This window comes from Accipiter gentilis, chromosome 33 (assembly GCF_929443795.1).
Source record: "Accipiter gentilis chromosome 33, bAccGen1.1, whole genome shotgun sequence".
Classification (NCBI taxonomy): domain Eukaryota; kingdom Metazoa; phylum Chordata; class Aves; order Accipitriformes; family Accipitridae; genus Astur; species Astur gentilis.
The window spans coordinates 19,915,032-19,985,388 of NC_064912.1; the positions used below are offsets into that span (position 1 = coordinate 19,915,032).

Sequence of the window (70,357 nt, forward strand, 5' to 3'; positions counted from 1 at the left end):
AAGGCGGCAGGCCAAAGCCCCCCGAAGCTCGTGGGGTGCCAGGAGGGATGTCCCCTCCCTTCGCTGGCCCTGCGGCAGCCGAGCACCCCGCGGCCAAGCCCGCCGCGTCTCCCCCAGGCCGGCTGCTGACAGGAGGGGACGCCGGCTGGTGACAGGCCTGGGCGGGTGACGGGACATGGGTCGGTGACGGGCCCGGGGGCTGCTGGGAGAGCCACCGCAGGCCCGGGCGCTGACAGGAGGTGACGCTGGGTGGCGAAAGCCGTGGAGGTGACGGGAGGGACACCACAGGCCCCGGGGGCGACAGGTCAGCGGGCGGTGACAGGCCGGGGAGGGGGGCAGCCGGGGCAGCCGGGGCAGCCGCGGCCCGGGGCGGTGACGGGCCCGGGGCTCCCAGGGCCGCTCCCGCCCGCCCCCGTCCCCTAGGGGGCGCTCGGCGTTAGGGCGAAGAGGGCGGGGCCGCCGCGCCCACGTGACGCGGGCCTTTTGTCATAATGCGCTGGGTCACGTGGGGCGCGCGGGGGGGAGGTGCGGGAGAGGGGTGGTGGGTGCGGTGCGCCGTTGCGCCTGCGCAGCTGAGGCGCTGGCCGCGGCCCGTGCGGTTGGCGGCCGGGAAACCCCTCGGCGTCGAACGCTGAGGCGGGGGCGCCCGAGCCGCCATAGCGAGCTGGCCGGGCCTGGGCGCGCTGCCGTGCGAGAGAGGGAGCGGAGGCCGAGCCGGGGCCCGCGGGGGGCCCCTGTCCCCGTCGTCCGCCCGGATCTGCGAGGAGGAGGAGGAGGAGGCGGGCGGGCGGGCGCCGCCGCGGCCCAGCTCGATCGCCGCGGGCCGGTAGTCGTTGCGGAGGCGGGGAGCGGAGGGGGCCTCGCAGCGCCGCCGCGATGGAGTCCTGAGGCCTCCGCCAGCCGAGTCTGCCTGAGGCCGCGGGGCCTGGCCATGGCGGAGCGCCGCGGCCTCTGAGCGCCGCCGGCCCGCCCGAGCTCAGCCCGCGCCGCCTGCCCCGGCCCCCTCCGGCGGGCCCTGCCCCGCGCCGCCGCGGGCCCCAACCCGGCGCGGAGGCCGCGACGCCGTCTGCCGCGGAGCAGGCAACCGCCGGGCCCCGACAATGTCGTGCGTCCACTACAAGTTCTCCTCCAAGCTCAACTATGATACGGTCACCTTCGACGGCCTCCACATCTCCCTGTGCGACCTCAAGCGCCAGATCATGGGCCGCGAGAAGCTGAAGGCGGCCGACTGCGACCTACAGATCACCAACGCCCAGACCAAAGAAGGTGCGTGGGGGCGGCGGGCGCGGGGCCTCGGGGGCCGCTCGGCTGCTGGCGGCGCGGCCTGCCCTTTGTGGCTCGTCCCCGCGAAGCGTGAGTCAGCCAGGGGCCCGTCCCGCCGGCGTGCGGGGCGAGGGGGGGGGGGGGGGGCCGGGACGCGACCGGGAGGGCGAGCGGCGCCGGGGATGCGGCGAGGTGGGAAGCGATAATGCGGTTCGGCCGCCGTCGGTAGCTGTGACTTGGCGTTGGGGGCCTCACAGGGCTGTTCTTTTGTAGTTGCTGTTCTGACAACTGCCGTCGGATGTGCGTTGTAGACGCGGAGCTAGGCACGGAAGAATACGTGGTTGGTGTGCGACATGCCGTGCTTACAAAAGTTTTGGTTTCCTGGGATTCTTCTGCGTAAAATGATATGGAAATGTGGGAGGAGATCTTGCAATAACAAACTTGCCGGATTTCTGTGAAATCTGGTAGAGGAGGCTGAAAGTGAGGGAAATAGATGGCTAATTTGAAGGAAAAAAGTGGGTTTGGTGACTTAGTTTTGTCTTCAACTTCTTTCACCCCACTGCGTTGGAAAACTAGGTTTTGTGCCAGGTGCAGGAATTGCTCACTAGCAACGTTTGGGATCCAGAGCGTACCTGTGAGTTATACTCTGTGCAGACCATTTAAAGCTGTCTTGCACATGAGTGTTCTTTGCATCTAAATTACACTTCGGAATTTCTTCTTAATGTAACTTCTTTTCTACGCCAAAGACGTTGTCATTCAGATGCTATTGGCTATCATTTCATCATTAATTTCTAACCCACCCCCCCACCCCACCCCCCCCAGTACTACATGTTAACCGTATAAGGATAGTAGTGAAGTTTTATGGCAGAACATTTATGGTGAACATACGTCAGAAACGTTCTTGGAGAAGTCGTAAATTCTTTTAAATCTAATAAATGGTGCTTGATTCTCAGAGATGATAACAGTTTCGTATTACTTGGTACAATATTTCAGTTCGGTAGTCTGCCTCTTGATAAGTTTGAATGTGATTGAAGACTTTGGGATATGGCTTTTCAGAAATAAAAAGAACTGTAAAGTGTTTTCATTCCTTAAACCTTAAGTTGGTTTTTTTTTTGATCTGTGGTTCTGTGACACTCTTGCAACAGTCTTTTCTTTAAAATCTGTGCCAGTGGTTTTTTTTCTTTTCCCGTTTCCTGTATTAAACAGAATGATCTGTACACTGTGGTAACTAACTTCAGCCCTAGCCTTCAAAGTGGTTGGACCTTAAGCTTGCTATTTATTTACAGATATTTAAACTATTTTGACGAGGATGTCTGTGAAGAGACTTAACAGTGCAATGTTAGGGGTCTTAGGGATGCCATTGGATTGAGTGACATACACAGATAGAGATACGTTTCAGAAGTCTTGAATTTTTCCAGTAGTATTGAATAAAATTTTCAAAAGCTTTTGAAAAAAATGTTTAATTCACTTTAAGGGCTTTGCTGCAGAAGGGTCTCTGAATTTTGTCTTCAGTTGCTAATGTACTTTCAGCTTCACAACTGCTAGCAGGCTGAATGTCCAACTGGCTGACATCACTCCTGTAATAGTTGGGTCTGTGTAAAAAAAGAGCCTTAAAACCAGAATGCTGGATGGTAATAAACTGTGATGAAGGCCAGTTATTATCACCAGAAGAAAAAAGGTTTCGAAATAGGCCAAACACATGGAATCTGTTATAGCAGGTGAGGAACAGAAGGCAAAGTTTTAGAAGAAAAATTTATGGTCATAAATATGTTACCCCATAAAGTGTCACTCTAATAGACATAAGACTGGTCTTACCAAGTGTGTTGCTTTGTTTTCATACATAATCAGAATCCTGTGCAGAAAAAGTATGCACTTCACTAGAACCTGTTAAATATGGTGTTGCCTAAATGCGAAGTTAAAGAAGGAATGTCTTTCATACTTCAAAGAGCATTGCTCTCGTTTAACAGGGACAAGATCCTCCTCTGCGTAGGTTGTGTTGCACTTTGACCTTTGTAAAATGAGCATAAAATTTTAAATATATTAGTGACACAGATGGCTTACTGAAGTTTTTGTAAGGGCATTTTCTGTGTGAAAACGCAAAAATCCCCCAGTAGTTTTCAGAGCAAAGCTAGAGAATACATTTCTGTGCAATATATATGTACGGCAAATTTTTGGTTTATATGCATAAGTGTGAATTTCGGGTTTTAGTCATCAGATGTAGATGCTTAAACTCACCTTCAGAAGATAAAGAAAAAAGCTAGACCAGCATATTCCGCCAAATGGAATGTCTGGAATTCTTACATGTGGACATAAAGTATTGGGTTTTTATAACTTTGTGCAGGAGTCCTGACTAAATGTTGAAATGATTTTGGAAAGAACAAAGTGAACCTTGAGTGAAGATGGCCTGCTTGTTCAGATTTTTCAGAGTACTCTAGCCTTTTACAGATCAGTAACTGTTACTTCCATAATGGAACTCTAGTAATAGAAGCAATGCTAATATAAGCTAAAAGTAAAGAGGACTTTAAATATCAGTGAAAAAAAAAAAAAGATGGACTCCTTTTAAGATGCTGGGAAGGCAAAATGGATGGTTGGGAGCAGTTTTAAGAAAGGGGAGGCAGGGTGTCCTCTTGCATGCTTACTGTAGAGGCACGTTCTATAAAGGCAGAATTCCCTTCAAAAAGCCTGTGCTCAAGAATGATGCATTTAAACTTGCCACCTTTTAGTTTGATCTGAATTTCTTGACCTGTCTTTTATAATAGATGTTCTCACAATGTTGTGGAAGAACTGCAAACTCCAGAACTCAAGTTTCTTGAGTGCTCTGTCCTGCCCTGTAACATCCTGACTGAAAACACTTGGAGAATGTGCTATTCTGCTTATCAGACAAAATAAAAAAAAAATCAAAAATGTGACTCTGAAGTGGTCTTTGAATAGTTTTAAGGAAGAGTATTGCTCTTGTAAGACTGTCTCTTGAACTCAGAACTTGCTTGAGTTCAGTGTTGCAGTATGCACTTTACTGTTTAGTAATGCCACAATGTGATGCCTTCAAAACAAACTCATGCTAACTCTGAATGAAATCATTTGGCCTCACAGCTGATTTCTGTCTGTCTACTGGAATGTCTTCAACCCAGTGCAAACATAGCACTTTAGAGAGAACATTTAAGCAACTTTTAAACCTTGCCCCTCACTGTGCCATTTTGCGTTGCAGTGCTAGTATGGGGGATTACTTTGGTTACACCTCTGAGTGCAATTAATTATTGGGCTGCCATGCAGCATTACTGTGTAGAGCTTTCAGAAAGGGTATGGAGTTCCCTGTTTTCCTGGTTGGGTTTAGGGTAAGGCGTGTACCCATTCAAAAAAGATGATATTACAGTGAGCTCATGCACTGCCTTTCTGGGAGCCAGCTGCTTGGGCCCCGTCACCAGCAGGGTTGGGACCTCTCGGGGGTGTGCTGTCAGCTGGGTTAATGTCCCTTGGCCAGGTGCTTAGGGCAGGCTGGGTTTGGTTCATTACCATGTTGTCTCCAGCATTGCTTTTGCTTTCCCAGTCACACGCTGAAATGACAAGCATTGCCAATAAGACATTGAGTGGTCTGTATAATCAGATTTATGATTGAAAGTATGTTAGATTTTATTAACTAATCCTTTCAAAGCAATATAGGTGCTCTTTTGGAGCACAGTACTGTATAGTAATAATGCAAATGAAAGTTCTATGAGCTGTTTGGCCTACTGAACTAGCTAATTCAAGAAATTATGGTATACCAGTTGTAGATGAGATCATTGATACCTGTTTTGGTGGAAGCTGAAAATCCAGCAGTAGTAGTCCAGTCTGTTAATCAGGATGTTTCGAGGCAGTGCTTTCAGTGCCGGCTACATAGATGGTTTGTTTGTTGCAAAGTGTGCAGGTGGTGGTGATTAGAATAGAGTTTTAAAAAATCACATAATGAGAAAGCATATCTTTATGTGGTAGGGAGAAAATGTGTGCTTGGGAGTTACCCTGTTTTCTGGTAGAGGTAATTTGGCAAGTTAGTAGTCGTGTTCATCTCTTACTCTGCAAATCCTTCCCCCAGTAGCATAATAGCTGGTTAGCAAGGCATCTAAGCCTAATAAAGGCTTTTCTTTGTCATTTCACATATAGGCTTGCCTTCTGATGATTTCTGTTTTGATGAGCTTCTGTACTTTATCTGGGTGAAAATAGTTCTCTAGCTAGTGCTCAGAGGGATGCTTTTGCAGTGCTGTCAGACTCAAAATGGTGGATTAAAGCAGGAACTTTTTTTAGTAGCTTGTTTATTGTATACCTATGACACAAATTATTAAAACTAGCAGATTTTCAGAATTATAGATTAATTTTAAAATGGGATTTTAAAATTGTGCATTAAATATAAAGCAGTACAAACTTCAGAGCATAGCCTGAGCTGTTTGTATGTTTTTTGCAGGAAGAAGGTTGTGGACCCTAATGCAATTGTTGATTTCGGATTTCTAAGTCAGTGTGAGGCAGCAGTCAAAGTAGCTGTTGTTTAACTTGTCTGCATCCATTCATTCCTTGAAGTACTGCTTCCCCTTGACTCTTTCAAGTATACTATATTCTTGTAGAATAGATGGCAAGTTGTAGACTGTTATGTCTTCTCTGCTCTTGACTTTAACATCTGAATCCTTCTTTGCTTTTGCAAGCTTTCTGAGTTAATGGAATCCTTATTTTTAATCACAGGTCAGATTGACAAAAGCCCAGTTAGCTGCTTACTGGCCATGACTGGCAGTAAAACAAGTTTTGTGCTGCAAGGAAATAGGAATCAACAACATTGTTACCTCCAGCTTTGAACATTTCTATTGGAGCTTTGCTCCGACAAGTGTGAAAAGTAGCCTTGTCGAGCATGACATCATTGCTCACTTTGCAGATGTGGAATCATGTGGTGAGGCAGAGCGACACTGCTTTGTAGGTCCTGGCAATTGCCAAGTCTCTACTAGGGGATGTTGCTGCCTGCAGGGAACAGGTTCCTGCTGGGAGATGCCAGTTTAGTCTGAGAGCTGCTAGACTGAGCTGGAGTCTGTTAAATTCAAACTGAGCAAACAAAAATTTCCAAGGGCTTTGGGAATAGTGCTCCAGTTTTAGTCCTTTCCTATTTAAAAAAAAAAAGTTAACTTTTTAGTCTACATTGTTTGATATCACTTTTAATAAAATTTCATCACCAAAATGAATTCAGTTAATTGAGGTGAAGGAAAAATAAATGTATTCAAGCCAACTGGTATCAGGTCGCTTCACAGAACTAACTCAGCAATGTACTCTGCTGTATGTAAATGCTCTTCCACAAATTCTCTGACACAGTGATCAAGCTAGTGGGATACTTCAAGTACCAACTACAAATACGTGCTGTGATAAGTGTCCTATACAAAGAAAGCCTTTATTTCACCAAGCTGCTGTTGCTCTTCTGTTGATACATTTAAATGTGTACTGATTGACTTTTAAGGTGAATTCACTTTTAGATCAGTCTCTTATTAGATGGCTGGAGCTCTTTTCACTGTGCACTTAAGCAGACTGAAAACAACCATGTATTTCTATACATACACACACAAGGATAGGCTATTCAGAAGGCAGATGTCAATGTTTCTCTTCTAATGGTGAATGGATTGTCACAAAATACTTAAAGAGCATCTTTTCCTCTTTTTGCATCATACACCTGTTGTGCATGTTCAAATTGATGTCTGCAGGCTTGCATAATTTGTGAATAAATGCACTGGTTGCTGTCCTCATACATACAATCTCTTTCTGGAAGAGGTGTGTGCTGCCATTTGTAATCTTCTGCAGAACTACTGCAATCCTGAGTTCAGTACAGGTGTGGCAAACTCCTGCCTTTTTGTGGAGCCACTGTTGCTTATCCTGTATCTCTGAAATCTCAGTCCAGTGGTGTATGATCTGGACCAGAAAGAATACTCTCTATGGCTCAACAGGTAGAAACAGCTGCTTTGGGCTTCTAGAACTGCAGTGGGCATTATCTCCCCGTTGTTGGTCTGGGCCTCAGTACTCTTTGAGCTCCTTCTCCATCAGAAAAGTCCCAGTGCAGGCCTTTTTTGGCAAGTGTCTGTGTAAGGGTTAGATCTTCCTCTTGAGAAGAGCTCTAGGGGTTGGTTTAAGGATACGACTTCTGTAAAAGGCTCTGTTTTCATCACTAGTAGTTCTTTCTCCTACAGTTTTAAACTACTGTGAAGTCCAGAGGAAGCTTGCTGTTCAGTTCCCTAGGGGAAGATCAGAAATTAGTTTCAGCTAAATGATTTCTCAGTTTTCTGAAGAAGCATTCTGTCATTTGGAAATAGAATTAACGTTTTCATTTAGTTGTTGAAAAGATGTCTTCTGGTAGGTATATTTTGGTGTATGGGAGGTTCCTGCCTGTAGGAATAATATACTGAAAAACAGAGCATAATTGTGAAATACTTGTATTTTGTACGTGAACACTGAGAAAAACCACCCTAAGAGAGCCTAACTAGATAAGATATACAGCATCTTTGGTTTTCAGACCATCGTTCTTACCTGGTCTGCAAAGGTAAGGGCTTTTAATATTTAAAGCTCTCAGCAGATTACAGGGAATGGCTGCTGATAGTGCTTTAAAATATTTAGTCATATCCAGCTGTGTATGTACAATATAGAAACCATTCTTGTGGAGAGATCTTTGCATTTTAAGCTTACTCAGTCAAAGTATCTGAGGTAGTTGGGTTTTTTTGTTTGGTCCTTATGTAAAAGGTCAGAAAGCTTTCCTCCTTTTCAGAAGACTGACATGGTATAAGCCAAGGCAAAGCATGGATAGCTTCAGGCACACGCTGTTTTCAAAAGGCTTTTGAAGGCTGTCTTCATAAGTAATTTAGTTTGAGTCTTTCTGCTCTGCAAGAACTGAATCGAAAGAATTTGCATCTCTGGTTAATTCGAACTAGATGATTAGCTTAAGGGGGGGAGATACCACTTCAGTTTGAGCCAATTCTGCCCTACTTGCGAAAGCAGGCTCAGAAAAAAAACCCTCATATTTTTGTGATCCAAATTCTAGCACTGCCAGTTTCGTTTCCATTTAAACGTAAAGCACTGAGCAGCTGAGAAGTGTGGTTGTTGAGGGAGAGCTCCAAGAAATCGACAGAGATGGCAGGCTCTGTTCCCCTGTGTTCTGTCAGTCTTGAACACTAGCAGCATAGGTGAGTCGTTTTTAGGTAACAGCTGTGAAAGCAATGGCACAGAGTTTTCATGCTTTAGCTAAGTGCCTGTTTCAGGGCAAGCTGGTCAGACTTTAGAATCCGGTTTATGCCTGTGGCTTGTTTTTCTCCAAAGATCTATTGGTTTTGTAGCCTAGCAGAAGCAAAAACAACTTAAGCTAGATCAGGAAAGAACTTAATGCATTAGCAGGCTCTCTTTTAGTGACCATTGAGTCCATTTTGCTGTTGGCATTCAAGCTATTTTTGTAAAAAAAAAATATATTTTGCTGCTTGTGTTTATCAAACCTGAAGATTTCTTGAAAGGTACCGTTAGTGTGTTGAGACAATAAAAGTGTGATGTTACATACAAAATTTTGCTTTTAGATCTGTAAAGGGATTCTCTGAAGTGGTATGTAATTACACATTAATATACATTCTTATGAATTGACTAGTGTTTTTTCTGTATTTATGTTGCTTTCAGAGTACACAGATGATAATGCCCTGATTCCTAAGAACTCATCGGTAATTGTTAGAAGAATACCTATTGGAGGAGTTAAAGCTACCAGCAAAACATATGTTATGTAAGTATCCATAAAGCATTGTAATCTTTGTGAGGGGTTTCAGTGCGTTAACTTTTTTTATTGATACTAGTTTACAGAGGCATTCAGATTGTGCCTTTCTTGTTAAAGCCGCTGTTAATTTTTGTTTTAATGGGGTAGATCTTAATTTATCTGTCCCAAAGGAGACTTAAATTTTTAGGCCTGCTGGGACATGGGGTTCAAACTCCAACAATGGTAACTTTCAAGATTGAGTTTGTTCTTGGGGTTGATTTTTCTGAGATCCAAGTTTTAGGTCCTGTTTCCTCCACATGGGGAGGTTCCATATTATATGTGTTTGCTTTTATAGTAAAGACAGATATGCATTGTAGTGTAAATTTATAATTTATTCTCATCTCAGAAGAGTCTGATTCTCATTGTTTGACTATTTCTTGCATTTGGCAGAGGGAGGGGTGGGATATGGCAGGTATTCTTTACACCCCAAATCTGGGGGGGTTGCAGACTAGCTATAGAGGCAAAATCAAGGATTGCCCAGTTGGCGAACCACGCAAACAAGAAGTTCCATTCATAAGTGAATCCCATTAGTTTCCTAAAGACAATGTCCATTTTGGGCAAGAGAAAAAGAACAGCATTCTCAAGTCTATCACCTTTTGTGCAAGTATGATAAAGGAATAGTTAATCCTTTCCAAACCTGAAACTCAGTAAGCAGTTTAGCACATTACCAAATGTTACTAGCTATCTTTCTAAGTCTATTTTTACACTAAGCTGGTATCTGTGCTCCTGGTTTTAATTCTGTATTCCTAAGATTTATAGAGGACGGAGGATTGGATGTATTGATTAAAATTACAAATATTCAAATGCAATCCTGACTGCAGGATTATTGCTGTCATTTACGTATTCATACAGTCCCATTCTATATTAGCTACATTAGCATTGTTTGAATGGCCATGTCTTCCAGCGCTCTTGTAGATATGGCTCTTCACCACAATTAGTAGATATTACTAGCTTGTGGTTTTGCCCTGTCTTTCTCATGTTGGTTCTCAATAAATAGACTGATGAGTTACAGTGTGTCTCGGACAAACAGTACAGCAGCATCCTGGTACCCATGAAGCATTTGCAAGTTAAAACCCTGAATTTGTGTGGCTCTGCATGTAAACTTTGGGCATACTACTGCAATAGTTGTTGCAGTGCTTTCGGGCACTATCTAGTAATTCTGGATGCCACAGCATTGGGCTTACAAACATGGCCTTTCTGGGGGGAGGTTATTTAAATACATACGCTGAGTGCTGTCTTGTCAATGTACCCTCCATTTCTGGTTGGATGGCACCCTCTCCTGGTATCGTAATGCTGCCCTAAAATGAGAGTATAGATGCTGCTAGCATCAAAGATCAAATAAATACCTGTATGTGGGGATAAGGAAAGAAGGGTACTGCTGTTCTAGCATTGACAGCCAGGCAGATTAGCTTTCTATTCCTTCACCTGGAAGCATTGCAGAAACAACTGGTAGAGGGGTTAATGTTTGGGAATGATGAATGTATGCTGTAATAGTGGAGAGGCCTTCAAAACGTGTTACTCGCCTTGTAGTATGTTCTTCAAGGTAAATGGATGAAGAAACCATTGTGTGGTAATCTAAAGTATTTCCTTGTACTTCCTCATCTTCAGGAGGTACGTGGCTGTACTTGCGAGCCTGGTGGTGTTCTAGCAGTGGCAGGAAGCACGAGCCTTTCTATTTGTACATAAAATCCACAGCAGCCTTTGAATTGCCTCTGCTCATGGGACACTTTGGATGATGTATGAATTGTTTGTTAACTATATCAATGGTTGCATGTCTGATTCATGATGAGTAGCATGCAGATACAGATCAATGAGTATGTGGAATCTCAGCAAGTTTTCAAATGTAATAAATATTTCCTAAAATATTGTAGCATTTTCAAGAGTATCTTAAAGCAAATTCTGGCAATTAAGACCTTTTTTTTTGTCACAGGACTCCTAAATCGCACAAAATCCTAGAAACTGCTTTCAGGTGACATTTCTACTACTATTTTTAGTCAATATAGCATATGTAACACGTTTAGTATTTTGGCACTTTCATGGCTAAATATAGTAGATATCTGAACACAGTGCTTGGGCTTCCACAAAGAAACACTGTTCTAAAGACTATGCCGCTGACATTTTTTATGTTATTCTTTTGTCAGATGACTGATTTTTTATTTTTTTTTCACTTAAGTAAACTTGCACCTCGAAGTGCTAGACTATCACTGTTCTTCCTTAGAAGTGAAAGTACTGTATCTGGTACCTATTTGTCATACTAGGGATATACAGATTGGCTAAAGCTACCTTCATGTTTTGGTGGATGATTATTTAAGAACACAAAACCATAGAACAGACTTCATATTTTTGATACTTGCATAGCAGAGGCAAAATATCTGAGGACTTCCTCTTGCACTGTTGTGTTCTATATCTGTAAGTCTTAGAGTAATTGGTGACAAAGTAGAAATGTGATTTTTGGGGGTTTTTTTGGTTGGCCTGAATGTACCAAGAGAGAACACTTTATGTATACAAATAAATTCCCACATTCGCTAGACTATTGGAACATAATGTTTTGATGTTCAGGTTTTGTAATCTGTTTTCACTGCTTTATGTTGGGTACAAGTGCTTTATTTTTAAATTCTGATCACCTTTATTTCTTCTTCTAGAAGTCGAACTGAGCCAGTGACTGGAACATCAAAAGCAGTATGTAAAAACACAATCTCACACTTTTTTCTACACACTGCACTTAATTTTAAACAATGTAGCCTTTTATTAATTTTCCAAACGTTAACTTAATATATTTTCCAGTAAAGCATAGCATATGTTGTAAATACCATGTATTTGATTCAGCATAGTAAAAACTGAGTAATACCATCATTTGCACAGTTCTAATGTGAATATTGGTATTTGTGCCTAGTAATGCATTGTATTTCATATTGAATATGCTAGAATATTTCCTGTATGACTTTGTGTTGTACAGATAATGTATGATCATTTTTAGATCATGTAGGTTTGAGGTTTGCACAATTGAACATGGTGCCATGTTCTACATCTGTCTGTCTATAGCTAGTAATATGTATGTTTGTATAGGTTGTTGTGTGCTTTTTGTTTCTTGCAATAAAAATTGTTTGGAGTGTATTTTTTGCCATTTTCACATTGTATCACTTAGCTTTTGTTTTTAAATACTTTTTTTTGCCTAATGGTTTTTGAAAATGTAATCAAAAACCACTGAGAAACCATTATTGTTAAACTTGATACTGTTTCTTACTTTTGACTTGGGGGTTCAAACAAATACCAAAACCAACATAGCCCATATGTTTTGAGGACAGTTCTGTGCAGCTGAATGATTCCTTTTCATGTCCTTAAATACTTGAGTATTTGTTCCTAAAACTGTATAATTGAAGTGATATTGTTTGGGCCCCTCTGAGTACGTAAATGTCTTTAATAGATTGCCGTGAATTTAAGTATCGTTGCTACACAAAGTGGTATTCTAAAGTTCTGCATTTGATCTTTCCACTTTATATGATGAAGCAGTTTAGCTTAATAGTTTGTCTGCAAATGAAAATATCTGATACAAATTTTGGTGCCAGGTTAGAGCCTGGTGCATTTGTGGGGAAAATCCCTGTCATTTTTCTTAACTTTTGCCTGCAGTACATTTTTGGATCTGGGTGACTTCAGGGTTAGATGCTGCTTTAATTTCTCAAAGGTTAAGCCTTTCTTTAGTATACCACCACTTTGAATTTACATTTGGAAAAAGTGCAGCATTTTTCTTCAGGTTTGAAAACACTGTCATTCTGCTGCTAAAGTATAAATAAGTAATACACGGAAATACTTGACTCGTAATGATCTAGATCTTGATTTGCCACTTGGGTTGAATACTATGTGTAACTACGCATTTCAAAATAGTCCTTATAGTATAAAAATTACTATGTGGTGTTTTTTATTTTTCATCTTTATTTTAAGTATAACTGCTTTTTCTTCACTAGAATGGTGTGAGGCATTACACTAACCCTGGATCATTGGATCTGATCACTTGATAAGCTGTTAGGATAACTTAATCTAGAAATTCATGAACTCTGGGTCTGTGTTCTGTGAAGAATACAGCCTCTGACTCTTATGGAATGGTATACAATCAACTTAAAATTGAAAACTTTTTGTGTGTAGGTCTAAAAACACTAAGTCTAAATCTGCATCGGTAATTCTGTTATTGATTGATTTGAATTCCTTTTTGGACATGAATTTTGGCCTCTCATTGTGAGTTTCAGTTAGTTTAACTGGCCCAGTGACCCTAGTAGTTAATGTAATGCATTTATGTAAACCACGTTTATAGTATTTGATCTAATTCAGATGGGTTTTTATTTCTTGAAAAGTTATTTTTCTTTTTGTTTACTAGCATGTGTATAAACACAAATCACATGTTCATAAATAAAGTTAACATTCTTTTAGCCTTGTGTGTTCCCTGGCATGTCTGTATTACATTTCTAAGTAGCATCTCACCATAAGCTAACATAGATGTCTCAAAAAGAAAAAAAGAAGAAAAAAAAAAAAAGGAAAAATCCTGGAGTGGGAGGGAAGACTTAGTGTTAGTTAGAACTAAAGTGAATGAAAGGCAAAGCAAAAACATTCCCTTCTTGTTTGCTCCAACTGTACCTGATTTGGGTTATGGGTAGCCATAGGGTGGAAGCCTTGCATCTGTCTTTACAAGTCCTCTCTCACTGTAAAAGCACTGCAGCCTCAGGTGCTTCTAGTGTTGGAGAAACAATTAGCTTTATTCTTAAAGCTAACTCAGGTCTTGGTCTGAAGTGTGGGGGTTTTGTTTGGTTTTTTTAAAAAAAATACACATATTTATATATTTCAAAGCAGAATCTGGATCTTAGTGTGGTAGGAATAAATCACTGGAAAGCTTGCCAATTTTTGAACAGTAAAGCAGCAAAATTAAAATTAGTTAAGATTTTTTTAAAAGAATGCACAAAAGCTTATACTTTGAAAATTTCTTCTTTTTCTTGCTCTTATGCTAGCTGTCATTCTGCAGTTGCAAATTTGTGCCGCTGTCCTACTGTTACTACAGCCAAAGCAAGGAAGTGGGTCCTTTTTGTTTTCATATTACTATTTCAGTAACTGCAAGGATCTCTAGTTTGTATTTGTCCTTAGAGGCTGCAGAAATGCAGAGAGTCATGCCCATTGTTTTAGCACTGTCAAGGACAGCTGTGATCCTTCCTGGCTGAATTTTTAGTTTAGCCAGGCTATCTGATTTTTTTGGAAGCCGCTGTAATTTAAATATAGCACTCCAGCAGTGAGATTAGCCGTTTCCTCCTATTTTCTGTCCCCTTTCCCACTTGCTTTATGTTAGTTTCTGTTTAGTCTTCTGCATGTGATGGGAGTTAATACATTGACTGTTGATTCTGGTTTTTTTTGGGGGAGGGGGTGTTGGTTTGTGGGGTTTTGCTTGGTTTTTTTTTCTTCTGCAGTATTATCTTAGAGTTGTATACAAGTTTCATGGAGATATTGTTTCTACTTGACTAATTTGAGGGACTGGCAGGAAATACTTCAGTAGAAATTTAAAGGAAAAAAAAAAGACACAAGAATGCAGGATCATTGGAAGATGGCTGTTGGGCAAACATACTAAATAGTACATTAATTATCCATTTGCTGCTTTTGATAACTTTAGTAGAAAGGAGTGCTATCACCTCCTTTAAGAAATTAGACTGTTGCCTGCAGGTCATATAACAACTGCTTCCTAAAGAAATACAAGAGCTAATGAATAGTTTATTAGCTGTTATGTTTCAGTTACTGGTCAATACTAGACTGTTTAATGTTAGGCTCCAGTAGAAAGCTTTCCTAATTTCTTGTTTGCTTCTGAAAAACTACAAACTGATAGTGGTTGTGCCTGCCATGAGAGAACATAGGCCTGTTTTTCCACGTGTAAAAAAGAGTGGCATATGGAGCATGAAGCTTCAAAATACTTGATCAGACTTCCTTTTTAACAGAACTAGGTACAAAATCTTCTGAAAAGAAGGAGAGTTGAATCTTCTGGTAAGACTTGCAACAGAAAGAATCTGGGTGTTCCTCTCCCAAAGGCACACTTTCAAGAACTTTTTAGTTACTAATACAGTAATGTGGTATGTGCTTTCTTAAACCTATAGAGAAGGAATGATTAAATGGAGTGAGGAATCATCTTCTCCATGTAGGTATTTTTTTCCCCGGAGTCTGCTAAAACTACTCCCTTGAATTTTTCTACTACATGAGGTAATAAAGGACAAGAGCTTTTTCCAAGGAAGGGCTTTAATCTCTCTTCTGATCAATTTAGTGACCTCTTGAGGAGAGCTGTTCAGTTTACATTGAGAAATGTTATTCTACATTTTTGAGCAATTAAGGCATAATAAGCAGTGATTTGAGTGTCTTTCTAATAATGTTTTGCTAGTGTAAGCTTAACTGCTGCTTGTGGCATAATATGATTCAGTATACTGGAAAAGGAACTAGATAAGTTACTGTTTTTACTTGTGGAAAAACTGTACTTCAGTATTAGTTCTTGATAAACCCTGCAGTCTATTACTGACTAGTGGCCTGGGGACTTCATTCCTGCAAGCTGGTCCAGTAGGCAGCTGGGAGGGAGGAGTATGGGTGCCATGGAGAAAAAAATTACAGGATTGTACTCTGAATCCATGTTTTCATCATCAAGAGTGTGCTTTACACTTTCTTGCTTTTGTTCATTTAGTACTGGGCTGCTATTAAAAATTGGTTTTGGTCTGGTAGCGAGGAAAATATTAAATTCTCACACTTCCCAAACTAATTTGGATGGTATGGCCTGTGGTCTAATAAAATACAAGAAATCAGTTTTCTCAATTTTTATAGGCTAATCTGTCATGATAAATACCTTTATTTAAATAATTTAAACAGTTGTTCTTTTCTAGACAAAGTGGTGGGTTACTTTTATGGCTGATGTTTTAGGTTGGTGTTTTTGTTAGGGTTTTGTGGAGTATGGTGAGTTCGGTGTTTTTAAACTTACTGACAGGAGGGGCAGAATTCCTGTTTCATGGCTGATAAGCCTGTGCTTTATTCTGACAGGCAGCTACTGCGTTCATAAAAGCATAACCATGTGCATTTATAAATGATGAAACATTAACTGATTAATTTACAAACTAAACTGAAAATAAGTTTCCTGTAGTAATGCTTCCTTATCAAATAAACTTAAATATTTTTTAAATCCTTTTTAGCTAAAAATTGACAGCTTCCTTACCCCTTTGACTTTAAAGCAGTTGTGAGCATTTGACAAGGGTCCCCTCTCTGAGATATTCTGGAGCAATAAGTTGATCTCGAGCGGGTTTGGTTATTTTAGTTTCTTACTAATCACATAGGCACTCTCTTAAGCTGTCATAGGTTTGGACTTTGTTTTGAATAAAACCAAATTACACTAGGTTGGAAATGCCTCTTTCAGTGACACTCAGAGGATGTAGTGCAGACTTTCAGACTACAGTAGAGGTTAACGATTGCTATGTTTTGATTGTAGAACTTGAATATGTGTTTAATTTTTTGTGAACAGATTGATGACTCTTCTGCATCTATTTCTCTGGCCCAGCTTACTAAGGTATATATATATTCTTGTCAAATACTTAAAAAAAAAAAAAGTGTTTGCTTCCTATTTTTAAATTTATACTGTGATCTGTAGGTGGATAACTGTTGTAATTTGAACAAAACTTTAATTCAATTTTTAATAATTTAAAGTATCTATTTTAACTTTAAAATGTGTGTATATCTTGATACTATCCTGTAAAGAGTAGTTCCCAGTTTGGGAAGATAGAAGGGGAGTACCTTATCAGCCTCAACATAATGTTGCAGTATTACTCATCTTCAAGACACAAAGAAGAAGCACTTCAGAAGCTGTTTACCGTTTTTCATACCTTTTGTTAATTTTGCGTTGGAAACTAACACAATTTTTACAGAAGAATTTAATTGGCTGTAAGTTATGGACATTCCAGGGGGGGTTTGCAACAGCCAAAATAGAAGCGTTTCTGTAACATGGACAATTGCATGGCTATTTTTGAATTTCTAGTCATTATAGTTACAGATCCATTCTTTGAATGCTGCACAGTTTCGTAAATTGTAGTATATATACAGTGGACAACACAATCTAATTTGTTTGAACGCAGACTGTGTAAATTGTGTAAATGTACCTAATTGTTTATAGGAATATACCAATGTGTATGTGTGGCATATTAGCAGATGTGACCTTCTGAAACTGTTGTAATGCCATGTTTTGCTATGGAACTGCTTGCATTTTTTGCTCAACAATGTGTAACCTTTGTCTGGGAAAGCACTAGTGATTGCACTTTGTGAAAAGGTGTAGTGCTAGCCAATTAAATTACTAGTCTTTAAAGTTACAAAGATTAGAGAAGGCAGGGCCTAATGCAGAGTAGCTAGTTCTTTCTTCTGAAAATAAAGGCTGGAGTTCATTTCCAAGAAAGAGAAATCTCTTCCCACTGCTAACTTCTTCACTCTCTCACTGCAGATATTAAATTGTGTACATTTGGCCAAAAAAAAAAATTTTGGAAGGTAACCACCAAAATGAATTGGTCTCCATTAGTGCTGTCCCTAAACATGTCCTTGGTTCTGTAAACTCATGTGAAGTTTTACTCTAAGATGTGAAAAACTGTCCAAGTGGTGTACACATTTAAGCTTTCAAGAAAATTTAAATATTTCGGAAAAATACAGGAACATAACATAAAGCAGCTCAAAACTGTTACTTACTCTAACATCTTTAGTGCAGACTGGCTTAGCATGGAGGCAATGTGTTAACAGTTTTCTGTTTTACTATTACTATGTATTAAATGCCATATTTGAATTTTGGTCTATTCCTACTAATGTTTTGTGGGTTTTTGGATGTGTTTTGTAAACCGTTTGGGTTCAAACAAATTAGTCAACTATTTGTAAAGTTTTCTGTAAATGTTAATGGAAATGATTTCATAGATGTTGATCTGGATTATGTTACTGTTGAGAAAAAACTGTGTATATGAAACAACCATTTAATAAAATGTTGAAACTAGTTGGTTGCTTTTGTGAATGAATGCATATGAAAACAAAACATGAGTGGTTGATCTGAATGATAGGTGCTTGAAGGTCCAAGTAATTTGCAGTCACTCCCTTAGACCCTGCTTGTATCTGGACTAGTGTGTAATAAAAATGTTTCAACAAATACTACTTTAAAAAAAAATCAGCTGGCTTCAGTAATTTGAAGATCTAGTTCTGCATAAGGCTTATAATTACAATTTGTATGTTAAAAGGACACAGTCAACTGGAAAAAACTGCAGGTTGTCCTTACTGTTGTTAAATCACTTAACATAAAGAAAGTTATTGTGGGGGATCATGCCATTTGGACTACCTACAGCACATGATGGTCAAATGTCTACTGAAAAGAATCTTTTGTCTTGCTGAGGAATTATAAAAAAAAAGCTTGATTCCCTTTAATGCTTCTGTGTCATAAGCTAAATTTCAGCAAGCAAAACCAACTTCCCCAACTCTCAAGTTGTGTGTCCTTTTAATGCTGCAAAATGTAAATAATGATACTTGCATACATCTTTCTCAATTAAATGTACAGTGGATATCTTCTCATTCAAATCGTCTGGAGCTTGAAAATCAGTTTAAAAATACTGGATAGTGTATTTTTTCTGCACATAGCTTCAGTCCACTTTGAAGAAAATTGGATTGGTTACACAAGTCTTTCTGTAAGGTACAAACAGAGCCTAAGGTTTTGAGTGCCCAAGAATGCTCTTTTCAAGTAGGTTAACAGGCACATAAACATCATGTAATGGCGTAAGGACTCCCCAGAACATCTTCAGGACAAATATATTTTATATAAGCAGCTGTTTTCATGCAACCTCAGCTAGCGTTGTGCTGCTCTTTACAGGATTGGATGAGTGGTGTTGTCTTTGGCTGTGTGGGCTTAAATGTGTTTCTAATGTGTGTGTCAAATAATTACCTGTTAAACAGACTGCCAATCTGGCTGAAGCCAATGCTTCTGAAGAAGATAAAATAAAAGCTATGATGACACAGTCTGGCCATGAATATGATCCAATCAAGTAAGTGTTGATAATGTCATACCTGTTCTTTGAAGATTATGAAAAAATTGTAGCTATGTTTAACAAGAAACACACATGCATCCCTTTTTCTTTTATCCCCAAAAACTTCTAGTTACATGAAGAAACCCTTGGGTCCACCTCCACCATCGTACACTTGCTTTCGTTGTGGAAAACCTGGCCACTATATAAAGAACTGCCCAACAAATGGGGTAAGATTGTGGGGAACTTCTGGTGTTGCTTAAGTTTTTGATTTTTTTATTGTTTTTTTAACTGTGGCAGTTACTGAGCAAATACATGAATATTCATATTAAGAATGGTTTCTCTTGGGGTGAAATACAGCGGTTATATGGCAGTGTTGCAAAGCCCTTCAAATTCAAGGGAAACCTGGAATTATAAATGTAAAACTTTTCTTCTTTCTAGGTCATAGGTATTAAACATGTCTATAGATTATTCTCTGTGAACTTTCCTGTATCTTTGGATATGTTTCAATATTATTGGAAATCTTTCTGGGTTTAGCTTTTCTTATGACAGCTCACAATTTTTAGTATTTTATATAAAAAGATGTTTCTGTTGACCCCATCTATTGAATATTTGCATGTTTAAATTACACAGGTCTTTGGTTGAGTACTAATGCTATTTAACATTAGTCACTGAATGTATATTCGTGAGGTATGAATTCGGTCTTCATATATAGATGGTGAATATAAGCTTCTCCAGTGACTGATTCAGAGCACTGAATTAAGCTGTCACTCTAAATTGCGCTTTGGAGGAGGAATGGGTTTGTGTCTCTTCTCTGACTGGATGGTGAGCTAAGGGATATGTCACCCTTAAGGAACCTGAAGTTAAGGCAAGGAATGTATGTTGAGTTCAAAACACTGCTCAAGCCTTTGGAACATCCTGGGTATATTCATTTAGGAAAATTAAGTATGTTAGTCAAGCAACCCTTACACTAGGTAAAAGGAAAGAATTAAAGGTTTTGGCTGCTTAAAGTAATAATTGAAATCTCATTTTAAGTGTGAGTCTTAAGATGAGGTATGTCTGCATTGCTTTTCTTAACAGGACAAAAATTTTGAGTCTGTTCCCAGAATTAAAAAGAGCACAGGAATTCCAAGGAGTTTCATGATGGAGGTGAAAGATCCTAATACAAAGGGTGCTATGTTGACAAACACTGGAAAATACGCAATACCAACTATTGATGCGTAAGTATGGAATTAATCGGACTGACCAAAAAGCGAACAAGAGAAAACGTGTAAATGCCTGAGTGGCAATGCAACCAAGTTGACCAGCATCTGTAATTACAGGAGAGGAATTATTGTATCTCAACCTTGAAATCTGTAATGCTTTCTAATATTAAAATAGGGTGGTCCTATTGTTCATACTCCTGGAAGTTGGTTAAACTTGTGGTATGCTAAGAATCTCTGTCTGCAAAACATTTCAGTAGTGTTTGTGGTTTGAATCATTCTCTGAAAGCTTATTTTGCCTCTGCTTTATGTTTCAAAGGCTTCTTGCAAAATTTAACAAGTAGCTGTTGGACTGAGATTTCCTCCCCCTCTGACTTTTATCAAATTGCATGTGTGAAACAGACTGACATTTTCCTGGTGCTGTAAACTAGAAAATACTACTGTGTGCTGAGAACAGTGGCTGTTTTAAAATGCACTTGGTAGCACTTCTGTTTTTTCTGTCATGGATCTCTTTTTGTAGAAGCTGTAACGTAGACATCTTTCATTTATAAAATGTAATTACTCGGAGACTAGCTTTATCCTGAGCCTGCAATTTACATTTACCCTCTGGCAAAGGAGAGATGGGATTCACTTCATCTGATTTCTAGCTGTCAGAAAAATATTTTTCTAGTCTGAGCTAATTTCTTACTTGATCCAATGAATGGGAGAGTTCTGCAGAAGGAAATTTGTTCCCTCCTCCCTCTTCTAGTGTTGTGGCTTAGAAAAGTGGTTGAAACTAAATGCCTGTGTTTTAGAAAGCTAATGTGGAGAGAGGAGGATTCCTTCTATTATCTTCCTTTGATAAAATTGAGAGGTTGGAAAAGTTTCCCTTTACCCATATTTAACTTTTTTCCTTTTCCTTGCCCATCCCCCTCCAGGGAAGCTTATGCTATAGGAAAGAAGGAAAAGCCTCCCTTTTTACCAGAGGAGCCGTCGTCCTCCTCAGAAGAAGATGATCCTATTCCAGATGAGTTGCTATGTCTGATTTGTAAAGATATAATGACTGATGCAGTTGTTATTCCTTGCTGCGGAAACAGTTATTGTGACGAATGTAAGTGTTACTCCCATGTTTGTTAATTCAAAACACCAAATATGATCTTCTGAAAGCAGAAATAGGGGATCATGAAATTGCTTTGTTACCAGTTCTATTTAATACTTAAATATATATATCCTGAATAGGAAGGGGCTGCTCTTGTATAAAGGGGGGTCGGGGGGGAGGCGGAAAGCTTTTTTCCCTTCTTACATATCTAGTTAAATCCTCTTTACATGAGGAGGGATGAGTATGAGAAAAGTGCATAATTGTGCAGGTAATTACAGTATTAGGTATTGATTGCATTTAGTTTGTCCACAGCCCTTTCTCTCATACAAAATTACATATCCAACTCTGGCAACTTACGGTGGTCTGCAACAAACAGATAGTTAGGCATTTAATCCACATTCTTCTCCACGGGAGACTTGGTTAAAACCTTCAGAACTCAAACCTGCTAATTGTTTTTTAAAATATGTTTTATTCATTAACCTTGAGGTTGTTGAGTTCTCACTGTACTAGGTAGTGGAAAAAAGACTAGTTGAAACATCAAGACACAGCCTACTCTACATCTTCAAATGTTGCAGTAGTAAAATATCGAAACTGTATAGTTATTTGTGACATACTAGAAATTTTTTACACTATTGAACATTTATAGCTTCATGCTCTCAGTTCAAGGCCATATTTACCTCTTAATTGTTTACATATTTTTATAATTTATTAGAACACAAAAATTTCCTTAGTTCGGCTAAAAACTATTTTGATGATTCTAATTATTCACAGGTATTAGAACAGCATTACTAGAATCTGAGGAACATACATGCCCCACATGTCATCAGACAGATGTTTCTCCTGATGCTTTAATTGCCAATAAGTTCCTACGCCAGGTAACATGATTACTTTTGCATAAACTGTTTGTAAGAAAAGTCTATTTGTAAAAAGCTGAAAGGGAAGAAAATATTAATTTACCTTTCCTTAAGCAAAGCTAGATTGAATAAGGCTAAACTTACTTTACAAATACATTATCTGTTGTTACAGAAGCTTATAATCTTTAAAGTCAATCTGGCAAATTCAGGTCACACTTGTGTTTAACATGATTGCCTCACTTTCAAATTTGGTGTTAACACTGAAGTACTTTAAATGCAGATACTCTATCAGGGTTTAATGTGATGTTTTCATATATCTGTATGTTGATTTATTTTAGGATTTAACATTTACAGGAATACACAAGTAATTTTATGCTGTGGAGGCTTTTGTTCGTATGTGTACTGAAGTTTCATATTACCTTATTTTAAATGTTTTTCTGCCTGTAGGCTGTGAACAACTTCAAAAATGAAACTGGCTACACAAAAAGGCTCCGTAAGCAGATTCAGCAGCAACAGCAGCAGCAGCCACCACCACCACCACCTCCACCACCACTCATGAGACAAACAATAACACGCAACCTGCAGCCTCTACTTCGGCCAACAATTTCGAGACAGCAGGATCCACTAATGATTCCATTAGCTTCTCTGGCTTCTCGTTCTGCTGCTGCTTTGTCATCGTTGGCCCCTGGTCAGTCATCTGTGGCAGCTGGGCTGCCAGTAAATCCGTCTTCTGTTGTTGTCTCTGACCTCCCTCCAGCAGTGTCCCTATCTCTCCGTGGTGAAAAGCCAGATGGACCTTTTCGGTAAGTAAATCTGTAGATCAACATGAATATGAAAGACACCAAAATGCTTACATTAGATTCTTCTCCTTGAGCTTCTCAGCTAGCAATTTATATATCATTAGTGACAGTTCCAGATAATTGTGGAAGTTGTTTTTTGTTTTTACATTGGATGAGGACACTTTAAATTGGAAGTGTGCCTCATGCAAGAATTTTCTCAGAAGTATTTCTTGTTTGGTTCCCTTATCAGTCATTCAGTACAGGTTTACCCTAAAAGGGGAACTTTTTTTTTCCCCAGGAGATGTTTGATTTTAAGTGGCTAGCAATTCCTAAAGTAACCATTTAGTTATGTCAAACCTTCCTGAGTGCATTAATTTCTGTTTAGTACTGAGGAAATAATATTTTCATGAAAATTGTAAAAGCACAATTATAGGTAAAATTGACCAGGTGTTTTCACATTACTTTTTTCTACAGTATTTCTATCATCAGTATTATGTCAGTCATCCTCAGTAAAACACAGTGTAGTCAGTGATGCATAATAAACATTGAAACACTGTAAATTTGAAGTGTTTACAAACATGAAGTTCTAAGCTTGCAACCCAGTGAAGTCATATGAAAATACATTAAAAATCTGTACTAGTGTTTAGGGCTTATATCCTTTCAACTTTATGCCTTGAATGCAAATAGCCACTCTGTCCAGAAGGCTGTCAGGCTCAGCTGCACTGTTGAATACAAAGGATCATAATTCATAAGAGCCTCTAAGGCAGCCTCTGAACTAGCACATAAACATTTCCTAATAGAATTTCAGTCCTTGCATCTTCCAGAAATTCAGTGTGTGGCTTATACGTACTCTAATCCTTTCAGGTGCAGCTAGCTTAAAATATTTTTCCAGTGAGCTTCCTCTTTAAATGCCAGTAGTCCAAATTGACTTCTCTTCAGTGCTTCATTTGGAATCAGCCAACTTCATGTTTGTGAATCTGGTGAAGAATATTTTTTTTTTTTTCATTTACAGTAGTCAGCCTTTTCTCACATTGGACTTTACATTTCAAGTAGCACTTCAAAACAATGTTTGAATAATAAAAAATTGTTTTTTTGTTGTAGGGATGCTGATACTGTTATACCTCCTGCAGCTCTGGTGACTGCCGCTGAACTTTCTAAATCTTCCTCTCTGTCAATCAGCAGTTTGTTGGAAGAGAAGGTAAATTTTATTTCAACACATGCAGTGATCCTTGTATTTTAGTAGAGCTTATTTGCTAACTGTTTGCATTTATTCACAAGGGCTATCAGGTTCCTGTACTACGACAACCAGCATTACCAAGTCTTCTGGGCCCTCAAGGACAATCAATACCCACAACTGGTAAGTAAATGTAACTTTGGAATTCTTCTAAAAAAATGATCTTCAGATAAACTGAATTTTTTTCTTCTTTTTCCTCTCCCCACTCCAAAAGGTCATCCAATGAGAGCCAGTACAATTCGCTCAGCAGGTGGCAGACCAGGCTGGGAACTGTAAGTATTCTACAGAAATTCAATATGTGACTACTTGTAACCAGTTAAATTAGGCCATAACATATAACTTATTTCATTATAAGTCAGCCTTGTATAAGTATGCACAGGTAGTTGTGGAGAATACAAGTGGTAATTAATTTTTAAATGGCTTAATTTGAATTAGCTTTAACAAAGGGGGTCTCTGCTTGCAGTAGGATTATTTAAAATAAAACTCCAGTACATAATTGAAAAGAGGACTCTGAAAAATGAACACTTTTTGAGGAAACCATAATTACCTATAAAAATGAAAAATAATTAAAATATCAGATGGAAAGCCACGCTTTTGATTACTGGCTGAATAGGGCTGTAGAAATTGATTTCCCAATAGAAATCAGCCTCCAACATTCTTTCTTTAACAACTTGGTTGATACCGATTGAGCAAGTTATTGGAAAAGTAAGCACTGTTATTTTATGACAATTTTGAATTTCTTCAATTTAGTCATCTCAAACAGCCAAGCTGCTTTCTCTCATTTGGAAAGAGAGGAGTCCATTTTATCTATTATCACAGTGTCAAGTTAGTCCTTCATTTTGGTGTGTATATATGTTACAGATAGATTGTAAGGGTGCAGTATTGTGTTTATAAAAATCTTAAAGATAAATCAAAACCCAGGATCCATCCCACAGATTGCTTAAAATCTCAAATTCAGTAAGCAAGAAAATAACAATTCCAGGGACAAGAACAGGCCAAATACATCATCATGAGGCAGCAACATAGGAAGCGTATGTGGAACAAGTTGAAAGAAGTTTGAGAGATGAGTTAATATCTGTGCAGTACTGTGAAGTATTAAGTGTATCAAGGAGTGGCAGAGGAACAGTGGGTACATGGGAGATGTGAGTCTCTTGAACACAGGCAGCCTCTACCCACAGTCGCAAAGCTGAGTATAAGGAGAGAAGACTGAGGTAACTGTTGGGGGTGAGAATGTAGAAGGCAAGTATGAGGATCAAGAAATAAGTGTAGTCTCAAATGAGCAGGAAGCAGGGAGAAAAATGCCTAAGCTGAGAACAAGAAGTGCTCGCCAACATGCTTCCGCTTCATTCGCTTTCCTCTTTAACATCAGGGCAGAGTATAACAAATGGTGACACATGTTTTTGGGTTTCTTTAGAAGTTCAAATCGAGGACGCCCGCACAGTGAACGTACCCAAAGGACTCAGGCCCCAACACTACCAGCATCAACACCAGTCTTTGTGCCTGTGCCTCCACCCCCCTTGTATCCTCCACCACCCCATGCACTTCCTCTTCCACCGGGGGTACCGCCACCACAGTTTCCTCCTCAGTTTCCACCTGGTCAGCCTCCATCTGCTGGGTACACTGTCCCCCCTCCAGGATATCCCCCAGCTCCTGCAAACATGTCATCAGCTTGGGTACCAACAGCAGTACCAACGGCTCATTCAAATACCATCCCAACGACACAAGCACCTCCTTTATCTAGGGAGGAGTTTTACAGAGAGCAACGGAGACTTAAAGAGGAGTAAGTATTTGACTCAATGAAGTTGCATTGTTTTTCATTTTTGTATTTCGATAGCATATCGGACTGCAGTTACACTAAAGTGCATCTGACATAAGCAAAAATGACATAGTGTTTCTTCCAATATACTTTTTCATTGCAGATGGTAAACATGCAAAACTAAACCAAGACAAATGTAATTCTAAAACTTTCCCTAAAACTTGTAGGAATTCTAAACTGTTTTTGCTTAAATAGGATGTTCACCTTTTGCATTTGCATGCAGTATACATTTTCTCATATTGGCCATGTTTTGTTTCTTGATGTCTTTTTGTAATAAAGGTCAAACTATAATTGTAATAAAGGTCAAACTTATTTTAACAGGGAAAAGAAAAAGTCCAAACTTGATGAGTTTACAAATGATTTTGCTAAGGAATTGATGGAATATAAAAAGATTCAAAAGGAGCGTAGGCGTTCGTTTTCCAGGTAACTGCTTTACATGTCCGTAATGGAGAAGCAGATTGTCTAGAAGAATCAGGAGGAGTTCCACTCCACCTCTCTATCGTTAGATGGATTGGATGATTCAAGGGATTAGCAGCGATAGGAGTTTCATATGTAGGTTACTAGCTCAAATATGTCAGAGATTACAGTTGACTGTTAGTTATAATTTGGCAGCAGTTGTTAAGGAACAGGTGTCTCTCTTGCTAAAGCTTCTCTGTAATAATGACATCCTTCACCTCCTGACAGCTGTGAGGAGGCTAGAAACTGAATAGGTGTAGTTGCTGGATATTCTGTGTCTCCCTATTCTGATTGTAACCATTATCTCAAAGCACTTCGGAGGACATATGTGAGAAATTGTCTTCATTTCCTTTTTCATTTATCTCATGTGGGTACACGGAAAGACTTTAATGTGGACTGCAAACTGGTGGCTTTTGCTAGTATTTTGTTGGCATTGTTAAATTTTTCTTAGGAATTAAAAGATAAGACTTGTTTTTTAGGAAATCTTAAATTGGTAAAGGACTTTGAGAGGAGGAATGATGCTAAAGAACATATGCAGAATAACGTGAAATGGTTCTTTAAAAAAAATTAAAACTTGTGAAGAAAAAACTCAGGGTAGCTGTTTTCTATCCTGAAAAATCACTTGGGCAGGAGTCTGAATAGCTCTATTAGTAATGCTGTCAGTATCTTTCCTAGAGTAATGGCTTTGAGTCATATTACTAGAGGCTAAGTTCAGAAGCTTTTGGATACGATTTTTCTTGAAATGCAGTCACTAGCCTTGGTTAGAGCTAGAGGTATGAGCAAAATTTTGCTAGGACATCTGGCTAGAAGTGTTGATTAAATAGTACTGTATGTAAGATTGCAGTGCAAGTATTTTGCATCCTATACAAATTGCCAAATAAGTAGTGAAGTTAAATAGACTAAGCTGGCATTTTAAAATTGAGCTTTACTGTCTTCAGGCTAAATCATGTTTTCTTGATGATTGATGCTGCGCTGTAGCCATTAAGACTTGCTCTTTTTGCATCTTACTGCAACAAAAATGATTTGCGCTGCATGTAGTTGCCAAGTAGTGAAAAATGTGCGTGTTCATGTACCAGTAGAGGCCAGTATACACCACCTTAAATCAATCAATAGCTATGGTAGTTCATGTGATAGAAGTGAGTGGAAATAGACTTACCCTTCCTGTATGTTTTTACACTAACAAAGCAGCAGCTGTTCTGTCTTGTAAGCAGAAACTTTTACGTGTTATCAAGTTCTTCAATTTGCAGTAGCATTATGTCAGCAGCTGAAAGAAGCTTTGACATAAGCATATGGAGAGGAAAAAAAACCAAACCAAATTTGGGAGGAAAAAAACTGGGGAGAGTGACTGTTTTGAATTAACTTCATTTATTTTTTTTGTGTTGTGTTTTTTTTTTAAGGTCCAAGTCTCCCTATAGTGCTTCATCTTACTCTAGAAGTTCATATACCTACTCCAAGTCAAGATCAGGTTCTTCCCGCTCTCGCTCCTACTCTCGATCATTTAGTCGTTCCCATTCTCGTTCCTATTCACGATCGCCGCCATATCCAAGAAGAGGCAAAGGGAAGAGTCGTAACTATCGTTCTAGGTCAAGGTCACATGGTTATCACCGTTCAAGGTCAAGATCACCCCCATACAGAAGATACCATTCACGGTCAAGGTCTCCAGTATTTAGAGGCCAGTCTCCCACTAAACGGACTATACCTCAAGGGGAAGGAGAAAGGGAGTATTTTAACAGATACAGAGAAGTTCCACCATATGATATGAAAGCTTACTATGGCAGATCTGTTGACTTTAGAGATCCATTTGAAAAGGAAAGATACAGAGAATGGGAAAGGAACTATAGGGAATGGTATGAAAAGTTTTACAAGGGCTATGCTGTTGGTGCTCAACCTCGACCTCCAGTAAACAGAGAGAACTTTTCTCCAGATAGGTTTGGTCCACCTGGGACCAGACGAGAGAATTCACCATATGCTCGGGGACGTAGGGAGGATTATCCTGGTGGGCAGAGCCATAGAAATCGTAATATAGCTGGAAATTACCCTGAAAAACCTTCTGGAAGAGAGAGCCATGGCATCAAAGATCCTACAAAATCAAAAGAGAAGGAGGTGGAAAATCCACTGGGAGATGGCAAAGGAAATAAACATAAAAAACACCGAAAGAGAAGAAAAGGGGATGAGAACGAAGGATTTCCCAATACTGAGTTGTTAGAAGGTGCAAGAAAACCAAGAGAGCCAGTTACAGCAGAAGACGTTAAAACAGACACACTATTCATGCTCCCAAGCAGAGATGATGCCACCCCTGTGAGAGATGAGCCTATGGAAGCAGATTCTATTGCTTTCAAACCGGTGTCTGAAAAGGAGAAAAAAGAGAAGGATAAGCCAAAAGCAAAAATTGACAAGACAAAGCGGAAAGTAGAAGTGGCTGTTCCTCCTAAGAAAGACAACATAATAAAACCAGCTAAAACTTCCCAAGAGAAAGTGGACACCGATCGTGAAAAATCTCCACGAACGGAACCTCCTGTGAAAAAAGCGAAGGAGGAGTTGCCAAAGACAGACAGTGTTAAAACATCTTCCTCTCAAAAGGATGAGAAGGCTCTTGGTACCCCACGGAAAGTTCACCCCAAAGTGACAAAAGATCACCCAGAAACCAGACCAGCCAAGGAGGAGAAGGCAAAGAAAGACCATCCAAAAGAAACAAAGTCGGAGAAGCCCTCCAACAAAGAAGACAAGTCGAAAAAACCTGCTGAAAAAAGCAAACCTTCTGATGCAAAACCTGAAAAAAGAAAAAGAAAAGCAGATGAAAAGGTTGATAAAGAACATGAAGCCACTTCCATAAAGGTCTCCAAACCAGAAACTGCTGAATCGAAAACATCGCCGAAGGGGAAGACTGAGCCTGATGGTGAAAAAGGAGAGCGAACTCCAGAAAAGGATAAATCTGCTTTTCTTAACAATCCCGCAAAAAAGATTAAACTTAACCGAGAAACTGGCAAAAAGATTGTGAGTGGAGAAAATGCGCCACCTGCAAAAGAACCTGTTGAAAAACCTGAGCCAAGCAGCAGCAAAGTTAAACAAGAAAAAGTGAAGGGAAAAGTGAGAAGAAAAGTAACAGCAGCTGATGGATCAAGTACCACTCTTGTAGATTACACCAGGTACCTCATAATTTCTTTTCATATTCTTTCTTTCCTCCCCTCCCCCTCCCAAACTGTAAAATTCTTTATGGTGACTAAGGAGAGGAACAGCTAAATCTGTGCTAAATGAGTGGATAGTCTGTGATCTTTCCTGTTAAACTGTACTTTGATAAAAAAATCAATATTGTTTTTTTAATGAGAACAAGCAGTCTGTACTGCACAGAAAGCTAATAAGGTTAATTGATTGGTGACATGTTTGACCCTTACTTCTGGGACTTCCCCCCACACGCACTTCTTATTCATTACGTTGACACTGAGGTGTCCCCTCTGTCTTCTTTCAAATCCAGCTTGCTGCTAAAGGCAAGGTTAACAGACATGTCTACACCATGCAATTTTTTGCATTTTAAAAACTGCAAGGTACTGTAATGATCTACTTTTGTCAGTATGACATGAAATTATATCTTGCAGAAATAGCAGCTTGGTTGCCAATATATTATATGGATTTTAGCTTTGAGCGCAGTGCCATGTTGACACAGCTACACTACTTCCAGCTCAGTGTCAACTTTTTTTGGCACCCACCTTGGAGATTTCTCTTCTATATTCCATTGTGTAATGTGGCAAGGGGGGGAAGTGATTAGTGTGGAGCTGTTATTACTTACATTTCAGTGTCTAAAGAAGCAGGACTAAGCAAACTCAAGAATATTTGAGACATTGCTGGAGACTAAAACAGTGTCTTGGTATTCTAAAAAGTTTTTAAAACATGGATTTTTCTAAAGAACAACACTGGGACATGAGGGTAAAATTTTGGTTGTATATACCTCTCCATAACTGCTTGCTTACATGTTGAGACAAGAATGTATATCTAATTTATCTGCCATTGGTAGAAATAGGACATGAAGGAATTACCAGATCAGACGGTCCCCAATCTGATAATCTTGTGTCTTTGTTAATTAAATGTGTAGTAGCAAGATACTAAATTAATTGATTGCTCATAATCTTAGCTAGTGGACTCATCCTTTCTCTTGTGTGTTCCCTTAATTGAACATCTTTTGAAAAAATGCTGAAGATCTAAAATCAAAACAAAAGCCATTTTACAGAATGTTACAAAAGATGGCGATGCATGTATCTTGCCCGTTACTAATGTATGCTTTTTTCCCCTCGTAGCACTAGTTCTACTGGAGGAAGCCCTGTTAGAAAGACTGAAGAAAAGCCAGATACAAAACGAACTGTCATTAAGACCATGGAGGAGTATAATAATGATATAACAGCTCCTGCTGAAGATGTCATTATTATGATCCAGGTCCCTCAGTCAAAGTGGGATAAAGATGACTTTGAGTCTGAAGAGGAAGACATTAAATCTACCCAGGTGCCTGCAAACGTAGGAAAACCTGCTAGTGTTATAAAAAATGTGAGTGTTAAGCCACCAAACCCTGTAAAACACAATGAAAAAGAGATGGAGCCTTTGGAGAAAACACAGAAAACTACAAAAGAGGTGACTTACGAAAGCTCCCAGCATGATGCAAAAAGTTCAAAAAGTTCTGTGTCGAATGAAAAAGGAAAAACCAAAGACCGGGATCATTCTTTGTCAGACAAGGACACTTCTGAGAAGAGAAAGAGCAGTGTTCAGCCAGAAAAAGACCATTCAGAACGTGCAACTGAACAAGGAAATGGAAAAAATATTTCTCAATCTTCCAAAGACAGCAGATCTTCAGAGAAACATGATACTGGCCGTGGATCCATTGCTAAAGACTTTACTCCTAACCGAGACAAAAAATCTGACCATGATGGCAACAGAGATCATTCTAGTTCCAAGCGTAGAGATGAAAAGAGTGAATTAGCAAGGAGAAAAGACTCCCCTTCTCGAAACAGAGAATCTACATCAGTACAGAAAAGTAAGCCAAGAGACGAACGAGCAGAGCCGTCCAAAAAGGGCACTGGAGATGCCAAAAGGAGCAGCTACAGTCCTGCGCGTGAGCGGAAGCAGTCCGATCACAAAGCTGCTCACGATTCCAAGCGTACATTGGAGGAACACAAACCTATAGATAAAAATTCAGGAAAAGAGAAAGAGAAGCATGTACCAGAAGTAAAGAGCAATAAAGAGAAAGAGCCAGCTGGTAATAAACCACCTTTGAGACAAGAATCGCCAGATGTAAAAAATGAGAAAGAGAGCGTGACAGGACAAATCGATAAAAGTGTTGTCAAGCCCAAGCCTCAGGTAAGCAGCTCCTCACGGCTCTCTTCTGATCTAACTCGAGAGACTGATGAGGCTGCTTTTGTACCAGACTACAATGAAAGTGACAGTGAGAGTAATGTATCTGCAAAAGATGAGGAAGCTGCAGGAAAAAATCCTAAAGAACCGAAAGAAAAGGCTGTTGATAAGGTGAAAGAGGATACAGCAGCACCTGCTGCAGTTGACCAGCCTGAAGCAAGCCGAAGTCAAAGTCAGAGCAGTCCCAGTGTTAGCCGCAGCCGCAGTCAAAGCCCTTCTGAGAGTCAGACTCGAAGCCACAGCAGCAGTGCCAGCTCAGGAGAGAGTCAAGACAGTAAGAAAAAGAAAAAGAAAAAAGAGAAGAAGAAGCACAAGAAGCATAAGAAACACAAGAAGCATAAGAAACACATTGGAAATGAAACGGAATTGGAGAAGAGCCAAAAACACAAACACAAGAAGAAAAAATCGAAGAAGAGCAAAGATAAAGAGAAAGATGACCAAAAAGTGAAATCTGTCACTACATAGAATGACAGATAATAAAAAAATGACTTAATTCCTAAGTCATCTGTATTAAATTTTGTTAAAATGTAAACGAATTCAAGCGTTGTAAATAATGACATGAAAGACCCTGTGCTGCACTTAAAATATTGCTGCTTGATTATTTGATTTTTACATCAGAGCTTTATAAAAGTGAACATTTTGTACAGAATTGTGAGTTGTGACCGTGTAACATGAAAGGTTTTGCTGGGGCATCTTATTTTTAACCACCATTAATTAGTTTGGGTGGAGTTTACTGTACTGTGAAAATTTTCACATTTGAATTTTTTTTTAATTGCCTGGCAGAAGAAGCTGGTATCAGTTATAAAATATCAGCAGAATGATTTGCAGAATACATTACAGCCCTGTTATGTCACTTTTTGATTACAATAAAAAGTTTTCAGTAAACTATCCAATGTGATGAAATTTCCAGTGATAGCTGAACATTAGCAGCGAAAAGAATAGTGACAGAAAAAAGCTACCTGTAAAAGCTTGCTGGTAGCTAACATCTATGAAAAATAGCATATCGGTGGGTTTAGTTTTGAAGAGAATGGCAGGACTTCAAATCTTTTCAACTAATGCAATGTGGGGAGGTACTGCTGCCAAGAGGTGCACTTTTTTCATGTGCCAAGTGGACTTGTTTTTATATTGTAAAAGGTAGTGTATGGCCTCAAAAATATAGCCACTATTAACAGCTGGTACTGACTATTTTAAAACAATGTTAGGTAGTAAGCTATCGCATTTCAACATTGTTCCAGCTTGTTTAGAAAGCCGTTGTCATTTGCCAGCAAACATTTACACATACACTTTAAGATGCCCTGTAATCTGTATTTTCTCTCAACGATGCTGATTGCCAAGATGTTTGTGTTTTTTAAATAGAAGCTTTATTATTAGTATTTTCATACAGTGATGCCACATGATACAGAACTAACCCTTCCATTAAATGTGGAGTTCAGCAGATGAGTTTGGCAGAAGGGGGCCCACTAGAAAGGCAGGCTTCTGCTTTGAACAATGACAGGAAAGCTAGAAAATGCCAATTTAATGAGCTTGATAATTTTAAGACGGGCATAATTTAAACAAACAAACAAAAACAGCCAGTGTCAGTGGTGGGTGTTGCTCAAGTGTCAGAAAGCCAGCATGGTAAGAGATACTTCTCATTGTGCATTAAGGGTGTAACAACCTAATTCAGTCGTGAAAGCCCTCGACTGTTTGGCTATGGGATTTGCCCCCAAAGAGTTCTGTTTCAAAGTACGATAAATTAAAGCAGCATTTCAGGGCTTCCTGCTTGCGGAGACTATTTTGTTCAAAAAGTGTTGTTGTTTATAGGTACCATTACTGGGATAGTAAAATAATAATAATTCATATTGCTTTTCAGTGGGGTGACTATCACACTTTAAATATTGGGTTAGAGACTGAGCGTCCTGTACTTCTGATGGTTAAAACAAGAACAAAACAGAATTAGTACTGGATTTCACTTCAGTAGTTTGCACCTTTTCATGTCAAGGCATTCTTGGTGGATTTCAGGTGTTTTCTGCAGAAGGTAAAGCAGGCTTTCTGGTTAAGCTACTGAAATTTTTACTTCCCAGAATCAAAAAGCACAGGTCTGTAATAGTCATGAAGTGGGCTCATCCAGTGTTTCCTATGTCTGGTCCAGGGAACTGGTATTGCCAAAGAGAACACCAGGTGTATGGGAAGGTAAAGCAGCCTCAGACTCTCCCTTTGCATAGTCTGTGCTCCTGATGGTGAGGCTATGGAAAACACAAGATTTATTTTGCACTGTTCTCTGTTCCGTTGGCCTAACGAAATGCAGAAAACTTAGGACTCGGTGAAATGGGATTCTTACTTGAGTTAGAATGTGTTAAGTATGCTTTATTATCACGGTTCCGGCTAATTAGTAAACTTGCATAGAAGTAAAATTTTGGAAGTTTCTTTATGGAATACCTCTATAAAACCAGGCAAAATTGTGTATTTTTATATAACTTTTTGCTGAAAAAGCTGTAGTCGATGCCTGTCTTAAAGCTCAGTTAAACTCCTGTTTTCAGAGCGCTATAGAAGTATTACTGATGATTTTCAGTCTCCTATGAATTTAGTTTGCACCTGGAGTTTCTTCTGATAACTTTTTTCCAAGTTTTTTGAGCTGAAGACACCTGGAATGCAGTTACGCTCAGGCCCGAGTAGGTGATTTTTACTGACAGTCGTGCAGAAGTCTGGCTGCATTTCTGAAGTTTTTATGCAGTGCCTCCAGTAGTGTGAAGGGATGTATCTGAATAGGGCACTCTGGGCCAGGGTAAATGCTCCTGGAACACATTTGACTTCAGGTGGTGAAATCCAGTGAAGATGATTTTACCACAGTGAAGGCAGTCATGCTTACAGAGCAAAGTAGGTTTTGACTGTTGCTCAGCCATTAGAAACAGGTTGAGTCAGTGACTGAATTTTGTATGTTCCTTCTGGAACAATACTGCTTCGTCATCTTCAAAAGGTAAGTGTGGTCCATTCCACAGAAACGATCACAGATCCCTGTATCTGTCTTCAGGGAACCCTTGGGCCAATGTACCTCATCTTCAGGTGAGGCTGAATGTGTCTGAGCAGTTTGAACAAACATACTGAGAGGCAGCAACTCTCAAGCTGGAAAAGCTCAGGCAGGAAAGAAGGTGGTTTGAAACTCTTAAGTGGAAATGACCAAACAGAAAACTAACTCAAAGTGGGTGGGTGACAGACTCAATAGGTTATCATCCACAACTCTGAAATAAAGGAACTGTGTGAAAAAGAAGACAAGGGCATAAGGTGCAGGGTAATGTCATGCGTGGATAGAGGACACGAAATTAATTTGTGTTAAAACCCCTAGTAACTGTTTTGCATTTTAAAAGTAAAGGCCAGGAGGGAAAAGCTGTTATCTATTGTTCAGTGAGGGAGAAGAAACAGTGGTTGAAACGGTAGTGGCAAATACACTTTTGCTTAGTCTTCACCAGGAAAGGTTGATTGTAACCAGCTTTAGGGAAATTTGGTTTAGTAAAATACAAGGATCATGGGCTAAAGGAAGGAGGTTGTTAAACAACATTGAGATAAAACTTCTTGAATAGTAATGGTGCTTGCCAAAGTGCGTTTTCTAAACAGAGATGGTGTTATGTCCCAGATGACTTGTCCCTACCTTCCAAGGGGAAAAGAATTGGAATGAATTTACCTGTTGTGGTAATATCAATCCAAATTTGGCTGAATATGTTCTAGTGTATAAACACACAGGAGAGAACAGGGTGAACGGTGATTATCAAACTGAGGGACAAGAGTCAGGCCCGGCCCTGTCCACAGACCCTGGTTGTGGGAGCGCGGGGTGGAAATCGGAGCTGTGCCGCAGATGACAGCTGGCCGTGGGGACTGTGTGCCTCACGGCTGCGTCGGGCACGAACGCTCCAGCGCGCTTCCACGGGCTCCGTGGAAAATGGAGGTGAAGCTGCTTCTTGTTGAAACACATCTGTGAAGGGGGTGATGGTGCCCGTGGTTTATATAATGCCGCACAATGGTCGGGCTTGCTGAGGCAGTTGGGGGGCCAGGGTGTGTGCCCTCAGCCCGAAGCTTCGCAGCCGCGTCGCTCCCTAAGAATGAGGCTTGCGGAGCTGGGGGAGCACGTGTTGGGACGCTTCGTGGAGCCGGGATGAATCCCGGGCTTTGATGTGGAAGTGTTGAGCCTGGGGTGCAGGAAGGGAAACTTGGGGTAGACATCAATAGAGATGCTCAGGAGGGGTGGTGAAGGGCTGGGCTGGATTCCGCTGGTGCCTGCAGACCCCGCTGCGCTGAGCAGGAGGCAGAAGTACGCTGGCAGGTCTGGGAGCTCAACCCAGCACGGGGAGAAGGGGGTTGTGTGAGCTGAATTCTTGACAGCTTCTGCCAGCTGCTTTTTCTGGTTCGAAACGATTTTGTAGGTGTGGTTATGAAGAGGGTGGTGGCGGTTTTGTCAGTTGTTGGCGTAGGTTGTATTGTCTGGTGGGAAACCAGGAAAGAATGAAAGGGCGGGTTAGGGGAGGCGCTGAAGGAAGCGTAAGGGTTCCATCCTTCCCAGGTGATGGAGACAAATGCGCTGGGCGTCTGATCTGCCCCAGGACAAAGAATGAAACAGGTAATTTTGAGTCTATGACTGACAGCATCACTGAAAAAGAAATGGTAACATGCAAAATCCCAAACCGCCACAGTTAGCAAGGAGAACTAACGGAGAGGCTCCATGGTACTTGCACTGCAGTTTGAGTAGCTGAAAGACCAGAAGAATGCTGTTCTTTGCTGTCGGTCCTCAGTTCCCTGTAAGCTGTAAAGGCAGACCCTGACACCGGGAATGGGTTACAAAGAGGGTCTGAGTCCACAAAAATCTTGCTGATTGCTCTGGGTAAGAGGCGTCTGGCTATTGGGGGTTTGGACCTCGCAGTCCCCTGTGGCATGTCACCATGCAGGTAGGTCACCATAGTTAAAGGCACTATTGTGTATTCTTTAGTATCTTTTAGGCTTTCTTAAATAGCAAAGGCAATGCATACCCATCCTGTTTGTGTCATGATCTCCACCCTAAAGGGGTTAGACATGCAGGTAACCCTGCTCATCATCTTTGATCAAATACTGGGTTTTGTGGAAGGAGGGAAATAGAGATTAACTTCCGCGTGCAGCCTGGTATCTTCCAAGTCTGTAGTGTTTGTTACTGAACTTTTTTTAAAGTTCCTGACTAAAGCTAAATGCGAGGCCAAAAGCACCGCTTTCAAAGAAATGGTTGCCAAATTGCTGCTTGTATTCTTGCCTAGCAAGCTGAGGGGCTCGGTTTTTAGAGGCTGGGGTTTATATTGAAATGGGATCAACTGAGATTTGCTTTTTGCATCGTTTCCTATGGAATCCAGTTCCAGGGCAGAACTTTAATATAAAGTAACACACCGTGAGCTTAGCTGTCCGCTCGGCACGGATCCTGCATGAATCTAGCAGCGCTCAAGCCATTCTATCTGCGAACCTGGCTGGAGCAGGACGCGGGGCTGGCGATGGGGCAGCTCTGGGGCACGGTGGCTCGTGGGCAGGTTGGTCGGGCACAGCCGGCCGGGGAGCGGGGCCGGCTCGGGGCAGCGATCGCACCCCGGGGTTGCTGTGGCATCGGGGGCGGGTGAGGAGGGGGCCTGGCAGAGAAGGTCACCTCCTCGTGGGCAGCAGCCCATCGCAGGGGGGAGGCAGCCGCTGCCCCCCACGTTCAGTTAACAGGTCAGGGAGAGAAAGCAAAGGCAGCCCAAGGTTGAAGGAGGCAACACCTCTGAATGAGACTAATTAAAAGGAAGAGCTAATCAAGGCCTGGAGCTTTCAGGAGTCCCGCTGGGCTGGGGGATGCTGGCTGAGCTGGTGGGGGAGCGCACCTTTCGGGGGAAGGAGGCTCCCTAATTAAAAAGGGAGAGCAGCACTCGGCGGTGGGGGCTGGTGGAAGCTATTAGGGCTCTGCCGGCTTTGGGAGCGCCGCTCTCGCGGAGCCGCTCTGCTGCGTGTGATGGCAGCGAGGGTCCCGCTGGGGCAGGGGAGTGGAGCCGGACTCCTGCCTGGGGCTGATGAGCAATTAACTCGTTCAAGAAACAGGCGGTAAAGCTCATGACCAGTTGGAGGACAGATTCACCTCAAGACGGGTAGTCCACAGGGACGCTGGGCTCTGGCTGGGAGGGTTGGCCGGGGGCGGCTGTGGGGTACCGCTCCCCGGGAGGTCCGGCTGGGCTGGCAGCAAGGGGTGCGGAGCTGGGGCAAAGCTCTTGTCCCAGCCCCGTAGGGAGGGCTGGTGGGGACACGGCAGCCCTGACCCCCACCCCGGCTTGTTTTTGGGGTCCCACCACCCCGGGGGATGAGGCTGGGGGACAAAAGCCGAGGGGCTGCCCCATCACACTGCTCAGCTCCTTAATTATGGCCTGTGGTTTAAGAGATGACCCACCCAGGCATGGTCCCCATTTCTGGCTGGGGAAGCAGCCCCCCACCCATGGCCAGTGGGGAGCTGGGGGGGCTGGGGGTCCCTCTGCTCCCTCCGCATGTCTGGGTGCTCGCCCTGGCCCCGAGTTCCTCCGCTCCCGGCGTGGACTGTTCCTACCCGAACGAAAAACAACTTGTGATCACGCGATGGAACGGGTTTTGCAAACGGAAGGTGTTGGTTTTGCCAGCCCCAACGTCGATCTCACCCGTCCGGCTGAACGCAGCCTTCTCCCACCCTGCCAGACCGCAGCTCTGCCCACCCTCACAAATGAAAAATTCTGCTGATATTACCTGTGATCAGTCTCTGGAGCTGGGAAAATTCACTGGAAGAAGTTAGTGATTTTGAACTGAAGTTAAAAATTGCAAACACAAGTTTGCAAAAGTTCTGTGTTTGGGAAATTTTGGGGCTTTTCCCATTTGCTGTTTAATTTCTAAGTTATTTAGCCCCATTTACTGCCGTGCAATTGCATTGTGTGAGCGATTCATGGGTTTGCAGAATTTGTCTGTGGAGGTAACAACAGAAATCTCTGCAGCTTTGTGAAGGCTGCTCTAATCTGCCTGGGCAGAGTCAGCCCCTGAAACGCTTATGCCTATAGAATGACTGTGTAAGATCCTCATTTTCTTGTAAGTCTTGCTTTGCAAATAATTAAGTTAGGATTTTTGTTGCAATTTACATTTCAATTGGAATCTAAGCCAGTACTTTAAATTGTTTTTACAGACCTGGACAAAATATTGCTGAGCTAGGTTTTAATATTTTTTTGTAATACAATTTTCAGCAACAATATTGATTAATTCTTTTGTGATAATGTCAGAGAATCAAATACATAAAAAACAGGAGGAACAGCTCAGAATTTCCCATTCCCACACTGCCCTGAGAGGGGCAAGTATTGAATGCATGTTAGCCTGTAACTTCAGAAAAGATGTGGTCTGTATTTCCAATTATGAATGCCACATCTCATTTTCTATTTCACATATCTGTTTCTATTGTCCAGACCATCCTTCTCCACAACCCCCATTGGTGTGCTCAAATTATTGGTAAATATAATCTGATAGGAAATATTTTATGGAGATAACACCTCCTCCTTATCGCTGTTTATTTTCTATTGCAGCTGTGGTCCTTGCAGATGGGCTGCAGTCTGTACAATGTGCTCTTACACCTGAAATGTGTATTTATCTTTATCTGTTCCTCTCTAGCTGAAAAATACATTACACATGAAGGCAGAATAAAATAATCATAGAATCATAGAATGGTTTGGGTTGGAAGGGACCTTTAAAGGTCATCTAGTCCAACCGCCCTGCAATGACATCTTCAACTAGATCGGGTTGCTCAGAGCCCCGTCCAACCTGGCCTGGAATGTTTCCAGGGATGGGGCATTGACCACCTCTCTGGGCAACCAGTGCCAGTGTCTTGCCACACTCACAGTAAAGAATTTCTTCCTTATATCTAGTCTGAGTCTACCCTCTTCTAGTTTAAAACCATTACCCCTTGTCCTGTTGTTACAGGCCCTACTAAAAACTTTGTCCTCATCTTTCTTATGAGACCCCTTTAAGTACTGAAAGGCCACAGTAAGGTCTCCCCAGAGCTTTCTCTTCTCCAGGCTGAACAACCCCAACTCTCTCAGCCTTTCTTCATAGCAGAGGTGTTCCAGCCCTCTGATCATTTTTGTGTCCCTCCTCTGGACCTGCTCCAACAGGTCCATGTCTTTCTTGTGCTGAGGACCGCAGAGCTGGATGCAGTACCGCAGGTGGGGTCTCACTAGAGCGGAGTAAAGGGGCAGAATCCCCTCCCTTGACCTGCTGGCCACGCTGCTTTTGATACAGCCCAGGATACGGTTGGCTTTCTGGGCTGCAAATGCACATTGCCGGGCCGTGTTCTGCTTTTCATCCACCAGTACCCCCAAGCCCTTCTCAGCAGGGCTGCTCTCAAGCCCTTCATCCCCCAGCCTGTATTGATACCAGAGGTTGCCCCGACCCAGGTGTGGGACCTTGTCCTGGTCCCTCTGGATGGCATCCCGTTCCTCAGGCGTCAGCTGCACCACTCAGCTTTGGTGTCACCTGCAGACTTCTGAGGGTGTGCTCAATCCCACTGTCTATGTCACTGATGAAGGTAATAAACAGTACTGGTCCTAATACGGACCCCTGAGGGACAGCACTTGTCACCAGCCTCCATCTGGACGTTGAGCTGTTGACCACTACCCTCTGGAGGCGACCATCCAACCAATTCCTCATCCACCAAACAGCCCACCCATCAAATCCATATCTCGCCATTTAGAGAGAAGGATGTTGTGGGGACCGTGTCAAAGGCCTTACAGAATTCCAGATAGGCAACATCCGTAGCTCTTCCCTTGTCCGCTGACGTAGTCACTCCGACATAGAAGGCCACTAGGCTGGTCAGGCAGGACTTGCCCTTGGTGAAGCCATGCTGGCTGTCTGGAATCACCTCCTTGTCCTCCATGTGCCTTGGCGTAGCTTCTAGGAGGATCTGTTCCATGATCTTCCCAGGCACAGAGGTGAGGCTGACAGGTTGGTAGTTCCCAGGGTCCTCCTTTCTACCCTTTTTAAAAATGGGTGCAATGTTTCCCTTTTTCCAGTCACCAGGGACTTCACCTGACTGCCATGACTTTTCAAATGTCATGGAGAGTGGCTTGGCAACTACATCGGCCAGTTCCCTCAGGACTCTGGGATGCGTCTCGTCAGGTGTCATAGACCTCTGCATGTTCAGGTTCCTCAGGTGGTCACTGAACCTGATCTTCTCTTGCAGTGGGAGAGACTTTGCTTCCCCAGTCCCCATCCCGCCGTCCATCCACTCAAGAGGTGTGGGAAGAGGGACTGCTAGTGAAGACCGAGGCAAAAAATGTTGTTGAGAACCTCAGCCTTCTCCCCATCCCTTGTTACCAGTTTGCCAGTCTTGGTCAGCAGGATGGGTACGCTTTCTTTGACCTTCCTTTTCTGGCTGGCATACCTGTAGAAGCCCTTCTTATTATTCTTTGCATCCCTTGCCAAGTTCAGCTCCAGCCGTGCCTTGGCCTTCCTGACCCCCTCCCTACACAATCGGCTGACATCCCTATACTCTTCCCAGGATCCCTGTCCCTGCTTCCACTGCCTGTGCATTTCCTTCTTGCCCTTTAGTTTGACCAGCACATCTCAACTCAGCCATGCTGGTCTCCTGCCTTCTTTTCCTGATTTCTTACACCTGGGGATTGAGAGCTCTTGTGCTCTATGGAAAGCATCCTTAAAGATCTGCCAGCTCTGTTCTGCTCCCTTGTCCCTGAGGGCAGCTTCCCAGGGGGTCCTATTGACTAACTCCTTGAAGAGCTGGAATTTTGCTTTCCTAAAATTCAGGGTCCTGACTTTGCTCTTCACCTGTCCCATAACCCTCAGGACTGTGAGCTCCACCAGTGCCTGATCACCGCAGCCCAGGCTGCCTCCGATCTTGACATCACCTATTAGCTCACTTGTGTTGGTGACCAGCAGGTCCAGTATCACATCTCCTCTGTAGGACTATTACATGGCTTAAGAAGTTATCCTCAGTGCTCTCCAGAAACCTCCTGGATTGCCTACAGCTCGCCATGCTACTTTTCCAGCAAATGTTGGGGTGGTTGAAGTTCCCAAGCAGGACGAGAGCCTGCGAGCACGATGCCTCCCGTAGCTGGAGTAAGAAGGCTTCATCAATAGGCTCCTCTTGATCGGGCGGCCTGTAGTAGACACCAACCACTAATATAGCAGTCATTGTCTCTGCCAAAGTACATTTAATGTTTTAAATGTGTGCGGATGGATTTCTCTCTCTCCGGATGCCAAACAGGGGAAGCCACGGGCTCCTTGTTACTTAGTTTTTGACACGCTCCTGTTGAATACATTAATTACAGTTATGTAAAGCACTGGGAGGTTTCTGCTTTAAACATTCAAACCTCTGTGCTTTTTGCTGAACTAAAGCTGTTCATGAGGTTTTTTTCGGCTTGTGTCGAGCACTCTGCCCGCAGCTGCACTGATCCCCGCGCAGAGTCAGGGCTGTGTGGCGAGCTGACATGCTGGTATTTTCTTAAAGACAGCAGGTAGAGTAGTTTGCTTGGGTGTAATGTCTTTCATTTAGCCTCCCTAATGTATAATCTTGGAGTCAATTTCAATTAAAAGTGAAATGTTTTGATGATTCCCAGCCTTAGTTTTAATTCCCCTCTGTGTAGAATATGCTGTAAATTGATAAAGCATAAAATTAGGCACTGCAAATCCAGCGCAGGCATTTCTTGCTCCCTTGTCCAGGGGCGTACCAGCTTTTAAAATAATGGGCTCACTTTTGTCCAAAATTTACCTTGTTGGGCTTTTTTTGCTAAATAGTTGGTGGCTCTCCAAGCATTTACCCACAGCCCGTCCCTGGCGTTACACCACTTCTCCAGCAATGCTCAATCCCGTTGGCTGTTGGCTCCTCTCTGGCACAAAACCAGACCCAGACAAACCAGCAAACAAGGCAATGGCACCTACCCGGCCGGCCACCTCGACTGGACACCGGCATCCCCTTCCTACTGTCCGGGTCTGGAAAGGCCAACTGGGATGCCAGGGGATGGAGGTGCCGAGCCCCCTCCCGCAGGTCTCGGGGTTGTCCCTTTCATCTCAGGGAGATTCTCCCTCGGCGCTGCTCTGGGGCATCTTCTTTGTTTCCCATCAGCACGGTGTTTCTTTGCAGGAAACATATTTTCCCGTTCCTGGTCTGACTTTATACCTTTTTACCCAGATGCTGTGTGCCAACACCTTCAGTCCGCCTCGATGGCTCGCATCTTCCACCGGTGAGCATCTCCCTGCCTGGCTGCCGGTGCCTCCGCTCGCTCTGCCATACGCCAGCACCCACGTAAGAGCTCACGGGCTCAGGGCACTGACTCCGGGCCGGTGTTTTGCACGTGGGCTCACATGGCTTCTTTTCTCCCTGGTTTGGTGTGTGCAATGCATGAGTTGGCAGCACCTGACCCAGGGCAGGGGTGCGGGGCACGCGGTACCGGTGTGCCGGAGTACAGGTGCCTGGTGAACCACGATGCCCTTGTGGACGGTCCGGCTCCGTGGCACGTGGGGGATGATGGCACCTTTCCAGACCCATCACGGCTGTATTTGTACACACAACAATGAAATAACGCCCCGTTGGGTCATGCCAGGCTCGTCTGGGCAGGGGAGATGGTGGGAGGGTTTTGGAGGAGGAGGATGACGATGGTGATGAGGAGGAAGATGCTGTGTGGAGGACGGGGTGTCTGGCAGGACTCCGGGGCTTCAGCTGCGTTTGCTGAACCACCGGGGACGCCCGGCACCGGTGCTGCCCCGGCTCGTGGGGCTGACGTCACCGCCGGGCACGAGGGGCCGAACGCGCCGGCTGCCGAGCCCGTGACCCGGTTTCCCTCCCCACGCAGCGAGGGCTTCACTCACAAATTCAAAGCCCTAATCCGGCGCCGATCCTGCGCCAGGCTGCTGGCAGAGCCCGCCCTGGCGGGTCGTCCAAACGTCCTCTCCTCCTCCTCGAGTGGAAATGTCTCCGCGAGGTCCGTCAACGCCCACCCCTTCGAGAGGTAAGCGAGAGTTGAATAATGAGCGACGACGCGTTCGGTGGCAAAATTCCTCAGCTTTAATTTATACCAGCTCCGCTATCGTGCATCGCGTTGGGCCGGGCTGGCGGCGGGGGGAGGCAGGACGGGGCAGCTCTGGCCGGGCACCCTCCCACCCCACCACCCCTCCACGGGCCGGGGCAGGGGGAGGCTTTTGCAGGCGGTTTTTCCATCCACATTTTGTGTGTGTGTGTGTGTGTGTGCGCGCGCACGCCTGGGCTTTTGTTGCCCTTTTGTGAGCGAAATGGTTGTTTGGTAGCAGCGAGCAAGGGCTCCTTGCCAAGTCTGCCTAATTAAGATTAAGCATATGCAGATTCGCCTTGTTTTGAGCTAATGACAGCTGCAAACAATTATTTGTCATGCTGGCTGACTGTTGATTGGTAAAGGCGAGGCCGGGCAAGGATCGTACAATCTGCCTTTGCCCGGCAGCGCTGCCGGCCGTGGCTGCGAGCGGTGTCTGCCCTCCTGGCGCCTGGTCGCTGCTCGGGGCTCAGCCCGTGCCCTCGGCGGTCCCCGGCTGAGCGGGTCAGTCCTGCCCCAGGGCTGCGGGACGCCCGATCCGGCATTGCCTCCGCAGCTCGTTGGGTTGGGGTCTGCTGGAGGTGGGATTTTGTTGTTGTTGTTGTTTTCAGCGCTGCTATCAGCATAGACGTATCGTGATGTTTTCACGGGAAAATAAAGAAAGATGTCTGCAAACGTATCTGACATCTGTAGTTGCCAAACCAGCAGCCTTCATCAATTTTCTGCAAGCTGAGAACCAAAGCAGAGACTAAATGAGGCGGGAGGATTCCTGCCTGCAGTCCTGCTCTGAGTGCAGCTCAGGAAGCACCTTGGCATCTCTCCAAAACGCCTGGGCTTTTTAAGGATATTCTCAAAAAGAGCTTGATTTAATTTATTATTATTATGCTGATGAAAGGAGAGAGCCTTTTCAACAAAAGGATGCCTGAGCAAATGAAATAGCGTCGCAGATGAAAACACTCTGCATTGTTTTAAGGACAGCATGGAAATGAGGACACGGTGGAAAAATAGTCACCGCAGAGATATAATTATGTTCTGTTTGACATACATCCCGCTCGGTGATGTGTACCTCGTGGACGTGCACGCTCTCGCAGCATCCCCTGCCCTGGTCTACAGCCCTGGGCCGGGCAGCCGAGCCCAGCGGAGGTGGACGCACAGGTCCATCTTCAGATGCATTCGGGATTCCTCCCTGGGTGTTTTGGCCGATTCCTGTAAATCTCTCCCTGCGGTTTCTAATCCAGGGCACGGGGCAGGGGTGGGGACCCCTCCGGGCACGGGGCAGGGGTGGGGACCCCTCCGGCCCCAGGGGGGACGGGGTGGGGACCCCTCAGGGCGATGGCGAGGGCAGCCCCTGCTCTGCCCCGGGGAGGTGGGGTGGCCTGAAAGCGGGGTGCCAGGGGTGGGCTGTGCCCCCAGAGCCGCTCGGCTGCCGGTTCCGTTCAGGCTGTCCGTGTTAAGAGCTCGTGTCCTCGACCCTGAGGGCCAGAAGCAAACCGTGCTTGGAAGCTGAGATGGGCTGCCACGCGGCAGCCCCGAGGTGAGGAGGAGGAAGAGGAGGAGGAGGAGGCAGAGGCACCCCTGTCCCGCCTGCAGCCCCGACTCCCGGGCTGCTTGCACGAGTGACACCCCATGCCCAGCCCCGGTGCCCGGCGGTCGCTGGCCACGTCCCTGGCCCACCGAGCCCTCCAGCTCTGAAAGGAGCCCGTGCTCCTTCTGCGAGGAGCCTAGTCAAACGTTCAGACGCTTCTGAGAGTATTTTGGAGCGTTCCTGATTTTAATTGGGTTTACTTAATTATTATTTACTTTGACTGAAGAAACTGTTGTATTTAAATAACACTTTTTGCCAAAAGGCTGTCACGGAGAAGCTGCTTTCCCTTTAGGAGCCCTCAAACATGGGCTTCCTTCCAAGCCCATCGGCTCGACGGTGCGTGGAGCATCATCGCTTGTGCTCCTGCTCCTTCCCCGGCTGGGAGCACAACTCTCTGCTATGGATGGCTCACCTGGCCGCACACCGGGCAGGCAGCGGAGAGGGCAAAATGAGAGCTTTCTGCTGCTTCCAAAAACACCTTTAGCTTTTCTTGTCGGAGCCCGGCAGGGCTGAAGGTCTCGGCTGTGAACATCCTGCAGCCGGTCAGACCCCGGTGTGCCTTGAGGAGCTTGTGAGGTGAAGGGAGAAGAGAGCCAAAGAGCGTCTGCAAACACGGGAAGGATAAATGACTGAAGGGAGAAGAATGATGGGAAGAAAGCTGAACCTCAAAGGATGAAAAGCAGTCCGTGATTATAGATAGCAACAATAACCAGCAGTTGTACTGAATTATAAGCAGGCTTTCTCATTTCAAATCATAGTGTGGGGTTGGGTTTTGTTCCTTTTTTTTTCTTGTTTCTCCTTTTTTTTTTTTTTTTAAGTCACAGTTAAACAGCATCCAACTTCTCCTTGGAGCTGGAAATACCGGCTCTGGACAGCTGTAACTTCCCACCTACCTTTGATGCTTTGCCATCCCACCATTTGGGACAGAGGCAGGCAAGCGACGCTCCACGGAGACTCCAGTCCAGTGTCCTGACCCCCAGCGCTGCCGCTGGGCTGGGCGAGCAGAGGGTCTCCTGGGCTTTGGGATTTCTCTGCTGTGCCACGGGCAAGGCAGCAGGATGGTCCTGGACAGAGAGCATGACACCCTGCCTCTGCTCAATTCAGCATCCAAACTCATGTTGACTTAGGAGGGTCCAGGGTTACATTTGGGATCTTTCTTTGACAACGGGGTCCCTTCCGTGTGTCAGCTCATGTCCCCCTGGGGGTCCAGGCAGATCGGGAAGGCTGCAGGGAAGGAGCCCGTAGGAAGCTACTGGGCATCTCAGAGGACTGAGCCCAGCAGCCCTGCATTAGGTTATTGAAACGGCCTTTCTTTTAACAGCTACAAAGAAAACTAGAGCCTGGGATAAGTGCACGTTTGCAGCGAAGCAGTGCTTTCCTCCCTGGTCAGGATTGCTGTTCAGTGTGGGATATGCTGAAGCTCTGATGTATGTTTTGATGTTGTCTAATGAGCATCTTGTATGCCTCTGCTATTGCTGCCTGGCGTATTGGAAGGAAATCTGTAGCTATTACACAGAGGAGATATAGGGAAAAAACATCCATTTGTATGTGACTGTTTTCTGACTCAAGCTGCTGAATATTCAACAAAAATCATTTGTGACCTATATTCAGTGTAATTGCTGTTATTGCAGGGTAGGTAACAGAAATGTCAGTGCAAGTACCACAGAACACAAGTCTTGTCTCTGCATCACGTTGTGCAAAAAGTAATTGGGAAGGAGAAGGAGGCAGCAACGGTGCCGCAGCCTCCAGCCGCTTTCCCAGCATCTCCCTGCTCCTGAATCTCCCCTCAGACAACTCTTGCTTCCCAAAATCTCGATGTAAAGAGTGTGCAGTTCTGAAGAAAATCAAAGCGAATCTAAGTGTAAGAGGCCGTAAATCCCACCCTGATGCTCGGCACGTGGAGGACCTCTGTGCCTGGGAGCAGCAGTGCCTGGGGCTGCCTCGGCCGGGAGCTGCCCCGCAGCCGGGGCTGCCCCGGGGACGGGGGGTTTGGGGTTCACCCAAGGGTGTGTTTCAGGCTGCGGGGCTGGTGCCGGGGAACCTCGTCCCCCAGCCCTCACGTTGCCCCTCAGACCATCTTTCCCCTGTTTGCTCAGCTCGGCTGGTTTTGTGCAGGAAGAGGGTGGCCTGCCCTGCCCTCTGGCAATAGCGTTGCTGCCCCTCCGGCCCCTGCAGCCCCCTGCCCTCCTGCCACCGGGCGAGGGGCCGCGGCGGCGGCCGTGCCTTCCCCCAGCTCTGCAGGGTTTGGGCTTTCCCAGCATTGCAGAGATGCACCCCTGCGAAAACACCATCCCTTCCGGCATGTGTGAATGATTTTTGCACCCGGTAACACTATTTTTCTATCATTTGGTCTCCTTATTTGGTATTTCTTTAATAATTAGTGGCAGATTTTGTACTTATGTTTGCAATTATCTAAATGCCTTTGGGACATGTTCTGCCAGATAATTGAATCTCCTTGGTATGTGACTGCAAAGATATTGTTAGTGAGCGCAGGCTGGAGCCGAGGAATGTTTTGCTGGCTTTTGGTGTCATGTTAAGACAAATTAGGCTTTTCGTTTTAAAAAAACTAATGGAAACAAGGCATTTTGCTTTGCTGTCCTCAGCAAAAGCTTTGCTAGAAGCCTGTATCGGAGAGGGAAATACATTATTATCAGTAATTAACTGGATGTACATTTTAATTATATGCAGGGGTTCTTTCCTGGGCTGCCGCAAATCCTCCACGTGCCCAATTCAGAGCTGCAGCGACTAACGAAGTGCGAGATGCAGGCAGGGTGGGGAGGAGTGGGGCCGGCATGGGAAGACGTTGGAGGGGGGAAGCGGGGTCTCTGGCCAGACAGACAGACATCTGCAAGCAGCCTTGCTGGCCGGGGCAGGAGAGGGGGGACCCCGTGCCCGGCACCCCCGTGCTGGTGCTGCCCGGTCCCCCGGCAGCTCCCGGGTCCATGCAGGGCGCGTGTCCCCATCCCTCGAGTGTGCTCTTAATGTTTCACTTTTTTTGTCTTAGCATATAACGTCGGGATTTAAACTGCCAACCAAGGGAAAGGAAACCTCCCACCTCAAGTGCCATTCTTGAGAGTAAGTGCGGAACTATTTGGCTTCTAAACGCTTGTAATTTAGGGAGATTCAGTGAAATCCCTTCCGTCAGCATCACTATATCTTGTAGGGCCTGAATAGGCAGGAGGTACGGAGGCTTGGCTGGATGCCCTGTGCTGGCCACAGCCGGGTGCGATCTGAGCCCATCCTCAGCCCGAGCTGCTCGGAGCAGACGTGGCTTCCCGCAGCGCAGAACGCCCGTAAATGCTCAGGGTCGGTCAGAAAACGTCTTTCCCACTTTGCCAGGTTTTGGCCAGGTCAAAGCTGCGCTGTCACTGGCCGCTGAGCTACCGAGGAGGCTTTGCGGTGTTGCTGCTGCTTTTCCCCCTCGCCCCTGGGCAAGGGGGTCTGCATGCCCGAGGCTGGGGGCAGCTCCGCACCCCCCGCGAGACCCGCTGGCTGCTTCGCAGGCTGCAGAGCCATCGGGGCGGCTGGTGGCGAGGAGACACCCGCCGCGCTCCAGCCGAGTAAGCTTGTGTTGTGTTTTGATGTAGGTAATGGAAGAACTGTCAAATCATGCCCGGGAAAATGTAACCAGGGATCTCGGGAGCGGAGACGAACAGGTAAGAGGTGCTGACCCGCGACTCTGCCTCCACTGAGACCCCTTGGGACCGAGGGGGGAGGAAGGGCCCCGGGGTGGAGGCAGCGGGGAGCAGCTCCCCAAGAGCTGAGCCCACCGGCCACAGCAAGTGCAGCAGGGAGGATCGGAGAAACAAAAAGACTATGGTTCCCTTCACTTGTTCAACCTTAGCTTTATCTGATGTTTTCCCCTTCCAACTCATTCCCACTGCAAAGAACATGGGGCCCCTTTTCGTAAAGTCTCGGCTGGGTGGGGATGGCCCTTGGCTCCCCCCCAGGGATTTCTCACACCCCAGACAGACCCAGGTCCCCATTGCACGGAGGTTGTGCAGGGCCGGGAAGACGGGATGTCTCCTGGGGTCCCAAGAAGGTCCCTGCCCGCGGCTCTGGGGTGGCTCTCCCTGCACCAGGCAATAGGCAGCATCCTCCCGGCCGGCAGCTCCGGCAGCCGGGTGGGTGCCGCGCTGCGACCCGCTCCTCTGCCCGCTCACCCTGGTTTCTAGGTCTCGTGCGTGGGGTGTTGAGGGAGGGGGGAAAGGAATTCTGTAGTAAGGAATGGCACAGGGCTGCTTTGGTTGCAATTTGTTTTACGTCTGGTTTTAAAACTGGTCTCAGTCTTGCATGAAGGCAGTCGGGGTAGACGTCAGCTTTGAGGAAGAAATGGAACGATTTTGGTTTCGGGTGCAGCTGGCTCAGGTGTCACAGGGGCCAAGGTGGCTCCTGCGGACACCCCCGTGCCAGACCCTCCTGTCGCTTCGGTCCCTGGGTGACGGCAGCTGGACCTGCGGCTCCAGGGAGGCTCTGTGCAGAGGACATCATCTTCTCCAGGGAGGGTCCGAATTCATAAACAAAAAGAGAAACTGATATGAATGACACCATAAAAATGAATGAATATGTTAAAAGGACAGCCTGGGTCTGTCTCAGCAATAACTCAGTGTTGCAGACGTTAAACCAGCCTGCTCTGAGCAATGGCTTTTCTGGAGCCTTAAGTATCCTTAGGGTTGCCAGGACTATTACTTATCTTGCATTACTTTTTTCCCCCCCAAATATTGAATTTTCTCCTTTTTGAAATACGGATATCATTCGCCTCATGCTGTACCCGTGTCCCTTACAGTGTTGTGCCGGGTGACCCCACGGAGCAAGCGGGTGCTGCTGGGCTCCTGCTGCACCCATGGCCACGGGCTGCGGGCAGAGAACAGGCACTGCGGGGATGCTGAGCACGTCAGGGCAGTGTAAGGTGCTTCGGCAGCTGAGCGGGTCTGGCCTTTTCTCCTCCGATCTCCCCCCTTAGTGGGCTGCAGTTCCCTGGTAGATGCAAACAGTAACCATGGGCTGGCCCAGGAGAGGCTGACGGTGCCATTTGCTGGGAGGCGTTGTTACTGGGCTCTGATCTGGGTTTGTCCCGTTGCTCGGGAGGGGGTGTGAGATGAGCCCACAGCTTGTCCTGGTCCTGGCTCTCACCGCAGCTGTGTGTGCTGATGGGGATTTGAGGCTGTTCATCGGTGCAGGCAGCGGGAGCGGGCTTTTCTCCAGAGCTTCTGCTCCCCAGAGAGTGGGGAAGATGCAACAAGTGTAAAAAACTCCTACTGAAGTTTCAGTGCCAAGCAACAAAAAGTAGAGATCTCTGTAAGGAACAGTTCTCAACACGTGGCTGCACAGCTGCCGACCTCACACCAGTGGCTGCTCTGGAGCTGGAACCTGGAGGGATTTACACTCCCTAAATTAGGGAAGCTTGCTCTTTCTGGGTGTCTTGTGGGAGAAAGGGAGCGGGGTGTCCGTGCAAACCTGCCCTGCCTCATGCAGCACCCACCTCCCCGGCTCCAGCTGCCGCCTGCCCTGTCCCGGTGCAGGGCACAGCCAGGGCCAGGGATGCTGGCAGAGCTGTTGGCAGAGCTCCTTCCCCCGGGAAAAACACCAGTGATCCCTCTGCGCTGAATGGCTTCGCTCGTCCTTTGGTTTTGGTGCTTCTTTTGCTTTCCTTTTAATCTCTCCATGGCTGGGATGCTGATGGGGACCTGTGCGCCGGAGCTGCTTGTTTATGGCTGTGCCTGCTGGTCACCTGTGCCCGTGGTGCTCTATGGCAGCAGCTCGGTTGGCACCACGTGCAGGACATCTGCCACGCGAAGGCAGGGAGGAGCGGGGGGGGGGGGGGGTACCTGCCCTTTGGCGGCTGCCTGAGGCTTGGGGACACCCCCGCTGGTGGGGACAACCCCTCTGGGTGCCTCTTTGCTCCTGCTCTCATCTGGGCAGGTCAGGGTGTTTGATTGCACCCTGACACCGTGACCGGTGCACGTATCGCTTGGATGACTTTCCCTCTGTGGTGGCCCTGTGGCCACCGCCTGTGGGGCAGCTGTGGGGAGGGGATGCTCAGGCAGCTCTGTGTGCCCGGGCGGCCTCGTAGGACTACTGGGAAACCCCGCTGGGCACAGCATCCGTGAGTGCTGCTGGCACGGAGGTGGCGATGGAACCCTCCGAGCATCTGCATCACGTAGCCTTGAGGTGCATCGGCACTCCGTGTCCTGCCGGCCCCACCAAGACCTGCCCGCTGCCCCCCAGCCCACACGTGGGAGCTGCCCTTGCCAGAGGGACACCCGGCACAGGGTTAACAGCGTGCCAGCCCCCCCGCTCCCTGCCCAGCCATCCCCCCACGCGCCCCCTGCTCCCGCGCTTCGCCCCAGCCACAAAGCAGTTAATATTTGTTGATCGCGGCGGCGTGCTCGGCGCTCTGCGCGGCTCTCGGATGCAGCGCGATACTCCTCGGTCTCCAGGGATCTCGTGGCATTTTGCCCAGATGGCATCGGTCTGTGTCTCAAGGACATAACACGGCGCCTACGGCTCAGTGCAGCAGTGCCGGAGTGACAGATGAAGCCGGGGCGCTCCTTCGCCTCTGCCGAGAGGGAAGAAAAGCTCCTGAAAATGCCGGGTCTCCAGCCGGCCGCTCCCATTCGCCTCCACGAATGAGCCGGTACCCGGCGGCCGCCCGGCTTGCTTCGTGCGGGGGCAGCGCCGGCCGAGCACGTGGGGTCCCCTCTCCCCGCGAAGGAGAGGCCGCGCTCCGCTCCTTCCCCTTCTGCCAACAGAGCAGGTAGGTGAGACGTCCGCACCGTCCCTGCCGTGTCCCCGCCACCGGCTGCCCGCCGCGCCCTGCTCTGCTGCCCGCCGCATCCCAGCATCGTCCCTGCCCTGGACCACCTTCGTCCTTTGGGAGCGGCGCTGCCAGTGACGGCAGCGTGCGGGCAGGCATGGGAAGGCATCGCTGTTCCTCGCGGAGGGTGGTCCCTGCCCTCTCCGCTGCCCACCCTGCATTTTAGCTGCAGGCAGAGCGGGGGGCCCAGCAGGCGCGGGTGGCCCAGCGATGCGGTGGGTCTCCAGCAAGAGGCCGGGGTGCGGCGCAGGACATCGGCAAAGCAGCCGGGTACGGGGCAGGGGCTGAGGGCTCGCGTGGCTGCTCGGGGCTTGGGCCCGCATGAAGTTGTGGGCTGCACGGGTTTGTTTTCAGTTGCGTCCACCATGTCTTGGGCATCCCAGCAGCAGCACAGGGAGGGAGGCTGCAAACCTGCACCGGCGCGGGAGCTCTCACTCCATCCGCAGCCTGTGCATGGAGGGAGGCTGTGAGCAGCACCCTAGGGACCCCGTTCCGTGGGGTCTAGCTCCCCCCGAACTGATTCACCCCCATGCCGACAGCACCAGAGTTGTTAAATCCTGCTCTCCTGGGCCTTCGAGCATCAAGGAGATAACTCACAGTGATCTCAGCGCGTGGCAGCATGAGGGACAGCTTGGTGTTTCGGGGACGATCGGAGAAGCCCTTTGCTGCACTTGTGCCACGATCACGGCTGGGTGCAGGGGGTTTCATGGCACACCAGAGGGAGAGAGGGAAGGGCTGCGCCTTCTTCCCACCCTGAAGCCATTCCAGCAGGATGGCCGTGAGACCAGCTGTGTCCTTCCTCAGCTGAGTTTTCTCCGTGTGTTGGCCGGTGGGAGCCGACGGGGGGAAGAGGACGTGGGGACGTGAGCAGCCCAACCCTGAGCAGGAGTGCTCTCGGGTGTGAGCTACGGCCACGGGTCACCCTTTCAATGACAAAGGTGTGCTGGGGAGGGACCCGCCATCGGACGATGGGTGACATCGTCCTCTTGCACTGCCATGGGGTCCTGGAGCTGACAGTTATACCTGTCCCCGTACAGGTGGGACCCTGTCGCCGCAACAGCGCACGCAGGAGAGCTGCATCCCTGTGTGCTTCGGTGGGTGCGTGCCCACGTTTGGGGGGGACAGAGGTGACCCAGTGTGCGGGACGGCGGGTGCAACCCCCCCCCACCCCCAAGACCGGGCTGTGCACCGCAGCACTCAGCCAGGCTGGCACCGCAGAGCCGGCCAGCGGGCACCGAGAGCTGCAAGTTGCCTGATCCCAGCGTTTTTCCACTCCTTTTGGTTCCCCAGAGCGGGACGGTGCTGGCGTTGATCCCCCTCCCCATCAGCTGAGCCGCCTCCTCTCGCACCAGCTCAGAGCCCTCATGGTGCTCAGGGAACCGCAGCGAGCCCCTGTTACGGCAGCGGCACACGCCGAATTAACCAACAGAACTGAGCACGCCCCACCGATGGCAACGAGACGCTGGCCCCCTCGTGTGCAGCGAGGTGCTGGCACGGCCGCCAGCGCTCTGCCCACACGCCGAGCCAGCAGCGCGCCGGTGCCGGGAGCGGGAGCTGCAGCCACCGCTTCCCTGCCACGCATGCAGCTGATTTAATACGAAATGAAAATTGGGTTTGTTTTTCTCTCCTTTTTTTTCTTTTTTTTTTTCCCCCCTTTCCTCCGGCGTGTGGCCAATTGAGTGTTCCCTCGCCGCGGTTCGTTAGAGCCCGGCACAGCCGCAGACACCCGTTTCCAGCGGCTGCCGTGTGCCGGGAATGCCAATGAAGCTGCCGGCACGCTGCACGCAGCAAACTGCAGAGCGTGTTTGTCCTGAATACAGAATAATTAATGGTTTAGGGGAATCAAGAGAATTACGCTGAAGCTGTTGCCCAATTAGTTAAACTAATTGCGAAGTAAGGAGGGCTACCAGGGACCCGGTGCCCCGTGGCAGCCACGGTGTCCCCGTCGGCACACAGACCCAACCCTGCCGCAGGAACGGGGCCGTACCCGAATGCTCTCAGCAGAGCCAAGATTTCCATATTTGCTGTACTGGTCGATTTTCATAGGGAAAAAAATTTCTTATTTATATATCTGATTTGTATGTGCTTGGGCACACAGAACTAGATTTTTAATTTCAGCCCATTGATGCCCAGCAGGGGTGTAGCTGGTGTGTGACCCGGTCCTTTTACCAAATATCGCATCCCATTGTCAGGTCTGGCCCCCGGGGTAGTCGTGGTCCCTGCGTCCTACCCCTCCGTGCTGGGGATATCGCGACTGTTGCTGTCCTTGCTGGTAGCGTGAGCAGCCCCCTCGGGTCCTGCAGGCGTGAAGGGCAAGGTCGTGTCTGGCAGCGGGGGGAAGAGATGTTTATTTGTGGAATCGCAGAAATGTACGTGCCCTATTACTTTCTGCTTGAAATTACGAAAATTTCCAATAAAGCAAAATCCTGCACTTAATATGGCAGGAACAAGCCTTCCGAAGCTTCCTGCCGCTAATTCTGGCTGCAAAAAAAAAATACACATATATACATATATATGTACTTTTATATATACACGTATATGTATATATATTAGGATCTCTATACGGGCGGAAGGGCAGGGGAGCGCCCTGCGTGCCACCGGGCTGTGGGACCAGCCCTGGGCTTTGTCCGGGCAGCGCGGCGGGGACGGGTGGGCGCTCATTGAGTTATGCTTCCCCCCGTATTCGCTGTGACAGATTACAGCTTGATAGAGCCGCAAACACCGAATAGCAACAGAGGCGTCAATTTAGTTATTAACAAAGGATGGTATTCAAATGGTGCTGGCACGGCTCCAAGGCACAGGAGCTTATGAGGAGCGTGGAGGGTGTATTAAATATTCATCGAAATCTTGGCATTTCGTTCCCATCTCTCTCTCTCCCGCCTCCTCCCCCCCAAATTATTTGGTTCTAAAGGTTAGAAGCCTACTTCAAAAATTAATTCTTTCATTAACCCATTATAAATTAGATTTTTACAACTAAGTTTTTTAGGGTCGACGCAAAATGGGTCGTAGTGGCACTTCATCAGGTTTGCTCATCACGTGAGCCCTGACCCTGGGCACGTGACGGTGCCGACCGATGCTCACGGCAGCATGTGACCCTAAATGCTACGTGAGCTCAAAAAAAAAAAAAAAAAAAAAAAAAAAATTTAAATACAAAAATATAAGCAGGTCTGTCTCCTGCCTTCACCTGCCCTGTTGTAGTTGAGCCGTACCTGCCGCCCGGAGACCGGCGGGCGCAGGGAGCTCCGTGCCGCCGCCGCGCCGCGCAAACCCTGCCCTCCAATTTGGCACCACGGCTCCCCATTTGGTAAGTTAACAGATACTTCCAGCAATTAATTGGCGCGGCTCTGCCGGCGCCGCTCATTAGCATGCAGGGCACGCGCGGGCGCTCCGCCGCGTGCAGCCTCGCGCCGCCGCCGCTCCACGGGAACCGCTCGCCGGCCCCGACGGACGGCGGCTCTGCCCTCCGCGGGGGGCTCGGGGCAGGGGGTCAGGCGTTGAGGTTCGCGTGGGCTCGCTGGCGCGTGTCGGCGTCTCCGTCCTCCCGCCCGGCGCGTCCCGCCGCCTGCCTCCGTGCGGACGTCGCGATGCTCCACAAAGGGCTCCTCGCGGGCGGGGGTCAGGGCGCCCGGCGGCCGCCGGCTTTCACCGCCTCCACGCTAGGATTTAAAAAATGACGTGTCCCGAGTGGGGTGGGTTTGGGGGGCCTGCTTCCCTCTCCTTCTGCGTCCGAGGGGCGGTTGGTGCCGGGTGCTCGCCATGCCGGTGATCCGTGCCCGCCGCCGATGCTGGGCTGCCAGTGCCGAGGTGGCGGCTCTCGGACAACGCGGGTTTTATTTTGGCGCTCGGCCGCTGCCTCGGCGCTCCCCGGCGATGTCCCTGCCAGGGGTGCGGCCGCTCGCTGTCCCCCGTGAGCCGCCGTGCGGGAGCTGGGGCTGAATCCGTAACGCCGGGAGCACCGGTGCCGGCGCTGAGCAGCCCCAGCCTGGAAGGGGCCGGGTGCCGGTCGGCAGGCGCGGGCGATGCCGGCCGCCCATCATTAGGATGCAGGTCCATCGCCATCTCCCTGGAGACGATGGGAAAGGAGGGCCGGGTGAATCGGTGTCTGGTACGGCTGGCAGCCGTGCTGGGAAGAGGGCAGCTGCATGCAGGCGCTGAAGGGCGCGGATGAATTACTGCCCCTGTTCAGGCGCGAGCCTTTGTTCCCCGCGCATTGTCAGCAGGGAAACGGGAGAGAAAAGTAAAATGGCTCAGGCGCAGCCCGCGGTGCGGGGCGGACAATGGGCCGAGCCCGGCTCGCCGATCGGACCGCGCCGCAGCAGCCGCCGCAGTTTTAAGCATCGGTAACAATTTTTTTTTGTCCTTGAGCTAATTATCCACAAAAGCGCTTTTGAGCCGACGCCAAATATGAATTGCCGTTCTGGTGTGGCATTGTAACTGTAGTGATCCCATATTTAATACTCAGGGCATTCCCGGGCAATCATTAGCCCCTTTGTGCCGCCGAAGGAAGCCATATGTTTCAGCGACATCTTTAAAGATGCTTGCAGAAACAACAAAAAAAGGGATTTCTGTGTGTTGCTGAATGCGGCTGCCAATCACCCGGCATCCCGCGCCGGCTCCCTTGTGCTTGCCTGGAATGCGAGGCGGCGGTGGCAGCTTCGGTAAATATGGGCTCATGTTTGTAGTCGGGATTTGCCGTCTGGGGGAACGAGCTATGCAAGCTTTTAATTGGCACAAATGTCCGCCCTGCCCCTTTCTCACATTTGCTGGCACTCCCAAGTCTAACTCTTTTTTAATTCAAGCGGAGGGAAGCGGCTTCCGCGGCGTCGCTGCTTGAGAATAATTTTTCTCCGCTGCTCATACAGATTTTTTTTGACTTGCAGCCAGCTGTCCCCGTGAACAAGCACTTAAACAAACAAACAAGTGACCCGGGCCCTGCCGCGCCGTGCCGTCCCCCGGCTCATTTCTCCAGCTCTCCCCGTAGCGGTTTGCTCGTACCCTGTATTTTTATTCAGTTTAATTGGCTCCGTAATAGTTTCATGGCGAGCAATTCTGCTCCCATCAAAACCTGCTCATGTGAACGTTCCCCTGTGGCATGAAGGAGATAAGTAATGAGGAAAATTGATCCCCGTCAGCCGTACGGGCCCCAGCACAGGCGTGTGCGGCACGGCCGGGGTAGTCTGTCTGCCGGCACGGGGGGTGCAACAGGCTGCTGAGACCGACGTTTTCAGGGAAACAGCCCAGGTTGCGCTTGCTGCGAGGACCACGAGGCTGCTGCCACCAGCCCCGCAAACAGAGAGGACGTGTGAAGTCGTGTTCAGGTGGTTTTTAATTTACAAGGGCTTTTTTGAGTGCCGGGGTCCCGCGTGCTCCTGCTCGGGCAGCAGCGAGCCGTGCCGCGGGGAGCCCCGTGCCGGCTGCAGACGCCGCGCTCAGGTCGCAGCCTGCGCGTCTCCCCCGCCGGCACCTCGCCCGTGCCCGGAGAGCCGGAGCTGGTTCCTGGGGTCCCTCACATGGCGCGACCGAGAGGACGTGGCGGAAGCCCCAGCGCCAGCGCGGCGTCCCTCACGTGCCGTGCGAAGCGCACAGCCCCCCGTGTTGCACACCCGCGCAGCGGGTGTCCTGTGCGGTCTCGCTGCCGGTCCCACCGCGCCTGTAGCTGCGGGCACGGCTCCTGGTGAGTGCCGGGACGTCGGCGTTGCCTCTCGGCTGGGCGTCCCAGGGGACGAGGCCACTCCTGGGTGCGAACCTCCCGCTGTGCACCGGTTGTGCTGGCCGGCAAGTGGGGCGGCCAAATTCTGCTGCAGCAAGACCCCAAACTGCAGTCAGACACGTGCTGGCCCAGCACCCAGAGCTGCGGGGTGGTGGGTCCTCCCCAGCCCCCCCATGCAGGAAGGCTTCTTCCTCTCTCCTCCTCCTCACGCCCATCGCCTACCTCCCGGCTCTGGGGCTGCCGGGGAACCAGCTCTCGCTCTCTGTGCTCCACTCCCGTCTGTGCCCAGCTCCCCAGGGAGGATGGGCTCCCCGGGCTGCCCCGGGTGCTTTTCTTTCAGGCTTTATCGCTGCCTTCCAGAGCGGTTCACATGCAGATCACTCTTCTAAGGAGCTCGGGGAGCCACAGATCAGCAGAGATACCTGATGCAAAGAGGGGACACGGCCTCCCTCCTGGGTGCCAGCACCAGGGACTTTTCCCCAGGACCTTCCCGACCGTTGCACTCCGGTTCGCCCAGGCGCTCTGTCCACACAGACCTCGTGCAGTGCGAGTCCTGCAGCTGGCTCTGCTTCTGACTTTGCTTCGTAACCGCGGATGCCACCAACATTAAACATTCAAACACGAGAACTGAAACCCTGCAGGAAGCCAGAACTCTGCTAAGAGACCCAGGACCTGTCCGGGCCCCGGAGTTTCCCAGCCCTTGCAAAACCCAGGCGATGCTGACCAGGGAGCCGGGCACTGCCCGGAGCTGAGAGCGACAGGAACCACCGGAGAGCAGCCCTCCACCACGAGGAATTAAGAACGAATTCATCAAAGGCTGTTAACAAGTGGTCGGTAATTAAGAAGGCTGATGGCAAATGGAGAGTTTGCTGCATGCAGCCCCCCTGGGAGGCTGGCGGGGGGGGATCAGGGTGAGGGTGAGCGGGAGGTGTCTCTGCGACGTGCATCCTGCTGCAGCCGGTGTGCTTTTGGGCGCCGACGGCGGGGAAGGAGTCCATGGGGTGGGCAGCCTCACCCACTGCTCACGTCTCGGGAAGATGTGCCACAGTGGAGGTCCTGGGCTTGGCACAGCCCCTTCAGCTGAGCTGAATTTTTTCACGGAGATCCACGGCTGCCGATTCCCGTCCTATCAACAGGAGACACAAAGAGCAGCTTTTTCCTCCCTTCTTTGCGGCAGCTCCTTGTCCATTGCAGAGGGTTGAGCAGCCCTTGGGATAGCAGCCGGTTCTGGGGATGGTTCGTATGGCCTTTGCCCCCCGCGTGGGACAGGGATGGATGGGACCCCAAGCTGGAGGAAGGAGGACCCCAGCTGCAGGAGGAGCTGTGGTGAGAGGAGCGGGCTGTGCTGCTGGGGAGACACAGCAGGCAGGAGCAGGGCGCTTTCACCGCTAAGGGTCTGCCTGGCACTTCTTGGGCTATGGTTTTATTTCTCCTCCTGCTCCTCTCAACCAAATGAGCCCAGTTCCCATGGCTGTTCCTCGCACCCGGTTCCCCATCCTCCGACCACCCTCAGCTCCCCCTCCGCTGCCCACGACCTGGACGTGTATCCTCCGAAGCCGGTCGCGGTGCGGTGCTGAGCCGAGCAGGAGGGCAGAGCTCCGTGGCAGCGCGTCCTGCTGTGCCTGCCCTTTCCACACCGCAGGAGGCTGCCGACCCCCAGCCAAATGACGGCCGGAGCCCTCCGACGGGCTCTTGCTTCATTCCTGCGTCCCGTGGCCAGCTTGGCTGCTCCTTGAAGGAGCCCCCGGGCTGGACGGCTGGCTCCCGTGAAGCGTCAGCGTGGGGTGGAGGACAAGGACTGCGTGTGGGTCGCTGACTGTGGCTCCAGGTGAGCAGCTCGGCCCCGCTGCCACCCCGGCAGGGTCGCGGCGATGCCGCGGGGCACCCGCGTGCTCTGCACGCCGGGGTGAGGCACGATTCGTAATGCCAGCAGCTGCCCGGAGCCACATCTGTACCGAGCTCCAGTGCTGCCACCCCGGCGTCCTCGCGGGGACAGCTGAGGCTCAGAAGAGGCCGGTGCAGAAAAACCTCAAGCATTTGGGAAATGCATGCGACAAGCAGCGGAGCCCACCCCGAGAGCAGCCAGCCCCCTCGCAGGCTTCGTGCTGGGTCTCTGCGCTGCTGGGGGAAGCGGCTGCCGGGAACCCGGGGCCGGGCTGATGGCAGCAGTGCCGGTGGGTCCGGGGGGTCTGCGGGGTGCGGGGGGAGCCTGGGCAGGGAGAGCTCTGCAGGCACCTTGTGCCCGGCTCCCCAGGGAGCGCCGGTGCCCGGCACAGCCACCAGCTCTGGCCACCGGCCACGAAAGGCCCCAGTTTCTAAAGCTCAGCCTGGGCACGCTGTGTCGGTTTGTCTCCGCGGGCTGTTTGCTGCTATTTGTTCACATTTATGTCCAGCCTTCTCCTGCGCTGGATTAAAACCCGGGGACCCGTTTCTTCCTGGGTTGTAGTGCCACGTGGCGTAAGAATGGATTTAAACCCACGTGGGCAAAGCCCGTCCGTGGTCCTGTTAGAGGAGGGTCCCCGTCCCCCCGGCGCTCAGCTCCACCGCTGCCCAGCTCCACAACGGGCAGTGCCCCCCCCCCGCAGTGCCCCAGCCCCTCCAAGCACTTTCTGCCTTGATTTAAGCAACAACCTGCCCTGCAGCCCCTGCCAGGACCCTCTGGAACCGCAGACCAGCCGCGTCCCCTCTGCCCCCCGGCCGCCCCAGGCACAGGGCTGGGGTACCCGCTCCCCCCCCGCCAGCTCCCTGCCAGCTGAGGGGGTGGCCGGATCCAGACCCTCATCTCCAGGCATCCCCCTCCGCTGTGCATGGTCTCTGGGTTCCCCATCAAACAGCCAGCACACAAAGCAGAGCTCTCCATCTTGATTTAATAAGTATCTGGAAATGTCATAAAAGACGTGACAATAAAATATCAGATGCAGGAAAATGACTAGCCAAAAGGCATTTAAAAAAGGGAAGAGTGTAAACGCAGTAGATTAAGACACTAATTCCTATCCCTTGTATGTTCTCCATCTTTCCTGTGTCTTGACAGACAGAAATAAATGCCCCCTCTTCCTGCAAAGCACTATCTGCCTCTCCTTGCTGTATTGCAACCACAGGGTGCCCACAGCTGTAACAGCCCATTTATTCTCAAGATTTGATGCTTTATCACTTTCAAAGGAGCGGCTCAGCTAGTTCATCATACATTCCCACTGCAAGCACTTACACTTAAAGGGCAGATAGAGATTCTGATGGTAATAGCTAAATTTGATTTTTGACGCTCTGAAGTATCTCTGCAAATTAAAGACCTGCAATTTGTGCCTTTGTTTAGGCCATGCAACAAGGCAACAGGAACAAAGACAAAAAGCAAAATGAAAAATAATTCACATGAGTTTGGAGGAGCCAGAGGGTCCCTCTGTAACTCAGGCTCTGTGAAAGTAAGAGCTGTGGGTTTGTTTTGTTTTTTTTTCTTGTAAATGTAGCTCTGAACCAAATAAAATGCCAGTAAATTCCCAAGCCCAGCACCAGTGCAATAAAGACAGGAGCCAGATCAGCAGCTAAGTGATGGATGTGTTAATGTTTTAATAGGCCGACCACCTCATAAATAATTTGCTCAGTTCTAGAGTAATTGACCTGGTCACAGTGGTAATAAAGGGCTGTCCCCTGGGCTCTTGTTCAAAGGTTCAGCAAACCCTTCCAGAGAAAGTCTTAAGTGGCTTTTAACAATATATATTTTATATTGTTACAGTCTAGCGCCCTGCTAATTCTGCAGTCAGTGCAAACACCACCAGTTCAGCTCCGTGGATATTTCAATTAAAAAAAGCCAGAACTTATAACCGAGAGCGAATTTTGCCGGGTAAGCTCTTTGTTTGCTGTCCGGTGAGCTCCGTGCAGAGCATCCCACCGTGGAGCACAGCTCGGTCTGGAGGGATGGAGCTTGCGGTGGTGCCCAGCACAGGGGAGCGGTGGTGGGTGGCCAAACTGGGGGCGGCTTGATGGGAACCCATCCACTGCAGCCAGGCCACCGGGGACGGCTCTGCGGCCACTGCCACCGGCCATCCCGGGCAGCAGGAGCAGCCAGAGCCCAGCCAGGGGCCAGGGCTCTCCCAGGGTCCTCCTCTCGTGTGCTGGGTTTTCCTCTTGTGTACTGAGCATTCTTCTTGTGTACTGGGTATTTCTCTTATGTACTGGGTATTCCTCTTTTATACTGGATATTCCCGTTGCATGCTGTGCACTACTTTCCGGTGCTGCCACTGGGAGCAGCTTTACTCGGCTCGGGACAGGGCTGCTGCTTTGCCATTAGGGTTTCTAACCTTTGCAATTGTGGGGGTCAGACAGTTCATGGCATCTGCAACCCTACCCATAGCCATAGTCTGCTGCTTTTAAATTTTTCTGCACTGTTAATTCGAGCTTAACAAAACTCCCCTGTGTCCCAGCAGGCCGATGTTGTTTTGACCGCGTGGTGCTGCAGGACTTGTCCCACCAACCGCTTTGCTATGTCTGTGGGATGGGCCAACGTGGTCGTCTTGCTGTAGCTGCAAATAAGGAAGACGCCAAACAGCAGAGTCATTTGTCAAATAAAATCAGTGGCAAACATCTCCAGCATTGCACCTCCGGTATGAGGATGTAATTAAATTTGAGACAATGAGGAAACACCCCTGTTGTGGAGGGCGGATCAGCAGTCCCCCCTGGCTGCACAGGCAGATCTGTTCCCCGCTCCAGCAGTGCAGGGCTCGCAGCGGGAGGCTGGAGCGCCCATCCTCATCACTGGCTCCCAGCTGCTTCTTTACTCTGGTGGGAAGATGCAGCCGAGGGGGAGGACGACCACCCGGCTATAGCTGCTCTCAGCGGTGGCAGCCCTGACCCTGCTGTGGGGTCACGCCACAGCGCTTCACGTCCCTTATCTGGGATGGCTTTTTAATACACGTAAAACACCAGCTGGCTTCAGCCCTGGCTTTTCTATCTACGTGGGGTCACTGCTGCAGGCACCCAAACGGAGGCGAGCGGCCGAGTCACCCCTGGCACACGCTGGCGTAAATCGCCGTGTCTCGGGAAGGCTCATGCTGCAGCGAGGGTGCAACAACTAAACTGAACTGTGTTGCCTGTAAAACACCGACGTGGTCAAACATCCCACTGCTGTGTGCCGGCTCCGTGTGGCAGGGCCTAGTGCCAAGCCATCTCACGCAATTACCGCTGCAGTCGTTAGTGCTGGAGGTGCTGCATTAGGGGTGCAGGGGCCACTGCTGTTCCTCAGCAGACCCCAGCCCTCGGGAGGCTCCCGTGCCCCTGGCTGGCTCTGTGCCTGCCTGGGATGTGGGTCGGGGCAGAGCGGAGCCGGCTGGGAAGTCTTGCTGGGATGAAGGCTTTGGTGCAGGGCTGAGTGACTGCGGCTGCCACAGCTGGGGAAGTGGCTGGAGGAGTTTTGGGGTGCCCCCGAGCGTGGTCACTGTGCAGCCGTGAACACAGGAGGCTGGTGGTCGGTCCCAGGTTTCTGCACTGGGAGCAGCGTGTCCTGCAGCATCACGACCTCCCCAGGGACGGGAGCTTCAATGGAAAATGCCGTTTTGCCTGCCCAGTGCTGCGTCTGAGGGAGATGCTCCTTGCAAGGTGCCGTGGTCAGGGGCCGATATCCAAATTTGCTGGGAGAGGAAGGGCCCATGGCCAGGGGTCCATGGGGATGCCAGCGAGGGACAGCAGGGAGGCAGGTTTCTTCACAGGACCGTGGTGTTTGGGGGAAATGAAATTCCCTGTGAGTGCCCACTGACAGGTCGGTGCTGCCGCCATCGGTCTGGCAGCGCCCGCCTTGGAAAAGGGACCGGTGGCCAAAAGGGGCCAAGTGGGAGAAGGACGTTGATTGTGGCTTTGCATATTTAATTTGCTATGTGCTGGCACGCTGGCTGTGCTCTGCGCCCGCTCTCGTGCCGTCGTTGGTGGCAAAGCACCTCCCTCCCTGGCAGCTGGGACCGTGGGCAGGAGCCGCGCCACTTCACTGAGTTGGCAGAAATCCCGCCTGGGAGCCCACCAGCCCCGGTGCGGTGATTGGCATCGTGCTTTGCCCTCTGCTTCTCTGCAGGGACTGCTGAGCCTGACCCGCCGCTGCTGGGGCTCCCCGGGGCTCTTGGGTGCCCACGTGCCAGCAGCAAAGCCCGGGAGCCCCCGGTCGCAAGCATCCCCTCGCCAGAAGCATCTTTCTCTCCGAACGCCCCTTCTCCCCACCTGCCCTCCTGCACATGCAGCCTCATCCCAATCATCAGAGGCAAATGTGGCTGTAATGAAAAGTAAATTTAATATCCTTGCCCCTATTTTTGTAAATTAGTATAACCGTCAGCTACAGAATAAATGACACCTAATTACTGTTTGGGGAAGTCCAGGCAGAAGTGCTTAGCTGTGAGGCGATCATAGGGAAGCACCATCAGTGACAGAAAATGAACAAGATGCTGGCTGTAGGAAACTGTAATTACAGAGGACTGACATACTGTGAGCTGTTTATGATAATGAAGTGGTGCATCAAATCAAATTAACCTTAGTTATTTAACACAGAATGCACCGAGGACTTGTCTCAGTAGATGCTAAATCCAAAACCGGAGCCGTCGCCCAAGTCAGAAAAGCAGCTCAAACGCAGGCACGGGCGGTCGCTTTTATTTAAGATATGTTTAGCGAGCGGCCACCGCAGCGTGCCAGGACGGCCGGGCTGCGCGATGGTGAGGGCTAGCGCAGGCAGAAAGCCGGCAGAGCTGCTGCCGGCAGCCTGGGGAGCCGCGGTGCTGCCGGGGAGCCCCGTCACCGCCGCCGGCCGCTCGCTCGTGGGGAAGAGCCGGCGGCAGCATCGCTGAGCGAGCCGCCGTCGCCTCCGTGTCCCCCACCATGCGCCCCTTGTTCTGCGCTACGCCGAGGGCCCCGCGCTGCTCGCTTGCCGCTGGAGCGGAGCCAAGGCAAGGTCAGTATCCCGCCCCGGGAGGAGGTAACGAAAGCCGGGGGTGTTTTCTCTCAGTCCGGCGGGGTCTGGCTGCGGGGCAGCAGGATGCTCCCCTGCCCGGCGTGCCGGGCACGCTGCCGGCAGCTCCCCATTTCAGGGCAAAGGATGCAAGTGGCACCGCGCTCTTGTAAGAGGGTTTCATTTGCCCATCTCTCTTTCCCACGAAGGCTGCGGTGCTCGCTGGAAGAGCGTTCCCGTTGGGATCCCTTCACACTGACGGGTGAGTAACCTTTCAAATTAACCCAAACGCTCTGTTAAAGATTAATGAGCTTTCTAAACAAGGGTCCCTTCTGTGTGCAGGGCTGCTTGCAGCGCTGCACATTCCTCTCCGCCGGAGGAAGGGATTGCTGCTCCGCAGCCGGGGCTCTACCACGCTGGAGATGCCGGCACAAGCTCAGCTGGGGCCTGGGGGGGGTCCCGAGAGCACCGTGGCAAGGGGCAAAGGGGCAAACACACTTTATGACAGAGGTTCTGTAAATAATGTTAAAGGCTGTTTGTGTCAGCGGTGTTTCTTTGGTTAAAGGGAGGAGGTAGGAGAGCCCAGCTCTGGGCAGCAGGGCTGCCGCCGGGCTGGGATCGGTCAGGTGCAGGCAGAGCCGGGTTGGCTTTGCAGGGCAGGAATGGTTGATGCGGGCAGCGAGGAGAGCTGGCGAGCAGGGTGCGGGACTGCAGCAGGCAGCTGCCGGCTGGCACAGCTCAACCACACACATGTGCTGCCGCGGCAGAACCAAAGGGCGAGAAAAGGAACCAGCCTGGGTAAGATGCCTCTTGCCCTGGCTCGTAGCGTCCGTGTCCTGATGGCCTGCTGGCTTTCCGAGTACCTGATTTGCTTCTGAACATTTTGTTATGGGTTGTGTTGTATTGGTTTGTGTTGTTAGAAAATATTTGCTCAGTGCCCTCCCTGCTGGCGGGGGCCTCTGGGGAGACGAGTCCCTTCTCAGGGAAAGGATTCCTTTGCAGAACTTTCCACTTGTTGGAAAAAACACAAACTGCATCTCCAGCAAAAGGCTTTCCTCTGTGCAATTCAAAGCGTTTGGTGGATTTTATAATACCTGCAGTCAGATTAATCCTGAATTATATTTTTGCATATCTTTCTATTTATCAGATTTTTTTTGAAAAAATGTGTTTACTGTCTTTTCGGCTTTCCAGCAAGAACAGTTTTCATCCATGCACACCCCTGCACAAGCGCAGGTGCTCAAACAGGCAGCAAAGGGCTGAGCAGGCAGCTACTGGAAGCGGGTGATGCCGTGGTGGCCCTTTCCAGGGGACAGCCGGGCATTTCCCCAAACTGTCCCCCCGGCACGAGTCGGGGCTGGGCACGGGGGCCAGGTGGGCACCAGCCAGCTGGGAAAGCAGCTGCCTGGCACGGCTGCCCTGCAGAGCACGGGTCTTGCCCGACCCCATTTACAGTCGTGCTGAACTGCACCGGCACTCCTCCGAGCCCTCTATCTTCAACTCTGTACTGGTGGCTCCCCGGTGTATCAATTAGCACCCCAGGTGTCATCCCAATAATTCCTTCTCTAATGCTGGCTTTGAGTCCTGGTTCTTGGTGGAGGGCGCTGGCTTTTGTGGTTATGAGTTCATTTTGCTTCTTTCCATCAATATGAAAATGCCTTGTGAATCCTGAGAGTTAATCACTATTGTATGGGAATAAAGAGAGGAGATTTTCTCTAATCCCCTTTAAATGGCCTCCAAATGAGGGCTCGAACAAAGATGACTAATGACAGACATGATTAAACTAATTTAGTAGGTGAAGCTTTGATGGGAGCCCTCCCAAGCCCAGGTATAGCCTTGGGGGACCATGCACTAACTCTCCATCCTGCAGATGCAGACCTCCTTGCTGTCATACTCGAATTAAGCAAACTCATTATTTTTTGTTTTGTTTTGACTGGAGGTTTCCCCTTTTTTATTGAAAATTTTTTTGTCTCTCCCACAAACCTTTTACTTACCACTGCTAAACACAATCTCACTAATGGGATACTAAATCCAGATTCACTTAATAGCCAGCTCCATCCCTCATACGTTATCCAATACCTCTCATCAAAGGGTTCCTTCTGAACACGCATTTGCCTTTCAAGAACTGATAACAGTAATGAAATATAAAGTCAAAGAAATGTGTTTGAGGACCTCTCCAAAGGAGATGCATTCAGCTCTGGAAACCTGTTGTGGTAAGCTACGGTACCAGGTGCAGCATGGCTGAAATCCAGTTCCTTTTGGGCAAAGCACGACCGCGGCTGTGCAGGGAGCAGGCGTCAAGCGGACAGAGCCCTGCGGTCCCCGAGCAGCGCCAGTGGGCTGCGTGCCCCGCGGCTGCCGATGCCGCGGGCTGCAGGTGGGAGCTCAGGGCAGCATCGGGTCTGTTCTGCAGCGCTTACAGCTGCGATGCAGCTTTGGGTGCAAACTTCCCCCCCAGGTAATTTCCTGGCAGAGGGAAAGTGTTGCAAGGCCGATGTGAGGCCAGGAAAGACACACGTGAAAGATCAAGATGATGACGGGGTTTGAATTCAGGCTCCACTTGAATGAATCTTGAGACGACCTCCTTCTGTGGCCTGGGGCAGCTGCGGAGCTTTCCCATGCTCCAGTCCTCCAGCAGGCCATGCTGCTTATTTCTCTGGGTTTAGAGAGCATAAATTAGCTACAATTTATGAGATAATTGTAAAAAGCTGAATCTAACTGTTCAAGACTGCTGTTGTTATTAACACATGCTACTTTCAAAACATCATGGTTATGTGAGGGCACGAGGATTCCCCCCAGCACTTTTCCCATACAAAAGGCATGTATTACCCTGGCTGCTGTGCTGCTGTTGAACCGAAGCCATCAGTGAAAGTCGGTACAAGGCGGTCAAACAGATTGGCCCGACGAACGGCCCCCGTGGCTCAGCAGGGGCTCGCATCCCTGCCTGCATTACTCTCGTAATTACTAACTCTCTTTCCAGCCACTGAAGCAGGACTCTGCTCAGCCCTGCTCCTCTTCTGGTACCAGGGGGTCCTTTATTTCGGTGTTCACTCTTCTCGGTCCGCACGCGGACACAGGGCAGGAGTCAGCTCCGGCTGGCGGGTGGCATCGCCGCAGCTGGGAGCGCCTCGATGGGGATGGCTCGTTTGCAGCAGGATAGGGGAAATTACATTAATCTGTAACGAGGACTTCAGGTGGCACTTGCAGCATCGGTGGTGGAGTCCGGTTGCGTAAATACATTTGACGTGGGGAATGAGATGCACGGGTGAGCTGTGTGCTGGGAGCAGCCCCCTGCCCTTCGGTGGGGTCAGCAGGAAACCCTGCGTCCCCTTTGCCAGGAGAGGGTCATCGGAGAGCTCCTCCGGCCGCCTCCGCTGTGCTTTGCCGTGCGTCTCTGCCCTGGCCTGTCCCTGTCGCCTCCCCATCAGGCACACGCCGGCCTCCAGCCCTCACCCGGGTGCTTTCCCCAGCCTCACATCGCTCCTGCTGCCCATCCCTGCCCGTCCCTGCCTGTCCCTGCCCGTCCCTGCCCCGCAGCACCCTCCTGCGCAGAACACAGTCCGTCTGTGCTGCTGCTCCAAGGGGTGCTCACCGGCCTTCCCTCAGCACCTTCTTTCCTTTCCCTTTGACCGCTGTCGTCCCTTTTACGAAGTTTCCCAGCTGCGGCGGCTGGATTTTCCCCTCTGCCGTCACAGCGCCGGCCAGGCTGCGCTCACGGGCAGTGCGATGGCATCCAAGGAAGAGGGCTGGGTTTAACTAGTCCTGCGCGTTGCCTTGCATTACCCGCAATTTCGGGTGGCATGTGGTCACTCCTCTCCTGGCTCACCCCTGGTGACTTAGGGAATACCTCTGGCTCTGGCACAGATCCTGAGGACGCACATCTGTCCGCCTCCTTCCTCCCTCAACCCAGCGCTGAGCTGGTCTCTCTTCCCTTTGCTTTAAGGATTGCCCTCACCGGTGGCCGCCCTGTCCCTACATGTCACCCATTCCCTGAATCCTTGCGGGAAGCTGCAGCCTCTCCTCCCTGCTGCTCCTGGATAACGACACTGCAATATGCTTTCACTCACCAAACTGTAATATGTTCTTACAAGTAATGAGCAGCAATAGAGCCCCTTCTAGGCCTATTAAAATACCAAAACCTGCACTGAGAAAAGTGTAAGAATACGCAGGACAACAAAATCAGGGTGTCCCATCCCTTCCCTGCAATATTGGGAGTGATTAATGTGACACTATTGCTGTCCATCTTGCTTTTGTTTAATTATCATTTTTGTATTGTTCGTGTCTCTGGAGACCCGATCTGGCGGGAACGGCTTGATGGATTATGTATGAAATCCAGGTCAACACGTCCAAGTATTACTGCCTCATAATTTGCTGCGCCACAGAGGCCAATATAGATGCCTTGTGTTATTAATTATACCAATATATTTTCATGAGTAATGTGATTAATTAGGCTGTATATATTACAGTTGCAGGCCTGTTCTGTTGCTGTGTTTGTTCTTGGATGGAGGTGGCTGGCTCAGGGAGCAGGCAGCAAAATCTGTAGCTTGGGCTCAGTCTCGTTCCTTCTCTTCCAGAGCGTTCAGGGGAAAAATACAATTCCATACGCTGCACTTTGCGTGCCAGGGAGCCACGAGGCAGCGGGGGAGAGGAAAGCGGGGCTGCCTCCGGCCACGGTCGCGGGGCGGTTGGTCCCGGGAAGGGACGGCCGCTGCCGGGGCTCTCCTGGCCGCGGCTTTCCCCTGAGATGCTGCCGGAGCGGGCTGCCGGGCTGCAGCGTCAGCTCCCGGGGACCAGGCAAACCCTTAGCGGTGGCAGGACGAGCAGGGAGATGCTGAACGGGCCGGAGGGGCCCCGGTGGGAATCCTGCCCGGGGCTGCCCGCACCCCACCGCACGCGGGGGCGGTCAGGATCACACCGCCCGGGCTGGATCTCGCTGGCGTCGCAGAGCCCAGCACCACGCTGGGCTCGCTTTTAGCACTGCGAGGATGAATTACGCTTAAAATAAATCACAGAGACTCGTCTGCTCTCACTGAACTTCTTAAAAAGTGTATCAATGAAGTTGTTCCTGTAACTCATTTTTATTTTGCTTTTACAAGCTCAAAGTATGGGAGCTAAATCATGCCGAGTGTGATCCTGCGCCGCTGGCCTACAACACCTGCAGGGCTCGGGTTCACAGCGTGGTTTTAGCCTGTCACAGACGGTATCCTGACAAGCTGTTGTCGGTCTGCAGAGTGAGAAGACAGGACAAAGTGCTTGTAGCTTTGCTGCAGTGAGAAAATATTCACAGAAACACAGATTTTTGACAAAAGCAGCAGCCTCCCCAGCTCGCTGGGCACGTTTGCTCAGCATCGAGGCTTCATCCTCCCTGCCAGCCAGCAAACTGTGTCCCTTGCCATGTCATAGGCGGCGCTGGGACCTG

General features: G+C 47.9%; 1 protein-coding gene and 1 long non-coding RNA gene across 9 annotated transcripts in view; both read left to right on the forward strand.

Moving 5' to 3' along the window:
* Positions 1-595: 595 nt before the first annotated feature.
* Positions 596-32,769, forward strand: RBBP6 (RB binding protein 6, ubiquitin ligase). Of its 8 annotated transcripts, XM_049835507.1 has the most exons (18): positions 596-1,266; positions 8,911-9,010; positions 10,971-11,009; positions 11,683-11,719; positions 16,557-16,601; positions 19,001-19,089; positions 19,202-19,298; positions 20,149-20,288; positions 21,188-21,360; positions 22,120-22,223; positions 22,650-23,005; positions 24,083-24,179; positions 24,260-24,338; positions 24,430-24,487; positions 25,630-25,995; positions 26,353-26,454; positions 27,885-29,633; positions 30,777-32,769. In XM_049835507.1, the coding sequence occupies exons 1-18, from the start codon at positions 1,101-1,103 to the stop codon at positions 32,344-32,346; spliced, it is 5,367 nt and encodes a 1,788-aa protein (XP_049691464.1). In that variant the 5' UTR covers positions 596-1,100; the 3' UTR covers positions 32,347-32,769. The 8 variants fall into 8 exon arrangements, with proteins under 8 accessions (XP_049691464.1, XP_049691468.1, XP_049691466.1 ...); XM_049835511.1 differs by lacking the exon at positions 26,353-26,454; XM_049835509.1 differs by lacking the exon at positions 16,557-16,601.
* An 11,055-nt stretch (positions 32,770-43,824) lies between these two features.
* The window catches only part of LOC126034322 (uncharacterized), a 26,801-nt gene continuing 268 nt past the window's right edge, over positions 43,825-70,357 (forward strand). The window contains exons 1-2 of the long non-coding RNA XR_007504581.1: positions 43,825-43,859; positions 49,089-49,157. This is a non-coding gene — a long non-coding RNA (uncharacterized LOC126034322). The remainder of the gene's footprint in view (positions 43,860-49,088; positions 49,158-70,357) is intronic.

Coding starts and splice junctions, on each gene's coding strand:
- RBBP6 (XM_049835507.1), top strand. CDS start 1,101: ATGTCGTGCGTCCACTACAAGTTCTCCTCCAAGCTCAACTATGATACG. Junction 1,267..8,910: donor CAACGCCCAGACCAAAGAAG/GTGCGTGGGGGC, acceptor TGTTGCTTTCAG/AGTACACAGATGATAATGCC. Junction 21,361..22,119: donor AAACAGTTATTGTGACGAAT/GTAAGTGTTACT, acceptor AATTATTCACAG/GTATTAGAACAGCATTACTA.